The sequence below is a fragment of the Juglans regia genome, chromosome 3, assembly GCF_001411555.2.
Source record: "Juglans regia cultivar Chandler chromosome 3, Walnut 2.0, whole genome shotgun sequence".
NCBI lineage: Eukaryota > Viridiplantae > Streptophyta > Magnoliopsida > Fagales > Juglandaceae > Juglans > Juglans regia.
Genome location: NC_049903.1, coordinates 16916294 through 16987977, shown reverse-complemented (window position 1 = coordinate 16987977; position 71684 = coordinate 16916294). Strand labels below are relative to the sequence as shown.

The 71684-nt window shown below is 35.5% G+C and overlaps 5 protein-coding genes across 6 annotated transcripts in view; 4 read left to right on the top strand and 1 right to left on the bottom strand.

Moving 5' to 3' along the window:
- The window catches only part of LOC108996931 (vacuolar protein sorting-associated protein 2 homolog 2), a 5147-nt gene extending 3333 nt beyond the window's left edge, over nucleotides 1-1814 (top strand). Inside the window, exons 6-11 of the mRNA XM_018972977.2 lie at nucleotides 1-13; nucleotides 387-458; nucleotides 845-925; nucleotides 1027-1062; nucleotides 1170-1228; nucleotides 1530-1814. The exon at nucleotides 1-13 is cut by the window's left edge and continues 59 nt beyond it. Coding sequence (XP_018828522.1) covers nucleotides 1-13; nucleotides 387-458; nucleotides 845-925; nucleotides 1027-1062; nucleotides 1170-1228; nucleotides 1530-1590 — 322 coding nt within the window. The 3' untranslated portion in view covers nucleotides 1591-1814. The remainder of the gene's footprint in view (nucleotides 14-386; nucleotides 459-844; nucleotides 926-1026; nucleotides 1063-1169; nucleotides 1229-1529) is intronic.
- A 2542-nt stretch (nucleotides 1815-4356) lies between these two features.
- On the top strand, nucleotides 4357-15438 carry LOC108996933 (protein LSD1-like). 2 transcript variants are annotated; one of them, XM_018972980.2, is made up of 8 exons: nucleotides 4357-4609; nucleotides 4743-4809; nucleotides 6290-6403; nucleotides 10315-10425; nucleotides 13664-13776; nucleotides 14609-14689; nucleotides 14808-14861; nucleotides 15012-15438. In XM_018972980.2, exons 3-8 carry the CDS (start codon nucleotides 6292-6294, stop codon nucleotides 15051-15053), a joined length of 513 nt encoding a protein of 170 aa, XP_018828525.1. In that variant the 5' UTR covers nucleotides 4357-4609; nucleotides 4743-4809; nucleotides 6290-6291; the 3' UTR covers nucleotides 15054-15438. The 2 variants fall into 2 exon arrangements, with proteins under 2 accessions (XP_018828525.1, XP_035544346.1); XM_035688453.1 differs by having other exon boundaries at nucleotides 4711-4809; nucleotides 15012-15420.
- Nucleotides 15439-16320: 882 nt separating this feature from the next.
- Nucleotides 16321-17590, top strand: LOC108996932 (CASP-like protein 1B2). The gene is made up of 3 exons (XM_018972979.2): nucleotides 16321-16617; nucleotides 16704-16827; nucleotides 17044-17590. The coding sequence occupies exons 1-3, from the start codon at nucleotides 16385-16387 to the stop codon at nucleotides 17284-17286; spliced, it is 600 nt and encodes a 199-aa protein (XP_018828524.1). The 5' UTR covers nucleotides 16321-16384; the 3' UTR covers nucleotides 17287-17590.
- Nucleotides 17591-35499: 17909 nt separating this feature from the next.
- On the top strand, nucleotides 35500-44052 carry LOC109018120 (lysine-specific demethylase JMJ18-like). Its single transcript, XM_019000311.2, has 11 exons — nucleotides 35500-35868; nucleotides 36239-36300; nucleotides 37931-38008; nucleotides 38129-38626; nucleotides 38726-38950; nucleotides 39266-39427; nucleotides 40066-40434; nucleotides 40545-41634; nucleotides 41753-41856; nucleotides 42513-42710; nucleotides 43374-44052. Exons 2-11 carry the CDS (start codon nucleotides 36259-36261, stop codon nucleotides 43611-43613), a joined length of 3006 nt encoding a protein of 1001 aa, XP_018855856.2. The 5' UTR covers nucleotides 35500-35868; nucleotides 36239-36258; the 3' UTR covers nucleotides 43614-44052.
- Nucleotides 44053-49931: 5879 nt separating this feature from the next.
- LOC109014721 (gamma-soluble NSF attachment protein-like) lies at nucleotides 49932-66788 on the bottom strand. Its single transcript, XM_035687964.1, has 9 exons — nucleotides 66648-66788; nucleotides 57310-57377; nucleotides 57088-57172; nucleotides 56820-56978; nucleotides 55861-55998; nucleotides 54844-54922; nucleotides 53897-53976; nucleotides 51578-51707; nucleotides 49932-50321 (listed from the first exon to the last, which is right to left on the bottom strand). The coding sequence occupies exons 1-9, from the start codon at nucleotides 66692-66694 to the stop codon at nucleotides 50220-50222; spliced, it is 888 nt and encodes a 295-aa protein (XP_035543857.1). The 5' UTR covers nucleotides 66695-66788; the 3' UTR covers nucleotides 49932-50219.
- Nucleotides 66789-71684: the final 4896 nt, after the last annotated feature.

Here is a 71684-nt window from a genome sequence, read left to right as displayed (position 1 = left end):
GGCAATGAACAAGGTATGTGTTTCAAGGGTTATTCTAGAAGATAAGACCACTTCTTATTCTAGAATTTCTCAATCCTGCTTAGGAGACATTCCATTACCCAAAACAATATTCCCATGGCTCACTGTTCAGTGAGGATTCTAGTATGGATTAAGAAGTATGCCAAATAATGCAGAGAGAGATTTTCTTGATGAGTTTGGAGTACTGTTTTCATTACTACTTTAGCGTACACATCAATGAACTGAACCTATGGTAATGAAGTCCTCTACATATTAATTTGTTTGCCACGATTTTGCTTTATTTGGCTTCTGTGCTCATGCTGGAAGAGTAAACCTGAAGTACCACTGTTTATAGTTTAGTGATATTATCAGTCTGCTTCTCTTTTCAGCAAATGGCACCAGCAAAACAAGCTAAGGTGATTAAAGAGTTTCAGAAGCAGTCAGCACAGATGGACATGACTGTAATATTCTCTCTCTCTCTCTCTCTCTCTCTCTCTCTCTCTCACACACACACACACACACAAAATGATGGTATCCTTGCAATTTCTCCTATATCTTGCCACAATTTTTCTCTGGCCATACGAGTGTCTGCAGATAATTTAAGCTCAAAGAAATTTTTCATTGCTACAGCTTGAAAACAACCGGTTTGGTTGAATTGTTATACAGTTCATCTGTAGCAAATGATTCCTACGCACTTTCTGTACAGAGATATGGTTACCTAGGGTCCTTGGTTTGAGATGTTCAAACATTATCTATCACACACTTTTTTTCCCGTGCTGCCATTTGCTTCATTAGAATGTTTTCTCTTGTAATATATGTGTTCTGTATTCTATTGTCACTTGTGCAGATAGAGATGATGTCAGAGTCTATTGATGAAACTTTAGACAAAGATGAGGCTGAAGAGGAAACAGAGGAGCTCACTAACCAGGTCGAATATTGACAGCCAGAATTTTTAGTTTTAATTATTTTCTTGAAGGGTCCATGGCATTTCCCTTCCCCTTGTAGCTGATTTCTATAGTCTATTTGTAGGTGCTTGATGAGATTGGTGTGGATATTGCATCCCAGGTTAATTTCTTTCTGATTTTTCTGTATTGCTTGAATTTCCTTGCCTGTTCTTGTTCCTCATTCTAAACAGTGTAAACTGAACAATTGTTTGATGTTTTTGTTAACAGTTATCCTCAGCCCCAAAAGGCCGAATTGCATCAAGGAACACTGAAAATGTTGTTACTCGGTATGCCTACTTACCTTTTTTCTTTCTCTGCTGTTAAATTATAAGTTGTGCATTCAATATACTCCTAAAAGTATGCAACTGTGATCTATCAAAAAAAAAAAGTATGCAACTGTGATTGCTTACATTTTCAGCTACCAATGAATTTCAAGGTTCATTTTATATGCTTCTTGTGTACTAGGTTTGCGTCCCTTTGCACTTTTAATAAAATTGTATATGTATATATATACCCAATTATTTTCACGTATCAAACTCGCATTAACAAGTGCTTTATATCCTAACAATATATGTTCTCCATATGCAGTTCTGAACCTCCTGATGTTGAGGATCTCGAGAAAAGATTGGCCTCACTTCGACGCATCTGATCTGGAAAGTGAAGTGGTGGGTCTTACTTATAGTAACCTTAGTGTAAATTTAATATATGCTCAAATTGAATCAAGCATGTGACAAGTAATATTCTAGCTCTAGTAGTACTGAACAACCATCAATATGATGAATCTTGAAGAGAAAGGACAGAAAAGATTTAAGTTAAATTTGTTGTTCGTCTAAAGTTGTTGGCCTGATTAATTTCATGGCCGTTGGTCAATTCATACAAGCCTACAGGCTTCTCACATGATATCTAACCAAAGGTTGGTTTGTTCGTTCATCATATCAACAACATGCTCGGAAATATGAAGAATAGGGGAGGATGGAAAACGATTTACAGTTCTGAACCTGGTAGCTAGCTAGCTAGCTGTTCAAAACCTCCTTGAAAAATATAACCTTTTTTTTTTCTCCTAATTCAACTCTACATATCCATGGTGTTAGGTTTGTGTACGAGGTTGTCTTATGTATAGTAGAATAAAGCAGGGAAAAGAGACAGGCGAACCTCACAACAAGGACTTGGCCTAGAAATAACTCCGACTTGGAGATAATCTTCACAATCGTTGTCAAGGCATCATAATTTAGGACGGCAATTGGGGCAGTTTTGCATGGACCAGACTTGGGTCCACTTGTTGAAATTGGATTCGTTGGATGTAGGATATGTATCCCACAACATACTCATGTATCCCATATGGGATACATGTCCCACATCTAATGGGTCTAGTTCTCGTTAAACTTGAGTTCAGTTTTTGTGAATATAGACTCTAACAAAATATGTCTTCCGACGATAGCAAAGAAATATATTTGTCACGAGGAATGAGAAATAGCATTTAAATAGGCTTAAAAGTTCTTTAATAAAAAAAATTAGGTTATTTAGATGTTACATATTAAAGTACTTTATTTTAAATAGATCTAACGTATGACATGAAACGATATCGGTTTATAAGTTTATTTTTGTGAAACCTCTATAACTCTTCTCAACTTCCAATAATTATCATAAACAATAATTCATGGATAAATGGCACAACTGTGGAGTTCAGCTCATTCTTATCAAGTTAATATTTTGATTCTTACATGGCAAGTGAAATCGATGGGTTTAAACCCTAAATAGGAATAATTAATTAAGCCATAAAGAGTTTTGTTGAAATGTAAGAAATTAAGAATGTTCATTTAAATTAATTTGTTCCATCTCTTTTGGTATTTGCTGATTGGATAGCTACTTCTAGCAGTCCACAATGATGGGATTGGGGAATCTTTTGTTTATCCAAAAGTTTTTTTTTTTTTTTTATAAGCATTTTGCTTATCCAAAGTTAAAAATATTGCTTTCGTCGTTCATATTTTTTTTTTGAATAAGAGATCATATTTTGTTGGAGTATTAGTTTTCTCTTTTTATTTCACGAGGTAAATTATTTATAATGGATTATGAACCTTTGCTCTTGTGCTCGGGAGCAACTTTCTATGCAAAAGAGGACCATTTTAAGGAAGGTTTTGTGCATAAACCTCTTGCATTTGAGGTGAAAAGGATAACCATATTGCCCGGTCCTAGCCAATTGTTAGAGGTCTATGCAAAAAGAGGAATATTACTCCATCTTACATTTGATCAATTTCACTCACATATGTTGACGTGATACATTTCAAGTGGCTACTTTTATGAATTATTTAAATGAAAATACTAAAAATGTGCTTCATAGTAGGCATGCATGATAGAGGATGACAAAATCTAGAATGAAGAAAAGTATTACTCATGCAAAAACAAATTGACTTTTTTTGTCTGGAATTATTCAAAGTGCATGGAGCGGGTGTTGTCTTCCAAGTGTTGTTTTGCTATCAAGTAGTGGACCTTGAGGTATCAATACCACCTTATCTGAGGGAGGATAAAGACCAAACTGGAGAATTTTGATTACCTTTGTTACCTGGTGCTTCCCAAAGCAAAAATAAAAGCTTATTTTGGTCCTACCAATCAGCATTGGAATGGATCATTTCAAATTTTTTGTATAGAATGGTAAAATTTTTCTAGTATATATATAGATTATTTTCAATAAAAAAAAGAAGAAGGTCGGGTCAGAATACTTGTTTCTTCCAAAACTATTTTTGGGTCGGGTGATCGGCCAAATGAAATACTCTACTTCCGGGTCGAGTTGGAGAACAGTCCTATATCCATCTTGACCTAGAATTTGATAGTCTTAAAAAGGAAAAACATTTGTTCGGGTATTTTGACTTGAAGAAGCTTTAGGAGATTAGATTCTTATATTGAAGGGTAAAAATTATATATTAGCTCCAAAAACTATGAATATATACCAAATTTAATTTTGAAGACAAAATCTTAAAAGTCAGGGAAGATGTAATAGTCTAAGCATAATTAACAAACTATGAAAATCTCAATTAAAATAAAAATAATACCACATTTTCTTTCGTATTTTCCTATTGTATCCAACATGATTAAAGTCTCCAAATATAAATACATAATATTTTCATATTATTTTTAAATTAATATTTATTTATATAATTTTAAACTCATAAAATGACATCTCAACCATATTTCCAGGTGATTGGCACCAAAAAAGTAAAAAATTAAATATCCAGATTGGTGTGATTCATCAAAAATAAATCTTACGATACAATTGAAAACATATTATGAATTGACGTACCACAATAAATAATATTAATTTTTAGGAAATATTTTTTATTTGATAATTTCACTAACGGTATGGTCAAGAGGATAAAATTAAACTTTCGGTAGATAAGGGGTAAGAATCTTCCAGGTAATAAAAAAACGCAAAAGTCAGGCCGAAAACCAGCAGCGCAGGAGGATCTTTCTTCTCCGTTTCTATCATTTCCCCCTCTTTCTTTCTCTCTCTCTCTCTCTCTCTCTCCCTCTCATCCTGCCTTCAAAACATTTACTAAAAAGAAAAAGAAAAGGAGACTTCGATCCAACCCTCTTTTTGTTTGGATCTCTTTCCGTTGTCTCAGCTTGTGAACCCTCACACCATTCAAATCTGTCCATTCTCGCCGCGGTTTCAGGTACTATCAATCTCGACTATGTTCCCAGAGCTTTCTACGTTTTATTTCAGATCGAATTCCTTGGTTTTGTGATTGATATCTTTTTCTTTTGGTTTCTTGAGGAAACTCTGGAATTTTGATTCTTCTTGCGCAGAACAATTATTCTGGTCTGTTCAAAGTACTTGTAAGGATTTGGGCGTTGGTACTCTGAAGCAAACCAGGTAAATTGTAATTAATCTGAGTTTGGATTATGCGATTTTGTGGTTCTGTGTTCAATTCTCCGATTTCAAACTTTCCCGGGCTATGACGTAATTGTTATTAGGGAATTAATATTTATTAGCGACTAGTGTGTATGCCATTGATTATTCCGTTCAGTTTTCTTATTTTAGTTTTTTTTTCTCCTTTGAATGGTATACCTGCCCCCAAACAAAACTACATAATTATCTGTCCAGAACTTTTAGACATTCGGAAAACAGCTTAAATATGAAATGTTGAGATGTACCTAGTTGTCTTTATCACAAGGATTATCACCTTTGGTTCCCTCTCCAGCTCCAGATCAGATCAGTGGGGAAAAAATTCTTTCCAAGGATGTACTGGGCTTGCCTTTTGAGCTTTGATGGCTTTACTCTTACAGCAAGGTGGGGAAACACAAAATGATGCCAGCATTAGAACATTACGGCTTATGGACATTTTAGTGGATCAATCGATGTTGAGATCCTTCTAATGGCATACATCTAATTAGTGTGAGGTGGAACGAATTACACATTTTAGGCCCCATCTATCTTGGTGATATTTCTTGTTTTTCACTTGCATCAACTATTAGGATAGACTTTCCATGATTTCCTTCTTGTGTTTGTACCAAATCTTGTTTCCAAAAAGTAAGCTCATGACCTACGGTCTCTTTGGTCTTAGCTTTGTTTGGTATGGCTTGTGCCATGCTTAAATATCATTGAGCTTATGTGGAGTAGGAGAGTCAGGGATAGATGGGAAGGTAAAGGAACTATGTTTTTTAGGGTGGTTCCATAATGTTTTATATAGTTCATTTGGAGGATAGATTGAGGGTTTTCAGATTTCACAACATGTACCGAAGATTGTGCTTTTGAGATTGCTTATCTCTTGGTTATCAATGGATTTATGGTTTCATTTTACTCTTGTTTTTCTTTTTTTTCTTTTAGGCATATATTGAAGCTTAATTAGAGATATTGTAATATTTGTTCCCCCTCCTTTATGGGGTGTGGCTTGCCTTGTACACCATCCTCTTAATCAAGTTTGATCCTTCTTCATTTTTTCTATATTTATGGGATCTTGTGGAAAAGATGGGCCTTGTCTCTTACCTCTGTAGAATGTCGATGTGCATATTTAAAACTCAAGCTGTAAGGTGCCTTAATAAAATGTTAATGGTTTGGGCACTCATCTGTTCTTTAAGAATACTTTTTATTACTTAATTCTAGTAATTGTTTTTTGACAATTCTATCTGAATTTCCTTTTTTTTTTTTTGTTGTTTAAATTTCTTTGCTCTTGATAATGGATACTCTTCAAAAAATCCTTTTAAGTTGCAGAAATTTGATTGAATTAGATTGATGGTATCGGTTTCAAAATCATTTTCAACAGCATTGCTTAGGAAGAACTCTGAACTTCACTCATGATAGTCATTCAGCCTCTCCATATGATGTCTTTATGTGACTTTATTTAACATTGCAGCTATGCAGAGCCAGCTTGTCTGTAGTGGATGCAGGAGCATTCTTCTTTATAATGGAGGAGCTTCTAACGTCTGTTGTGCATTATGCAATGCAATAACCTCAGTCTCTCCTTCCGGTATTTTCTTTGTCATTCTTTTGTATCATTGCAAATTTGCAGCCATTTATATGACTTTTTGGACTAAGTTATTAACTTTGAATGTGGGTATGCTTGATTTGAAAGTTCCATCATCAATGACCTTGGGAAGCACTAGCCATATATTTTGCTTGTACTCCAAAAATACTAGTAAAGATTACACTGGACTGCTTTTGCGTTATTATAAAGTCCAAAAACTTTTCCCTTCCAGGCAATATAGAATCTCTCTTTTTTTTAAAGGTTAATATAGAATCTCTTTAACCAAGCTCTTATTCTCTACCATCCTATACATTTGTTACCATTTTCTCCACTTAAATCCTTGATGTCCTCATTAGGTCATTCTATTGTGGCAAGGGTCAAGTTTCACTTCTGGTGGGAATTTCTTTGATGGCATTTCTAATGACCCAATTAAACGCTAGTCACATATGAGCTGATACTCCAAAAGGACTAGTCAAGGTTACAATGTAAGCCCAATAGAATTATTATAAATCCAAAGCCCAAGAAGTTTTCTTTCCCATGCAATGTCGGATATCATTTACTTCAGCTGTCATTCATCATCCATAGATCTAGGGTGTTACATTCATTTTTTAATTGAGAGAAATATATATTTTTTTTTATAAGTTAATTGAGAGAAATGTGTCAGTGGCTTATATCCATAGTAAGATAAGACACAATTGGTTTGGCTGAGTATTAATGGATGTGTATGTGAAATGTAGCATTTCCAAGTTAAAACTTGGAGGTTTAAGGCACTTATAGATTGCTTAAACAGATGTGGACTTGGACCCAAAGATGGCTATGAGGACTTAAATGCTATAGGGTAGGTGTGCATGATGGAAATCCAGCAAGGTATATGGAGAGAGAGAAATGACCAGAGCATTGGGGATAAGGAAAACAGTGGTGGATCTTAAGGAATTCCTCTTCAAAAGATGGTGCAGGAGCATTCTCATTTTGTTGTTTCTAATTCTAGTTTTCAGGATTTCTATACTCTTTGATTGTTTCCCTGTTAGGTGTTTTTCATGTATATTTTCTATGTACTCCAGCAACAATTTATTTGATGATCAATAACACTTAAATTCATAGAAAAAAAAGAATGGAAAAAGAGAAAATGCAGCAAGGTATTAACAAAGATTACTTGGTCGTAATTTCTATATGGTTTATTCCAGGGTTTGAACATTGAACCTTCTCTTGTTTACGTCTTATGTGCTTCGGCTATGCCTATTTTTTATATTAATAAGAATCTGTTTTACTCAAAATGATTTCAGGGTTTACACCATAGGAAAGATAACTCAATAAGGGCATTAGTCTATTATTAGCATTTGGCTTCAAAATTACTCCAAGTCTCTAAGCAAAACCTTAACAACTGCCTTTCTTGGTAATTGAAATACTGTATAAAATTCATCAACACATTATAATTTAGCCTCCAATTACTTATCAAAAACAAAAAGGAGAAAACTTAGCCTTCAAAGATGCATGAAACAAAATAAGATGGTTTTACATGGTTTATTGCCTTAACGTTCAATCATCATGAAATCATACAACCCAGTTTCTGAAACATGTTGATAATGCAAGACTTTATTCCAGTAATATCAATAATACGTGTACACTTTGCTAGACATTTGTTTTTCTACAAATTCCAGCTTTGTTGAAAAAACACTAACATGCATGCAACACTTCAAAATATTGTTCAAATATTCATACATCATAAAATCAAGTAATTTTGTGAAATTTATATTGTTGAGAGGTGAAATCAATCTTCTCATATTGCTGACGGATTGCTTAGAAAGCTAAACAGCACTCTTAAAGCGTTCCTATTCATCCTTTTGCTACTCTAAAACCTTAGCTCAGCATCAATACTATTAAACAACAGAATAGGAGGGAAACAAGGCCCTTACGTAGAGAGGTTTTTGTCAAAAACCTAGGAAAGAACCATGAGGGGTTGAATATGAATAGATGGAATCACACTGATTTGTGTGAGAGTTGATTTTTGCACTGGTGTTGATGTTGAAACCATGCAAGAAAGGTATAATAATTTATTAGAAAGGTTGTTTAAAAGCTATACTTAAGTCTTAGGAATCTTAGGAAACTTACTTAAATCATTGGAAAGGACTCGACAGCTAGGGCTTGTGTTAAGAAGAAGGTCTACGATTCTTTTTCCGGAAATTTTACAGCTCAAACAAAAATCTTTGAATTTTAGGAGTTGGAGGGGGGCGACAGTAAGGGAAAATAGTGGCCCAAGTTGAAATAATAAAAGATGGTGTCGAGCAATTGGAGTTTTCTTTGGCTAAAATGGTGCTGTGGGCAATATAGGGGTTAGACTCCCGTATCAGATTAGGTTTTCATGAGACAAGCTTGAAAAATCAACTCCTAGAATTTTAGGATGTGCTGGCAGATAATTAGGAGAGAGAAAAGTTCAAAATTTTAGGGTGTCCTAGCTATAAAATAAGGCCCTATACTATGGTCATGGGTGTGACAAAGAGAGACAGAATATGTACGAGTCTTCCTAGCATTCTTAGGGCTCAAATAATGCCCCAATATGATGTCATATTCTATTAACATCACTTGCAACTAGTATGGACTTCAAGTATTTATAAGCTCTAAAGCATTACTTAGCTCATCAAGAAATGCCTTCTGTCCAGCCATAGTAGCTGTTAGTGTAGACCAAAAACTAACTTACCCAATTGTGTTCTCTGAACCCCATCATCACATCCTCTGCCTCTATTCCTATAATTGCCTAATCAAGTGTTGCCAGAATTCAGTTTGAATAATTCGTGGGTCACCATCATGCCACTCTGTTGATGTGACAATGTTTAAAACCCTAGATCAATGCTTGTTTAAAATGATAAAATATCCAAGAGTTATTGAACACTGCCACATCAGCAGAATGAGATAATGATGGGATGATTGTATAGTTTCTAGCATTACTCCTAGATTATGCTTCATTTTCAATTTGGCTTGATAAACTCCTCACTCCTTGCTAACCTTTTGAGAGTCATTGATCATGTGCAATTGTCATGAATTAAACTTGTGTACTTTTTGTAGTAGGGCTATGCCTATTTCTATATCAATAAAATATCTTCTTGTCAAAAATAAAATAAAATAAATAAACTTGTGTACTTAAAGCTACGATTATCCCAAAATACTTTGCTCCTGTCCTCACTGCTGTGTATTTAGCATATGTACGTTCAATTGCTCACTTTTAAGGTGGTAATCTCCGAGAAGTTTTTGGTCCCTTTTTTCTCTCAATCAATTTGCGACACAAAAGTGTAATTCCATTAGAGACAAGGGATGAGAACTCATCATCCAATATTAATGTCTCTTCTTGCTTAGTTCTTGATATCAGTATCTAACATTCATAAGTCTTCAAAAGTGAAGGTCAAATTCCACCATAGTTTTCTAATTATACCTTTTAGGCATGCTGTCAAAACACCTTGCTAAGCACTGCATGGACTCAGTGACCACCTACCTAATGGCATAAAGGTGCCGTATCCAAATTATAATTTACTCATCATTTTTGCTTGTGGCATTATCTTTAGTAATCTTGACCTCAAAAAAGCATTGCTCTTTTTGTATATCTTTAGGCAGTTTGCATTCACTGATCCTTGACCATGAGCTCACATTCACGAATAACAAGAGGATCATGAAGTTTCTAAACCCTTTATATAAACATGTGTATGTCCTCAAGATTCTATGTAAAATGAGGGAGACTGATATGGTGGTTGGCAGAATGGATAGTATGGAGGGAATTAGTGACTTCATGCTAAAATGTGCAGAGCATTAAATGTTGACATTTATGTGGGGGGCAGAAACTAATTGGTTGTATTTAACATATACACATGCCTATGGTAGGAGAGTTTTGGGGTTCGATTACCTATGCTTGTATATTAATCTTGCAGGGACGGAAATGGCTCAACTTATATGTGGAGGTTGCAGGACATTGCTAATGTATACACGCGGGGCAACAAGCGTGAGATGCTCCTGCTGCCACACAGTGAACCTTGCACCAGGTACAATCTATATGCTCCTTGTGCATTAGGTGTGAATTGTACAAGATTTTATTATAATCTGCCAGCCCATTTCATACTCAAATAGTGTGTAGCTGCAAGTTGAGATTCATGACTGGAAAAGTTTGTGATCTGCCATACTATATTGTAATCCTCGAATATTGTGCTTTGCAATATAGCAAGATTCCTTGTCTTGTTTCCCTTTTCTCACAAATAAACAAGTTATCCCCCTTGCAATTACTATGTGGAACTCTAATAATTGTTGAGAAATGCTTGGTTTATAAAGAGATCTTACAAAAGTAAGCTTACAAACTAACATGCTTTGATATGATACATTAAATTTTAAATCTCCTTTTTTTTGGTAAAGTAGATATGACGTATCACATTAAAACAAGTCAGTATGTAAACTTCATTTTGAAAGATCTCTTTGTAGATCTAATAGCACTTCTCATAATTGTTAGCAACAAGTTGGGGTACACATTTTTACAATCATAGTTGATGCAATTGTTTGCTTCAGTGTGAAACAATATAACAAGTTACAGCAATGAAGTCATTTAAATATACATCATGTTTTATAAATTTATGTAAATTTTAGAATAGAAAGACCTTTTCTTTATTATTAATTGGAGATTTAATTAAAAAAGGGAAAAGGCATAGCCTGAGTAGAATGGTGGTATACAAGAGGATACCTACTTAGAAATAGGAAAAGGGATGAGAAAACCATGAAAAATCAGCCTATACTATCTATAGAAGCTACTTAAAAAAAAAAAAAAAAAAAAACTATCTATTGAAGCTACCCAAAGGATCAAAGTATTAAGAAAGAAAGTTTAAGCTCCTCCAGCGTCTGCTCGCGATAAGCTTTTATCATGACTTAAATATCCAGTTTGAAACTAGAAGCTGAACCCTCCCATCCTCAAGTAGTGACTTGCTTCAATGGATGTAAAGGAACAAAGTGTTGAGCTACTGGGATAGAGGTGTTATTAATCTAAGCTAGTTTCAATTGTTGAGGGTGCGACTTGAGGGAGTGCCTGCTGCTTCCTGCCGTCTGGGCCCCTCCTGTTCGGTTCCTAGGGAGTAGGGTGCTCCTATAGTCACGCCTAGGTAGGGAAGCCACCTCCGATTGTCCCCTCCTACCCTTTTTATCCAGCAAGAAAAAAAAAAAAAAAATTGCTGAGGGTGTGATTGAGTGAAATTCTTAAGGCGATCAAATGTGGATAGTTATCATTGACTTAAACCTTTTAACTTGATTTCCACAAAAAACCAGGCATTTGAAAAATAGAATTGCACCACCAATCTTCTTGCTGCACTTAGAGGTATAGCTAGATTGCATCTAGCAATGGATAGCAAAAAAGTATCCTCTCCATCTGATTCTAAATCATCAGTAGTATATACTCATTTTTATGAATAGTAAAGGTACTGCATCTTATTAAAAGGTCCTTTTTTTTTATAAGTTTACAATTATATTAATAGAATAGGCATAGCCCAAGTACACAAGATGATATACAAGAGGAAGCATTTTATTAAAAAGTCCTAGGGGCACAACCTAGTATATGCTCCATAATTGAATGAAGTTCCTTCATTAGCGGATCTTATAGTTGTTCTTCTTTCTCCCCTTCAACCTTTTTTTCTTTGATAAATAATCGAAATTCATTAAAAACCAAATGGTGTACCCAAGTACACAAGAAGTATACAGGAAAACCACCTAATTAAAAGGAAAATAAAAACAACCAAACTAAGCCCTAACCCACAATGTCCTATCCCATAGAAACAAACTACCGTTTTAGATGGAGAGAAAGGAATGATTGATATCTCAAGGATTGCGAGCGGACTTAAAACCTTCTTCATGAATACTTTACTTTGTTGGGCCTTCAATAGATTGTAATGGACTGTGCTTCCATGATTTTTCCCATCTCTTTTTCTATTTTTGTTAGGGTCTCCTCTTGTATATTACCTGTGTAACTGGGTACGTCTTTTGCATTTCAATAGAATATATGAATACCTGTAAAAGTAAAAATAAAAAATATGACCACTAGCAATGTAACTTGATGGAGACAAGTGGCAATATTCATATAAAGTTTTAAAAGGCATGGAAAAGATATTTCTTATACCCAAACTTTAACTCCACATGTTAGATGATGCAGGGCCTACTTCGAAGCCTGCTTAAATTTAGTCGCACTCTAATTGAGCCATAATTTTTATGTACTTTTAAGTTAGTTAACTGGTAGTTTCATTTTATATATGTTATTTCCTATTGTTTTTAGAGTCAAGTCTTTTAAAGGCAGCACCCTTATAAAGTTATAAAATGCATGGAAAAGATCGAGTCTAACTTGCATAATTTAGTTGGAGTCTAGTGGAGTTTGAATCGCTTTGGTAGTTTTATTTTATATTTTTGGGTCAAATTTTGGTATTGAGTCCTAAGGGCCTAAATTTACAGTCCAAGTTTGAGTGTATGTAGGTTTATTAATTGAAGTCATATGTTCCCATTTTTGAAATCCAAACACTCTGAGAGTTAGGAATTACTGATAACTGTACTTAGTCTGGTGATCAAGCATTGTCTTTAGTTGTCTGTTATGGGCACCCTTGGTGCCATTTCTTTCTTTGGAATAATAGTCTCTTTAGACTTAGTTCACTGTGAGGTGGCCATGACACAGTGAACAAATTCTTTGCTAGAGTGATGCCGAGAAGGGTGGTTAACTTCTTAGCAAGTTGGAATGGCCTACGCGGTAATGCTCAGATCCTTGCAATATGAAATATGGTCCCAATTTATCTATGGTGTCTTTGGAGGGAGAGGAATGAGATAAGCTTCGAGGATCGTGAACGGTTAATGGACAAGCTTAGAACTCTTTCTTTTAGTAATTTATTCCATTGGTCGATTATAATAGATTTCAATGGCTTGAATAGCCATGATTTTCTTGTATCACTGGACACTCACGCGTAGGTCTCGCTCTTGTACATGTCCTGTGTACTTGGGTTATGTCTATTTATATCACCAATAAAATTCTTGTTTATTGATAAAAAAAATAGTTTTTAGAACCAAACACTGAAATCTACCACCAAACAGTAAACTACCTTTGGCAATGTTCCATAAAATTTCTCTGGTTTCATTAGTTTCCTATATATACATCTTGTCTTATTACATATATAGCATGGATGAATTGTAATAATTTCTTTTTATTATTTTAACTTTTGTTTCAAGCTTGTTTACTGACTTTTTTCTGTTTCGGTGGCTATGTGAAAAAAGTATCCAGCCAGGTTGCCCATGTTAGTTGCGGGAACTGCCGGACAACGCTCATGTATCCATATGGAGCTCCATCTGTTAAATGTGCAGTCTGTCATTATGTTACTAACGTTGGTGTAAGTATAATTTAATGTATCTTATCTCTATCAAAGAAATAATTATATAAAATTGGAATTTACTTCTTATTTTAGCTTCCAGGATTTACTTCTTAATACGTTCTCAAAATTTAGAAATACGCTTCAGTTTGGTTCCTATTGAGCTTTCAAACTTGCTACTTCATACTGAGCTTCTTATCCTCAGATTACTCAGTTTTTAAAAAGTAAAATAATTTGAGAAAACCTGTACAGTATGCTGTGCATAACGAGCTTAGCAATTTCAACTTTTGACTTGTGCAATTGTTGCCACAAGTGTACACACATGCATGGATGTACATCATATTCTGCTTTGTTTAAAGGAACTAATACATATACCTCTTTAGTTTTTATCGTTATGGAAAATGCTATATATCACACCCATATCCTATTTGTATCCTACTGTGTGACATGGCATTATACATCAACCCTTGACTTTTTTATTTTGAAAAGCAAAAATTTATTACTTATAAAATATAAATATATATATATATATATATATTTGATGGTTGCTGGTTGCTGGGCAATGCCATATCAACTTAAAGAAATGATTTGTATAAGCCCCACATAGACAAGTCCCGTGCAGTGCCTTTTATTCTTTTTTTGTGGGACCCACTTTTTTACAAAGGGTGTGTGCGGGGTTTGTCTATTTGGGGGTTGTTCTTAGTATTACTCATCAACATAATTTGATAGGAGTATGATGAGAGTATTATGGTATATAACATAACTCTATCATTATTGCTCTGTAGTTTATCATGGTGAATGCTGGCTCTCTCTCTCTCTCTCTCTCTCTCAAGCTTTCTTATACATCCTGCAGATTGCCAGTGCCAGGGTTCCAATTCCCATGCACAGACCTAATGGGACAGCCAACTCTGGAACAATGCCCTCCACTTCAACTGTAAGCTCTTCCTTCTTATTCTTTCTCTGTCTCTGTCTCTCTCTCTTAAACAAGGCTGACCACCATTAAGCTTTTGATTGCTCGATAATCTGATCGGTACATTCTCTCTCATTCTCAGAGCCAAACGGTGGTGGTTGAGAATCCGATGACTGTTGACAAAAGTGGCAAATTGGTATGTAATATACCCTGTTTTTATTCTCTCTCTCTTTCCATCTCTCTCTCCCGCTCCCCCCTCCCTCCCTTCCCCCTCCTTCAAACTCATTATACAATTTTCCTTTTGTGGGCAAAACAAGATGCGTTGATAAGATTCTGAATGTCACAGGTGAGCAATGTTGTTGTGGGGGTCACAACAGACAAAAAGTAATTCAATGGCATTCAGAGAACTATTGCTGCTGGTTTTATTTACAAGAAACAATCCAAGTCCATATTACGCATCAATTGGAAGATGGACGTGTGAGATTATTTGTGTATATGTTGGGGATTGCCACGATTGACATTAATTCGAGAAAATATTTCCAATATATAGTTCCTGAGAACTTATACGTGTGATGTACTATATTTTAAGAGTATAAGAAGAGAGAAAAGGTACCTGTGCTAGTACTCCCACACTGAACATTCTTTGCCACATTTAGCCGAGTGAACGTGCTTTTGAGGTTTATGTATCTTATTCAGATTCAAAATAATGTAGAAAACTGCTATTTTTTGTGACTGATAATTTCTTTCTTGGGCAAGTGATTAATTTGATTTCACATGATATTTGTTTGTGTTGGTATGAAGTAGGTTTAATGGATATATGTCGTCATAGTAATTTTTTTTCCTGGTTTGTATGCACCGATGGTACTTGAAGTTGGTTAGTTACAAACAAGGGGAGCTTGAAGGTTTTTTAAGTCCACGTCGTCATTTGGTGTAAACCTGTTTGCAGTCTTCTGCCAAAGACACTCCGGGGGAGAAAATATATTTGCAAACGTAAATTATGTAATCGTCGTGTAATCATTTTTAAAAAAGTGAATAAAATATGAGATTCACATAAAAAAAATTAATTTTTTAATAGTAAATTTTATTTTTTTTCAATGTGATTACGTGGTGTTTATATACTTTACGGTTGTTTGTAGAATTACTTGTGGTTCAAAACTTGAATGTTGACCCATGTCACATGTTTCATATTGTTGGATTTGCTCTTTGAAGAATGGCTAGGATTGGCTATTTGATGCTACGAAATTGAGTTGAAGCATGTTTTGGAAGTCTTGTTACGAAACTATGGGGAACAGCAACTTCTTCACCTTCCATTCCTGTAATCATGCAGTGCATTACAAGTAAACAAGATAAAAGGAAAAAAAAAAAATACATTCAGGAGATGGGGATCATGGAATAATTTTCTATGCAAGCGTTTTTTCTTTTGAGAGGAGAGAAAACAAAAAAGATTTTTCCAAACAACCAAGTCTCTTACAACACGCGTGGAGTTTACATTTTCCAAACCACTCAGCACCAACAACTGAATATCACAGGATGGTTAGACCACCCAAGAAATTTCACAAATGCTTACTTTTGCTTATTATGACTAAAAACAAATTAATAGTGTTTTTTTTAATCCCTTTATATATCTCTCCAGCAATCTATATTTAACCATCTCTCCTTGCTATCAGACTCAGTTCTCTCCATATATCCCCCTCACACACACACACACACACACATACAATGGCTGCACAGGATGGAGGAAAATCAGAAGTTGGTGTCAACTCTTCGCCTGCTCTAAAACCCAAGGATTGGGTCCTTTTGTCTCTGAGGTTGGTTGCATTCTTTGCCACGACGGCGGCAACTATTGTGATGGCACTCAATAAGCAGACCAACACTGTGGTGGTTGCCACCGTTGGTAACACCCCTGTAAAAGCTGCTGTCACTGCAAAGTTTCAGCAAACCCCAGCATTTGTGTTAGTCTTTGTTCCCCACGTTTCTTTATCTTTTCTATAGTTTGTGCACATAAACGAACAATTTTCCTTTTGTGCGGATACTGCAGGTTCTTTGTGGTAGCCAACGGAATGGCTAGTTTCCATAATTGCCTGATGATAGTGGTGGAACTTTTTGGGCACAAAATTGATTGCAACGGACTCCGCCTCGCAATCATTGCAATTTTAGACATGGTATATATATATATATATATATATATGTATATATATATTAGGCTGCTCTTTCATTATGAGATAATTTCATGAATGATTAATGAAGCATTTATAAGTAGAGATTATTAATTGGATTTACCTTATTAATTGTACCTTAAAAAGTAACTATACATGTGTTATTAATGATAATCATGATGAATGCAACATACATGTTGTAAATATTGTTGATTTGGACAGATGACAGTAGCGATGACATCGGCTGGGGATGGGGCGGCGACATTCATGGCAGAGGTAGGGAAGAATGGCAACTCTCATGCAAGGTGGAACAAGATCTGTGACAAGTTCCATGCCTACTGCGACCGTGGAAATGGGGCACTCATTGCTTCCTTCATTGGCCTCCTTATCCTTTTAATCATAAATGTCATGTCTATTAGCAAACTACTCAAGCCCAAACACACCACTTATATCGGAGTCCCTTAAGCTAGCATACATTCTGATCCTCTCTCTCTCTCTCTACCTTTTTTTTTGTGTGTGTGTCAATTTGCTGGCCCGTTGATTCTTTCTGTTTGTTGTTTTGAGCATACGCTTACTGTGATCTGTTTGTAGTGCAATGTAATGTAACCTTGTTTGGTTGTAATCCAAAACCTAAATATGACAATGGCTTTTAGTCCATGGGGGCAAGTATGAGAGGTACTTCTAAAATTATATTGTTTCTGAAGGACTCTGGCTGATTTCGTTATCTTGGTAGAAATCAAAAGTCTTTTGGTTCACCAATTGAAGAAAATCTTGTTTCTAACTACGAGGGAGTGAGGTGCATTCATGATTCAACTCTTGAGCAAACAAATGTCACACTTAAACAAAGTGAGAAGATAATATATATATATATATATATATATAGACACACACACACTAGCCGTGGAGTAACATGCGAGGCACGTTTGCTAAGTCGGGAGAAATTTTTTTTTGGAGATTTCTATTGTACCGAAAGGGCAAAAATAATATGTTTTTTAACATAAACTTGATTAATCAACAGTTTAATGCATAGAAGCAAAAAAGCTAATTATAGCAAGCATCTATGGGTAATGATAGGTAAGAGAAGTTTGATACAAGTTTTCAAAATAAAGTAACATACGCGTAATATGTCGACCATAGTTTGATATATAATTGATCATGTTGTGTCTTCTTCTATGGGATTAATTGACAGCATATTGAATCTTTTGTGGCGTTGTTGCTTGAGTTGATCTATGTGTGCACCAAGTTGAATCACCCATTCTTTTTGTGAAGTTTGTATTGCAATGTTCTCTAAATATGACAAATGCTCCTTGATGATATGAATTTGATGCTTATGTATGATTAGGAAAGAAAGAAATAATGTAAATGCAGAAAATTCAAAGTATGGTAAATGAATACAAATGCTATAATAGAATGTTAGTAGTTAGAGTGTTCTGGATGTTAAAGATAAAAATAATATTTAAATAGAATGTTTCTATATTTGGCTTGGAAATTAGATTGATTGAAATGTAGAAAATGAAAGAGTGATCAAGAAGAGAAATACTTAAAATTCAAGAAGAGAAGAGCTTGTAATTCTCTAATATTTTTATTCCAATTTTTTGAGTTCTTTCTTGTAAAAAAAAAAAGATTCTATGATTTGAAATAGTTATTGTATACTCCACGAAAATATGAGGATATAATTTAGGATTAAAACATAGACAGCGTAAAAGATAACTCTTGTTTCAAAAGAGAAGAAGATGAATAAGAAAAATTTTGATAAAATAATGGAAGAACATTATAATGATAGTTTTGTTTTATTTAAATTCCTTGGGGACGATTATAAGAACAAAAAATCAATTAAAGGGATTTCTTTCATAGTATCTACTAATAAAACATAAAAAATTAAATGCTCTAAACGAGATGAAAGGTCTAGCAATTTAGAAAAAAGAGATTGCAAGTGTCTCGTTAGATCATTTAATTTTTTACATTGTTGGATTGTTAGTTGAAGATATGAGAAATTTTTTTAATAGATTTTTTGTTCTTATCATCATTCACAGGGAATTTAAATAAATTAGAATGGACCATTTTTATAATGTTGTTATATTATTTTATCAAAATATCCATCATTCAACTTCCATTTTTTGGGGACGAGAAATATCAATAGTTTTTTTGTTTTACAATGGTGCTACATTTTACACAAAAAGAAAATTAAATGTATATTATAATTACACAATTACATTGCATATAGAACATTGTAATCTTGATAGGTTTGCTCTTTCAATCGAGCAACCACAACCTTGTCAAAATTATGCTGTATAAATTATTCATTTCTATCCTTTTAATTATTCAATAATGCAAGATCATTTACCATATCTGCATAACATTGCAATGTAAGTTTTATAGAATGATTGGATTATCTAACTTGGTGCAAAAATAAATGAGTTTCAACAATAACATCATAAAATATTCAATGTCCTACATATCCATGTTGTGAGTGACGAAACAACATCATGATCTACAAATACACATCTCCCTCAAACTGCTTACTATTGTTTTCATTACTTGATAAGACGTTGGTTAGATATATGTTCTTACTGAAAAAACACTATAATTTCAATTCCCATGTGTGGCCTTCTTGGCTCAACTTGTGTGAAGTTATGGTCTGTTTTAACTAATGTATGCTTGACTTGGTAATATACTAATATGATCTAATTATTGTGTATCTTTCAACTGTATTTTTTATCCCTTCATGTATTGGTCTTTGAGTTAAGAACTTTGGATAGTTGCCTACTTGTGTTGGGTTTTGTGTTGATGTATGTTAGGCAATATACTGCTCAATTTTGCCTAATCTTTGAATTTTTATATTGCATGTAGGGAGTTGTACTGTATGGGTTAATTGTGGTTAACCTAGTGTTTATGAGATTTGAAAGGATGTTGATAAGTGCATAATGTCAAATCTCGTTCAACAACACCTAAATTAGGGTAAAATCTTATTCATACATAGAGAACCTACAAAATTTTGCAACAAGGGGGAATATAATTCATATTTGTTTATAGTGGTGTGTTAGAGGAAAATGAATAATAGACATTTTAAGAATTGCGAGTGGATCTTGGAGGAGCTTAAAACTTCTTTATTACTTTGGTTAATCAATGGACTCTAATGAGTTGAGGTTCTAGTCTTTTAATTTTTTTTTCTTATTATTAGTTAATTTTTCCTTTTATATACTACTTGGGAGCTTTGGCCTATTTGTGGCCTGAGTTGGTAGTAATTTTACTTGAACAAAGTAGTAGATATCATTTCGGTAAATATGCGTATTTGGCCTATTTCTTTATGAAGCTAAAGTTATATAGTAAGAAGTTATCTGCTAGTAGTGATAATGAAATCTCTCAACTTCAAAATAGAATTGTTTACTAATTGTTTCAAGCCAAAATGATGTGGAATTTTTAGTTAGGAAAAAGAGTTCTTTCTAATGGATATTTATGCTAAAAAACCAAAGTGTTCTTGAATTTGGTTAATGCAAAACAAGGAACATCAATTCTACATTCCTAACTTGACTTTCATGAATCTACCCCAAGTTTTCATGCATGTTGTTAAAAGATGATAATGTATTCTTCCATTTGAAAGGTTTTACTTAATTTTGGTAATTTTTTAATTGCTACTATTATTTTTCTAATCAGCTCGATGAATTGCTCCACCTAAAGCCATGTGGAGTATATATGACTTTATTGATCTTAATGAAATACAGTCTATATCTTACACTTGTACTTTTAATATCAACATCTGGTAGGTTTTTGTGTACATGAAAACTTAAACAATGTTGTGAACTCTAATTTTTATGCAAAATTAATGTTAATAGAATTATTCTTAACAAATCGAGTAAAAATAAATTTCTCGAATTTTTTGTTTGGAGCCAAAAAAAAAAAAAAATGTGGAGCCCTTGAAAAACAATATTATAAACCGACTCGTTAAAGCATGCCGATTCGAAGGTGAAATATATTATTTATGGATATTATTAAATCATATGAGAGGTCGTTTATCATTTAATCACCTTAAAACAGTTTGTCTTGTGATAACCCAAACATTTCGTGATACAACTACTAGACATGGTTTGTTGGAAAGAGATAATAGCTTAACATTGTTTATATAAAGACCTTTTTGTACCAAATGCCATACAATTTGAGGCGATTATTTGCAACAATCTTGGTTTATTGTACTCCTATAAATCCATGCGAAGTATGAGAACGTTTTGAATAAGATATGTCAGTTGATTTTAAAACAATTGAAAATTCCTCAATGAATATTAGAAGACAAGTTTTGCAAAGTATTTCTTCTACACTTGAATTAATGGAAAAATATATCAACATATTTCATCTTCTAAATGGTGATATTTATTTTAATGAGGATCAACTTAAATCTAGGGAGATCAATGATGAATTAACTATCATAATTCCAGAAGAATATATTCTAGCATCAATGACTCTTAATGATAAAAAACAACATGCTTATGATTCAATTTTACAGAAGATTTTCTCAAATAAAGTAGCTACATTCTTTATTGATAGTTTTGGCGAAACAAGGAAGATATTTCTATATAAAGCACTTCTTGCTATAGTGAGATCAAAACAATTAATAACACTTGCAGCTGTATCATCTAGTATTGATGCATCTATTTTTTCTAAAGGTCGGACAACACATTCACAATTTAAAATTCTGTTGGATCTTGATAAAAATAGCGCATGCAGTATTAGCAAACAAAGTGCATTTGCAAAATTGTTACATGTTGTAAGGTTAATCATATAGTATGAAATTCTTATGTTATGAAAAAAATATATAAATCATTGGATAAAATACTTTGGGATATTAATGATTCAGAATTATCATTTGGTGGCAAATTTGTGCTTGGTGGGGATTTTCGTCAAATTTTGCCTATAATTAGTAAATGTCAGGACATGTAACGCAAGACTACATATTCATGTACATGACAGTTAACATGCAATGCATCAATGATCTAGTAGTATGCAATAAATCGCATTGAAAAAATTTTCTTAACTACATAAGACTGGTGGTAATATAATAACATGATACCGAAGTGTAAGCATCCAAAAAGTTTTAAACTTTATCATAGAATTTTAAACTTTATCATAGTACTTCCAAAATAGACATTATTTTCAAAAGTCTCCAAAAACAAGGAATCATCAAAAGTAGATTTCATAAAAACTGAACTGTTTCTTTTGCTACCAATATTTCTATGGTCCCCTTTTCCAAAGTACAATTTTATAATGCTATCCCTATTCGGCCTTGTCTTTGTTCAAAATTCTCCTTAGCTCCTCAAAGAGCTGCAACACTTCAGTGATAAATTGATCGGTGGCTTTCAGCCTATCTACTAAGGATGGGTTCGATGAGCTCTCATGGCTCTTCGGGGTTTTCTTGACTACCCAAAGAGCTGGTCTCTTGCATTTCCCCATGGTCATGCTCTTGCAGTCCTATAAAGACTTCTACCATTCTATATGAGGAATGGTAGTAGAAACTACTACAATGACATTTTGAAAAATATCAACAAATAAACAAACAACATACAACAGATAACATAAGCATATAAGAGCAAACCATGGGGACCATCGATGTGAAAACGTGTTGGGAGAAGTATAAGTTTCCCCGTCCACAGTCATAGTCGACCTAAATTGCAGTGCATCTTGAGACCCCTCATTAGCAGAGTAATACAATTATCGCAAAATTGCAGACTTTTGAGTGTATTCCTGCAAACGGTTCTTGTGCATCAACTGTTTTGGAATGCCTAAACAAACATGACTCACATAACTTTTAGAGATTACTTCTTTACCTTTGTCGGTGTCACAAATTCAACAATATATGATGGCTCATCATATAAAAATAATCTAAAATATAATCTCACACAAATGCAGCAATAACAAAAGTGGATTAAACAATAATTAACACAAACCATTTTGACATTTTTGAGAATCATATGATAATAAGGGCAGTTCCAAAGTCACACAAATTGCTTAATATACAGAAAATAGAGGTGAATTAGCACACTATTTAGGCAGCATCTTGTACAAGAAAAACAAAGGCACCATCAACAAATTACATAATCTTGCTCATTTCATTGAGTGTACGTCAATATATACATCAATTGTAACGTGCTAGCACAAATGCAACAACATTACTTTCCACAGTCCCCCCCACTTAAAGATCTTATCGCAAATTCGAAAAATTAATTCTTTCTTAACCCAGAGTCTACCAGATGGAAAACTGCTTAATAAACATGCATATTTTTATCTAACAATTCTTTTTTAAAAGAAGCAACTACTTCAACAATATGAGAAAATTAAGCACACAGAAAATGAAGGAGATTTTAAAAAATTAAAGTTAAAAAAAGAAAACAAATTTAGATTACCCCTCTCTCTCTCCTAATATTGACGGAGAGATCTAAAGAATTAGGAAACACAAGTGCATTAATCTTTTAAACAATAAATTTTTCTCAATCCCCACTGAAAGATAGAGAAAGCGGGCGATTTGGTTGTTGAGAAAAACTGTAGGACATCAATCTAAATTTGTCTATATTTTTTACATAATGATTCATTCGAGGTCCGTTGACTGTACTTCATCAATCTAGGAGCAACCACTCTATTTTAAACACTCTAGAGTGAACATAGGAGTTCTTCTAGAGCATTTGCCCATCCTAGCATTTGGGGTCCTGACAAAATGTTTACTTACTCATTTTCTTGAAAACAGTGCACAAATCCAATGCATGTGACATGGACTTATGATGCTTTGTTCCTTACATGAATCATGTAATCATGTATGCCGAGATTCATGCAGTCATACAAACAACATACATCTCAAGTTACGAGTTGAAAATATTAGAACATGCGAATACTTGATTTACACATACGAACAATGATATTCAACGATTAACAAAAGGTAAACCGATTCACAACATCATTCACTATGCTTGACCGAAACATATAGTACTTGAAAGCATGATTTTACAAAAGTAACATGGACTTATAACATCTAACATGTTCGTTATAACATCATTAAACAATGTGGGAAGATAGTCATATAGATCCGAATACAAGTATGGTATTACAAGAGATTTCATTCAACCAACGATCAATATGGCAACACATAGATAGGTAAAATCGAATGTAAAACATAATAAGAGATTTCATCCAATCAAATGCAAGTTCATACGCCATATACACATATTATCGAAGAGTAGGTTGATGGTCTACTTATAAAAATCCAACGATTACAAATAGCAAGCTGAAAATGCATATCGAGATTCATTAGACATGGTTATTCGAAATCCTAATTGAGTGAGTGAGTGTGTGTCATGTACATAGCTCATGAAACTAATTCCCACGGCAAGAAGGACTCCTTAACATTCAAACTTCACTCTCAAATCTAGAACTTCATGAAGAAATAAACCCTAGCTTATCTAAGTGTAGTGGTCGTGGCTCTCATTCATTTCCAAAACTCATGCTCATGTGCATAGTGCTAAGGCTGGATTGGTTCTTCCCTTGAGAAGAAAACCCTAGCCCTATTCCGAGTGTCCAAGTACAAAACAAGGCATGGATCATCTTCTTACTCAAAATAGTCATGTGTGTGTGGATGTTCATGGGCGTGTAAACCCTTAGAGTCTTAAACTCTCTTTTTCTTTGGCTGTGTGTGTGTATAAGAAACAAGTGAATGGTTCTTACCCTGTGTGTTTTTCCTCCATAGGTGGCATTGGTACTCCTTGGTATGCTTGAAATGGTGGTTGAAGGAAAAATGTTGGTGCGAGTGTGGTGTTTGGGTGGAGAGAAAATAGTGAGAAGAAAGAGAATGGTGTAGCCATGTGATACAAGGGAAAATTTAGAAAATGACCAAATGACTACCCATGTTTTACTTCCCCTTCTTATATGCGTCTCCTCCCAAAAGTCTTGGTGCATGAATGCAACTTGGCATATTGGCTGAGTATCTCTTCACCTTCCTCATGATGGTATTGTATTGGAAAATCAAAGGTCTTTTGGACAAGTGGAGTGTGGCTTCCCCAATCCGAAATTCTAATTCCATCTATGCCCTCCTCTATGTGTCTAGATTCAATGTTTCCGATGGTAAAAAAGTCAAAATGCAAGCTCTCAATCATTCTTGGGAGGATAAACGTGTGCATGCTTGCCACTTGGCAAGTGGTGCGTGTGTGTGCATGTGGCTTGCCGAAAACCCTTTCACCTCCCCAAGAAAACTCTTCTCTTCCCTAGGTGGGTAGGTGGCGTGTGCCTCTCGACTTACCCTTGCCGTCCACCCCTTGCACTTCCCCTCACAAAGATTCTTTCAGAATTTATGTGAGTGTGTGCATGTGCCTTCCCCATGCATATCTTTTTGGAACTCTCATCTCTCCCTTCATGCATGATAGTGTCAACAAAAGTGGTTGGCTTTTCATGTGGGGTGTGCAATCCTATGGTCGAAACCCTAGAAATCCCTTAGAGTCTCGTGCCTCTAACTTGTAGTGTCCCTATGCGCCTCTCTATTTCTCAAATCGTTGTACAAAATTCTTGGAACTTGCCAAAATCCTATAGGTGGCGTGAGAGTCCTTCGGGGTTGGTGAGAATGTGACCAAATTCAAAGTAACTTAGAAATGAGTAGTGCATGTGAGACACGTGGCATGTGGTTGGTGAGAATGAGGTGTTCCCTATGTGTGGCCAAATCCTCTCTCTTGCCCCATCCTCTTACCTCCTTCTAAAACCTTTGCTCATGTTGGCCAAGTGTCATGTGTGTGCTACTTCCCTAGGTTTCCAAATGATGAGCTTCTAGGGAAACTGAAAGGTCTTCTCTTGCCATGTGGCGCCTCCATCTAAACCTTAGAGTTCAACTTAGGGTTTTCAAGCCCTAATATCTTGCTAGTGGTCGAAATCTCCCATGGGCCTTGTGGGGCCTTTCTTGTGGGCTTTCATGCCTAATGCACCAATGTCCAAAAAGAAAATTAGAGATATTTCTAAGCATCCTCTATCATCTTGCATGTCCTAAAAACTATACATAACTTGTTAATAAAATATGAAGACTTGGTTAAGTCTAGGATATCACAGTAAAGGCACAATGCAAGAACAAATTGATGCCAATTTAGTTTCATATTTCTTATGGTATACTTCGACCAAAATTGGTTTAATCGAAAATATGCGAATAAGATTGGATCCAAATTTATCAAATTATCTACTTTAATTAGGCAATGGAGCAGCACTAATCACAATTGAACAAATGATCAGAATTCTTGATGACATGTTTATTCCTTATGAAAATGATGTTGTATCTTTGAATAGTTTGATAGATACTATTTTCCAAAATATTCATGATTATTCATAAATATTTTTAAAATGTTGAGTCGAGCTATATTAACACCAAATAACAGTTCTCTTGATGAAATAAATGTCATACTCATTTAAAGATTTACATGTGAACTTAGATAATATTATAGTTTTGATGAAATAATAGATAGATCTTTATGGATGATTTTTTAAATATTTTAACACCAAATGGGTTTCTGCCTCATGAATTATTACTTAAAAAAATTCGTCACATTATGTTGCTTAGAAACATTAATCTTTTAGAAAGCTTATGCAACGGAACACATTTGATTTGTCGCAACTTTGATCGTAATGTCATTGATGAAAAATATTGATAATTAGCTTGAAAGATCAATCTTCCAATTTAAGGATTGAAAATTATACACACAATTGAACAGTGAACTTTACCTATAGTCAACAACGTATACTTTTTTGGCAAAGGCTAGGAGATTATTCTTCTCTCCCTTGCTCGATGTCATAAGTTTGAAATGACTTGCTTTAGTAAAACTTGTGAACCAAAATCTGGGAGGCCTTTACATGCTGGCACTTTGTTGGAGTTGCGGTGACAAGCTGCCCCTCACGGGATTAGTAGTTATGGCTCAATCCAAATGCCACAGAGAGTGGGGGCTCTTATGGTCACCCATAAAAGGGGAAACTACATTGGCTGCCTCACCCCACATCGCCATTTTTAGATTACTCTTTTCGACATTTTAGAACTCAAATAAACCTAAATTCAATCCAGCAAAAAATGGAGGCAAGAGAGTACTGGAAGATGACTACCAAAACAACCCCAACAAGAAGAGTTCAATGTCATATTGAAACACAATGGCTAGGAAGAACTCTACTCATAGCGTATTGGCAACAGAAGACACCCAAAATAGACATGTTCATGAGAATGAAATCCTTAATTTCAAAACTCGGTACCTTGAAAAAAACAATATCATCTCCACCAAGCATGATAAGCGACAAGGATGAACCTAAAATCATGAACATGTTTTCTTACCGGATTTATCTCCTTGCTTTGCCCTCCAAAATCTGATCTCTACACCTCACATCAATTGACGCGTCATCTCAATCATGACTCAAATCCAGATTGATACTGTCACATCACCGCATTATAGAATCAAACAAAAAAGACATAACAAGGAGGCAAATCGGGTCTCCAAAGGACTAAATAAGACTACACTCACAAACAAAGAAGAAGAGAAAAGACTCCACCTAAAAACCCAAGCTGAGATTCACATGCTAATTGAAAAAGAAAATACAAAAGACCCCACCTAAAACTTAACCTGAAATACACAACACGAATAAACATGTAATTTACTGCAACAAACAAAAGCAAATCACTTAAAAGTCCACTCCAGGACACACTATAGGAACATACATGTAATAAAAATATTAAATAAAACTGACTGCTCACATTTGGATAGCTAGGGAGAAAAACTATGCTTACTCTAATATGCGTTTTTATTGTAAAAGAGATATATGAATAATGATTTGTATAAGTTCCCAATATAAAAGCCTGGTGCAAGTCTTTTGTAAAAAAGTTGATCCCATTAATAAAAAGTACAAAAATATCACTTTTTGACGGGGTCTTTTTCTTTTAAAGTATATTTGCGAGACTTAAATATCTTATGTATTTTATATATATGAAGACATAGATAACTGAAGAGACAATGTCAAGAAATTAGAAAAGAGATATGACCCCATTATTAAAAATTGTAAAAATATCACTTTTTGGCGGAGTCTTTTTTTTTTAAAGGGCATTTGCGAGACTTAAATACCTCATGTTTATATGTATGAAAACATAGATAGCTGAAGAGACAAGATCAAGAAATTAGGAAAGAGATATTACAAAAATATTTGGGTTTTGAAAGCCTTGAAAGAAAAGAAAAAATTAATGCTGATTGGAGAAAAACAATAAAGTAATTAGAAAAATTGTTTAAAAAAATGAAAAATTGAATAATTAGAAGGAACCAAGAATTGCTCTTAAACTTGAAAAGTCTAATGAGAGGTAAAGGAGTTGACAACACAAATTTAGAATTGTTAGAAAATATAATATAAAAAAAGATGGAGAAGAGATAAAGAGGGAAATAGATTTTGAGGGTTAATACATCTTTGCTTTCTCAATTGTTACTGAATACAAAACATACATTTCTATTTATAGAGAAATTACATGGAGTTAAGATAAAGTAAATATCTTAAATATTATGAAAATCAAATTAAAATAATATCAAATCAAAATAATTTGATAATTATAAAAATCAAATCAAGATAATCAAAATAGTTTGATAATTATGAAAATTAAATCAAGATAATATGAAATCAAATTATTGATTTGATATTATCTTCAACATCCCCTCTCAACCTCAAGTTTGAGAACTTTGGAATCTTGAGTTTGAAATTTGAAAGTAGCCTTCATATTCATTAATTGATCGTCGATGGGATGATGGTGTTGGTGATGAAGTTGATGGTAGCTATAATATCAAATCTAGAGATATGGGTAACAATGGGCTATATATGGTTTTGGTCAACTATTAGACCAAAATCAAAAGCTAAAATTGGATCTGGAGTTTCAAACAATGTTCATAACAGATCAAAACCCAATAAAAAAAGGTCTCACAACTGATAGAGATATTCCAAATTTATTGATTTGAGATGATACATAAATGATCAGCAATGAAAATTTTGTAAGGTAAAGCTTGTGGAAGAGTAAATATTCCACAAGATCGAGCCTAGCGTTAGCCAATAGCTCTGATACCATGTTAGAAAATAAAACATAATATAAAAAAAGATGGAGAAAAGAGAAAGAGAGAAAGAGACTTTGAGTGTTATATTTTTACTTTCTCAATTGTTACTGAATACAAAGCCTACATTTCTATTTATAGAATACAATGGAGATAAGATAAAGTAAATATCTTAAACATTATGAAAATTAAATCAAGATAATATCAAATCAAAATGATTTGACAAGTATGAAAATAAAATTAAGATTATATCAAATCAAATTATTGATTTGATATTATTTTCAACAAGAATGACATTTACTTTGTCACGATTGAGTTTGAGGGTAATATGGTGGGTGGGCTTGGTATGCATGTTTGTTTTCTGAAAAAGTTCTTGGATGTAGCGCTGCTGGGATAGATAAAACCCATCTACAGTGAAGTGAGCCTCTACTCCAATGAAATAATGCAATGGCCCAAGGTCTTTTGGTGCAAAGATGGATTGAAGAGTAGTGATAAGTTAGGTAATAAGCATCCGATATGGCCTAGTTATAATAATGTCATCAACGTATATGGGGATATAAACCGGACTTGACCCACGACTATAAATAAATAGTTAAGTATCGGATTTGGAGCCCATGAAGCCCAATTCAAGAAGCTTATAGCTAAGTTGAGAGTATCATGCTCATGGGGCTTGCTTCTTTAGGCCATAGAGAGATTTCTTCAAGTGATAGACATGGTCAGGGAAAGATGGATGTTTGAACCCCTGAGGTTGAGTCATGAAGACGTCTTGTTCAATAATACCATGTAGAAAGACATTCTTAACATCCAATTAGCGAATAATTCAATTTGTTGAAATAGCAATGGATAGAATAAGACGAATTGTAATGGGCTTGACAACAGGGCTATAAGTTTCACTATAGTCGAGACCCTCTTGTTGGTGTATCCTTTGGCCACAAGACGGATCTTATATCTCTCAAGTGATCCATCGGTGTGGCGTTTGATTTTAAATACCTATTTGCAGCTGACTACGTTCATCTTGGCAGTTGGAGGGACTAGAGTCCATATGTGTTGTGAATTCTTTATTCATGGCTTGACGCCATTCCGGGAATTTGACTGCACTGCTGAAAGATATGGGCTCCATGAGAGCTGAATCGGTGAGAGCTGAATCAGTGAGGGCTGGACCAGTAATTGATGAACTTGAAGCTAGTCTAGTGTTGAGAAGTGCAGTAGGTTGGTGAGCCAAAGTGCCATCTGCAAATATTTTGTGCTTGAAAATATTATTGCAAGCTCGAGTTTGCAAGAAAGTATGAGACACTTGAGAATGCACTTGATCAGGAGCAGAAACCATAGTTGGTGCTGGAGAAGGTGAGGCACTGACCATTGGAGGGTTTTCAAAAATTATAGATGAAGGGTTGACTGTGGGAGATTAATTATTGGAGGTAATAAAGTACCTTCAATATTGTTAGGAGAAGACACATATAGAGAATGTGAAGCAAATGAGAAAACATGTTCATAAAAAATGACATTAGTAGAAATGAAAATTCGGCCAGTAGAAGGGTCTAAGCACTTGTAACCTTTGTGGTTAGTGCTATAACCGAGAAAGACAAACGAAAGGATTGAGAGTCCATCTTGTGCTTATTGTAAGGTTGAAGATGTGGCCAACAAGTACAATCAAATACTTATAAAAAATGATAGTCCAGAGTTTGCTTGTAGAGTAGTTCAAGAAGGGACTTATTTTTGGTGATGAGAGATGGCAATTAGTTTATAAGATAGGCAGTAGTAGAAAATGTCTGATAACAATATCGTTTTGTAGCAGATGCAGTAGTAAGGAGAGTGAGGTCCGTTTCCACAAAATGTTAATGTTTGTGTTCAACCGAGCCATTTTGATGGTGTATGTGGGGACAAGAGAGATGATGAGAGATGCCATAGGAAGTGAAGATAGGATGTAATTTCCTGAACTCACCTCCCCAATCTGATTGAACAACTTTTATAAGATGACCAAAGAGCCTTTCAACATGATTTTTAAAGTTGATAAAAATAGTAGAAATATCAAATTTTGAAGAAATAGGAAATAACTAAGTGTATTTAGAATAATCATAGACAAAACAAAGATAATAAAGATTGTCATTAAGGGGATGAACAACATACATCTATAAATAGCATATCTAATGGACTTTCTGAAATAGAGCTAGATAAATAAGATGAGAGTCTATAACTCTTGCCAATTTGACAAGAGTCACAAACATTATTAGAAGAATTATTGGAAATGGTTGACTTATGTGTGGAGAAAAATTGATGAACAATACGTAATGTAGGGTGGCCAAGATGATGATGCCACCAGAAGCTCGAGTACTAAGAAAGGTTGTAGGGGAACGAGATACCTTGAAAATGTGTTGTAATGGATATAGTCCATGGTTACTCTTTGAGAATGTGGCTCTTGATGATTGATCATTCACACAAAAAATAGTGAAATTCAAAATAAACATGAGGAACATGAAGAACATTATTGAGAAAGAAAGATTTGAGAGAGGATAAAAGAATTGAGGAACCAATATTATAAATGCACAAACATTTTCCATTACCAACCACGGCTTGATCCTGTCCAGTGTATTCTTCAGTGTGAAAGTTGTGATTTTCCAAGTCAGAGGTGACATGATGAGTAGCACCAGTGTCTGGAGACTAGGACTGATCTGATGATGCTTGAGTTGATGTATTATATGTTTGTGGAGTGGAAGGAGCTTAGTAATCTTGATTGAACCTATACTAGCATTTGAGTGCAGTATGACCTATCTTGAGGCAAATCTGACAAAATGGGTGTGAGGTGCTAGATGAATTTGTTGGAGTTGCAGATGAGTTGGGTCAACCATGGCTTCGGCCATGACCATGTCCTCCAAAACCTCGAAATGGTTGATTATTTGTAGTGTCCTTGGCCATTAGATTGAAAATTTCGGACAGCAACCTGTTCCAAACGTAATTCATGTGTGATCAAATGACCGTAAAGCTCAGCAATAATGTATGTTGTGATTTTAGAGTCACCAAGAGGATGTCTAATAGCCAATAAGACATTAGCAAAACTTTTAGCTTTTTGGAAATAATCCAGAATCAAGAGACCTTTGTTTTTCAATGTACTTAGTTGATATAGTTTGTTCATTTAGTGGGTGCTAGATGTGGTAGAAAACATTTTCTCCAAAGTGATCCAAACATCACGGGGTATCAAGATGAACAATTTGTTGAATAGCAGGTTCAGATAAAGAAGAGATAAGGGTGCTTAAAATCAACTGATCTTGTTCAAACCAAAATTCATAGGCAGGATTTGGTGAAGGGACATCAGTAGGGGAAGCAGGGTTTAAAAACATGGGTGGAGCAGGAAGGCTACCATCGATGAAGCTATAGAGTTTTTAGCCATGGAGATAAGGAAGAAGTTGAGCTTTTCATGACAAATAATTGTCACGGTTGAGTTTGAGAGTAATCTAGTGGTTGGGATGAATCGAAGTAGGAGAAGACCGAGAGATTAAGTAAAAAAATATTGAATATTTTAATAGTGTTAAGATAGTTTTAAGTAAATATTATTTGATAGATGGATTTATAGATTTTTATTCGTTTTAGAAATTCAAAGAAGTTTTTATAATATTGTATATATTTTATATTTTGAAATAAAAACTCTTTATACGGCCAGACTTTAAAGAGCTTTTTGTTTAAATATGAACATGTTCATAAATAAAATATAGGAACTAATCTTCTTGAAAATAAACGAAATGAATTATTTTAACATTTAGACTTATAATAAAATTCTTAAGATTTGGCAATGTAAAAAATTTGCTTGAAAAATGCTACTATGCCCCCTAATTTTTACGACTCACTTTGTCCCTTGATGTGACATCATAATGTAGTGCCACATGGCTTATTAAAAAATTTAAAAAATATATATTCAAAGAAAAATGGTGTCCAAAAATACAAAAAGAGGAAGATTAAAATCATAAATTTCCTCTACCTTTTATGTTTGTGCTTTTAATTTTTTAAATAAACCACGTGGCACACGTCAAGGGATAAAGTGAACAGTATAAATTAGAGTGTATTAATAAATAAAATCACACAATAGGTCAGAACAAGAGAAAGATATATCCTCTACCAATGGGGTTGGTTCGTGCCTCAATGACTTGGTTTGAAGCCCATGGTGGCGGTTTGGGGTGTTCATACGGTGCTCATACGTACATTCATAATAATAAATAGTAAGAGAATATAGGAAATGTAAATAGAGAATGAGAGACATGGATTTACGTAGTTCGGCATAGAGCCTTCGTCTACGGATTATTTGTAGGACAAATTCACTATGATGAGAGTATTTTACAAACTCTCATGGTCTCTCTTACCTCACTGTACCCCTTTTGTATAAAAAAAATAATATCCTTTGAGTCTTTCGTCGTGAGGTTGAAGATCTCTCCTCTCTTTTTGTCTAATCAGATTCTTTTTTATTGAGGTCATTGGGAGTGGTGAGAAATGACAGATTTACGTCACCTCACACTTTGCGTGTCTGACCTCCCTTCCTCCTTCAGCTCTTGTCTTATTTTTTTCCTCTTACTTCTTGATGAAGCTTTTGTGGTGGACTGGGTCAGATACATTTTGGGCCTGGACATTTAACCCCAACAGAGGGCATAGTAAGGCATAGTAGAGAAGGGGGAAAAAAATAAGAAGAAGAAGAGAAACTATCTTGAAATAACTTATAAGTAGATAATTTAGAAGTAAATAATAATAAATAGTACAATCATTACTCTTCAGACTTGTTTGAAACTGGATCATATTCCAAAATTCTCATTTCATCTTATCGCATCTCATTCTCAAATATAATTCAAATATAAAATTTTCAAACTAATCATTGCAACTTTCCAAAACTTAAAAAAAAAAAAAATCAACTTTTTCAAATCTCTAAACAAAAATAATATTATAAAACTATATTCTAATAATATTTTAATTTTATAATATTTTTTCTATTTTTTCTTTCTCATTTTCTAAATGATACTCAACTCAAACAATTTTATTACTATTCACAAATTATTTTATTTACTATTTACAAAATTTTTATCTCATTTCACTCACAAACCAACCCTTAAGATTAGGTTTGTAAAAATAAACCGGAGAATCAGCCCAAACTGGAATAGTTGGTTCAGTCCAGTTCTAGACCGATTCGATTCGGGACCAGTTCCTCCATTTAAAAAACCAGTCAAAATGGGTCTGGTTCCGATTTTAAGTTTTTCAGAATCGGATCGGTTCGTATATATATTTTTTAATTAATTTTTAAAATTATATATAATATTTTTTATATTATATATGACTTTATATAATATATATAATTATATACAAAATAATATTATATTATAATTTATAACATAAAATTTGACCTCGTTTGTTTTCGCAGATGAGTTGAGATTAAAGTTAAAAAGTTAAATAAAATATTGTTAGAATATATTTTTTTAATATTATTTTTATTTTAAAATTTAAAAAAGTTGAAATGTTTATTTTATTTTAAGAGGTTTCCTAAAAAGAAATGAGTAAATCTTAAACATGAATATTTATTTGGTCATATATTTTAAATATAAACTATATATATTAATTTCATTTTATAACCTAATAAATTTTCAATATATTTATTTTTATAAATACATTAATAATATTAATATTAAAATTAAAAAATCGGATCGAATGAGATAGAAATTAATAAAAATAGAAGTACTGGTTTTGAAAGGTCACTAGTACGGTATTAATATTTGAAAATATAAAATCAACACATATCAATTCGATCGATTATATCCCTACGTAAAAGATAACTTTTTTTAACATTTTGCTGAAGTAGAGACGAATCTTCAGACCCGAGAAGGACAATAAGGACAAAGAAACAGATTCGAAAAGAATAGTGGGATTGGAAGCGTTGAAGTTTTCTTGGTTGAAACCGTCTTCTTTAATATCTCATTCCTATCACAGCAACAAAAGCGACAATCTTTTTTATTTTTAATTATTACCAAAATGAAAAATGCGTTGGCATGACAATAATTATCACCAAAAAATAAATAAAAAAAAAAAAGGCGGCCGATCCTTTCCTTTTACATACGTTAACGGTGATTCAAGCAACGTGATCGTAACGACATAATATAAATGAACCGTATTAATAAATAAAGATTAAGGTGGATAATCAAACTAATTTTGGATTATAATTCTCTAAATATTATTTATAATTTAAAATTTAAAATAATGCTAGATATAATTTTAAAGTATTCTTCCCACACTCTCTTTTTAAAAAGATAAAAAGTTGATTTTTTTTTTCACTCAAATAATTTATATTTTTTTAAAATCAATGATAAATATAATTTTAGAACGTGCAGATTTTGTTATTTTTTTTTAAAAGAAGCAAGGTTTATTATTAAAAAATTATTATTTTTTAAATTTTATAAATCATTTAAAATATATATATATATATGAATTCGTTATGATTTACTTGCTATCATGTTTATCTATAAATTCTAACGAGACGAATAAAATGACCGAGCGGACGTGTAAAAAGTAAAAGAGTTGCGTCGTTCATGTGTGTCAGAGTTTGTGTTGAGCCCCAGCAGCGAGGAAGAGAGTACAATGTTTGGTGTAATTTTTAATGGACATATGTTAAACCGCCTATGTTTGGTTGGTTGGATTCTCAGTCACCGCTTTCCGTTAATACTGCGCGTTTTTTTTCCTGTTTTGGGTTTCTTCTTGTTGACCCTCTCTCCCTCTCTCTCTCTCTCTCTCTCTGTCTCTGGCTGCTCTTTGAATTAGATCCAACTTCCTCGTTTCAGGAGTTCTTATCCTTCTGTGTTTAGTTTTTTTTTCCCTTCATTTATTCTCAATTCTAAATCCCAAATGAGAATGAGCCTTTTTTCTTTTTCTTTAAACTAATAAAAGGGAGGAGACTCAGAGAGGAGATCAAACTACACTATACACGTCTTTCAACCTCTAATCTTTAGCCATTCTCAAGGTACCCTTTTGCCTTCTTTTCTTAATTCTTTCCTTTCAGATTCTGTCTTTCATTCCCATTAATGTCCACTTATTAACTTTTTTTTAAAATTTATTCTCTATTTTTTTTTTCCGAAATAAATTTTCTCATTCTTTAATTAGAAAATCAGTTTTGACTCAATTTTCCCCCTTTTTTGGGGTACCAGAATTCGCTCTTTTCAGTTTTGCATGGGATGAAATTTGCAAGTTATTACAGCATTTTATGAATCCTTTTATTTCAACGTGGTTTTTCGTGCATAAGCTTCCGTTGGTTCAGAAAGTGAAAACATACTGTTTGTTGGGGACTGCTGCCTACTCTCTATCTAAAGTATCGAATTTTATTGGTGTATTAGGGTTTTCAATTTTGTAGCTAATGGAACAGTTCAATTTGGTAGCAGAATCTCATATAACTGAGGTTAGGTTTCTTATTCCGTCTATTAAATTTTATCCACTTGTCCTATATATTTGTTTTGCATCTTTCATGATCATCAGGTTTTAATTTTTTTCTTCTGTTCACACCTTTTATCAATTGTCTTATAATTAACCGTTCACACATAGGAAATCTGATCAATGTTTCTATCCATCGCAAATTTGCTGAGGGGCATTTTCATAAAGATATTGTTGTTGGATGAAATATATTTTTCCGCATAATTGCATGCACTGATCAAATTGTGGGTTATGAGAACATGATATTTTATCATCCATTCCTTCTCTAAAACTTCGGTTAGATTTTTGGCGATAAACCGACCTGCTAGTATATTTGGTGAGTCTGAAATTTTCATATAGGAGGTAAGAAGTGAAGGTGAAGTGTTTTTTCCACGGTTATCTAGGAGTCTTGAATTGTAAAAGGCATGTGTCCAATAAATTAATCTAAAAATATGATAGAAATCTTAATTTAGGTTCAATACTGAAGATTATCTGTTGAATATAGTTTTTGTGCACCGCACTTCTATAAAATATTGTTAATGAAGCCTGCGCAGTTGATCAACCTAATTCATTCACAGACTGAATCCACGAGTAGTTTCGTAGTTCCAAACAAAGTGGGAAGATGTAAAGGGAAAAACTTTATATTTAATTTAGTCGATGGAAATTAGGAAAACTGACATTGTTAGTTTTAGGATGTAGCGATATATATGAATAGGAGATACTGGATTTCAGTTCTTGAGAATCTAAGACAAGTATCAACTTACTGTTGTAAAGTTACCTAATTGGATTATAGCTCTTGATTAATTTGGACAAGGAAACTGATTAAATAAGGATATAAAATCACGTGGTGATAATTTGACAATTGGTTCATTTTTGCTCTTAGTTTTATGACTTTGGATCAATGAATTATTTTCTACCACTTCCGCCACTTTAAAATCATTTTTAACTTTACTCTCACACATTTTATTATTACTACTGTCCTCTTTTATACGTGTTGTATATGTTGTGCCATTTCTGACTTTTTCATTTCTTATTCTACCACCTGTTTTTATTTATGTGCTTTAAAGCCTGATTTGAAGCTAGAACACATTTTTCATTGCTGAATATATCATTATTTTTTCTTGAACTTAATTGCCCATGCATTTAGGTATTCTTATAGAAGAGGTTTTGCAGGATTATAAACACACCCAAAAGAGTGAAAATTCTCTTTTTTGTTGGCTATGTAGCTCAGCCATTGTAACTTTTGCTCTATTAAACTAAAACAATATTGTAAAGGAGTGTGTGGTTGTGCCATTAAATGGTATCAGTCTTTTGTTCTCCAGGGGATTCAAATAATACTATCGCTTCATGGAAGAAGCCATTTTTGGAAGCTCTTAAGTTTTTCTTTTTTTTTTTCCCCTTTTAATATGGTTGATGAAATTGGATCTTTGTTCTTGAAATATTAGATTAGCCTTATCAAGTGTAAAATTGTAGGGCCAATCATGTAGTTCCGAAAACATATTCAATCTGAAATGCTTTCTGAAGCATCTAAATGCGCTTACAATGGGTTATTTAAATGCTTTCTTCTCTTGCTGTTTCATGATGCTTACATAAGTGAGATAATATTTGGTATGTTTCAGATATCAGCTAGATGGGATCCAGTTGAGGCACAAAGGCCTATCATTGATGAAGCACCTGTATTTTATCCAACTATTGAGGTATTCTCCTTTCTAGAATAAAGATCTGATGTGGTACTTTTTTATGCTGGAACTTCATAATTAGTTTGGCTTGGGTTGTAACATTATCTCTTTCTTTACATGCAACTCTATGTTTGTTAGGAGTTTGAGGATACACTTGGTTACATAGCAAAAATTCGCACAAAGGCAGAATCTTATGGCATATGTAGGATTGTCCCTCCATCTTCGTGGATTCCACCCTGCCCTCTTAAAGAGAAAGATATATGGGAACATGTTAAATTTTCTACACGTATTCAGCAAGTTGACTTGCTTCAGAATAGGGAACCGATGAGAAAGAAAAGCAGAGACCGCAAGCGAAAACGAAGGAAGCGCTCAAAAATGGGAAGAAGCCAGAGACATACCAATTCTGGTTCAGAAGCTAATGATGAGAAGTTCGGATTTCATTCAGGATCGGACTTCACACTCGCAGACTTCAAGAGATATGCTGATTGTTTCAAGGAGTGCTACTTTAGGGTAAAGGACGCTAAAGAGGATTTACACTCTGGTGAAACTCAACAGAAAAAGAGATGGGACCTCTCTGTGGAGGATATTGAAGGTGAATACTGGCGGATAGTAGAGCAACCAACAGATGAGGTTGAGGTATGGTTGAAGTGTTCTTATAGCTTTGTGTCTTTTGTATTTCATATTTGTATGTATATTGTTGCAAATGGTGTATATTTTGATTTTGTCATGTTGCAGGTATGCTATGGGGCTGACTTGGAAACTGGTGCATTTGGAAGTGGGTTTCCGAAAGCATCGTCCGTAGTAACCAAAAGTGACTCGTATCAGTATGCGATGTCAGGTTGGAATCTGAATAACTTACCACGCCTTCCAGGTTCAGTACTATCTTTTGAAGGAAGTGATATCTCGGGAGTTCTAGTGCCATGGCTTTATGTTGGGATGTGCTTTTCTTCTTTCTGTTGGGTAGGTCAATGGATCTACTTATAAAATCTCTACATGAATAAATGAATTGAATATATAAAAGCTAATGATGATGCCGAAATTTTTTTAACGTGTACTTGCTTACTGATGTCCTATTATGTTAAAATACTTTGGGTTGTTTAGTATATGCAAAAACACTAAAGTGGAAGTATGCTTTCTGTATTTAGCCAAGTATCAGATGAATATGATGATATCATTGAATTATCCACACTACCTATGAACTCGGATCATATTTTGTGTAATTTTTCTTCTCATCAGAATTTAACCTTGTTTCTTTCTTCATTTGATTTGGGACAGCATGTTGAGGACCATCACCTCTATTCATTAAACTATCTACACTGGGGTGATCCAAAGATATGGTATGGAGTACCTGGAAGCCATGCTTCCACCTTGGAAGATGCAATGAGAAAGCATTTACCTGATTTATTTGAAGAACAGCCAAATTTACTCAATGAACTGGTAAGATAGTATCTTTGTGCTTTCTTAGTTGTTATTGGACCAAAAGTAGTTATTGGATTTATTTCTGTACAAATACATGTTTAGTTAAGAAATAATTATATGTGGTGTACTTTCTAGTTGATTTTCGCTATATCTTGTTATCCATTTATATTTATAATAGATGAATGACGATAGCAATTTTGTAACCCAGAGTGATTGCACATAAAGTATATGCTACACATTTTAAGTAGTGAAGAAAGGTCAAGACTTTTGTAAGCGAGCAAAGCGGTCTTACAAAACAAATGCTACACTTCTTTGCTCAACCAATATCCGGTATGCTAGTAAAAAATAGGAATAAGAGCCCCTAGATTCTATCCATGGAAAATGATGTGTAGTGTACTGAAATTCTTCTACCAGTGACTTCTTTGTGAGTTAATCTTATTGGACCTATACCTCTTTGTTTCTCTTTCCTGGCGTATTTGTTGTCATTTGACTGTCCTCTCCAATAAATGCAAGTCAGTCTCAGGCATTCCCCTATCACACATCTAACTTGATCCCACAAGGGCATGAGCGCTTCCACATGCTATCTGTCTCTCCTTTGCTTATAAGTTTTATGATTGTGTTTCGGGCACTAAGATTATAACTTTGTCTTGGGACAGGTCACTCAGTTATCTCCTTCAGTTCTAAAATCTGACAGTATACCAGTATATCGAGCTGTCCAACGATCTGGTGAATTCGTTCTCACCTTTCCAAGGGCATACCACTCTGGATTTAATTGTGGGTTCAATTGTGCGGAGGCGGTGAATGTGGCCCCTGTTGATTGGTTAGTACATGGCCAGAATGCAGTGGAGCTATATAGCGAGCAGTGTCGCAAGACATCAGTTTCCCATGACAAATTGTTGTTAGGGTCTGCTTTGGAAGCCATACAGGCTCTTCGGGAGCTATACATTTTTGGGAAGGAAACTCCAAGAAATTTGAGATGGCAAGGTCTTTGTGGGAAAGATGGGGTACTGACCAATGCAGTTAAGGTGAATTACTGCTCTCTCTCTCTCTCTCTCTCTCTCATTTATATCCAGTACTTCATGCACAATTTTAGAGAATTTACCACCTTTTTTTCAAACATTGCTACCATTGACAGACAAGGGTACAGATGGAGAAGGAAAGACTAGATAATCTTCCCAGTCATTTGAAGTTGCAAAAAATGGAAAGAGACTTTGATGTGAAGAAAGAGAGAGAATGTTCATCTTGCTTCTATGACTTACACCTATCTGCTGCCGGCTGCAAGTGCTCCCCCGACCAATTCTCATGTCTGAAACATGCAAACAATTTTTGTTCATGTGAAATAGACAGTAGATTTGTTCTTCTGCGTTATACGATGAATGAGTTAAACACACTGGTTGACGCATTGGAAGGGGTGGTGGATTCAGTAAAAGCATGGGCATCAGATACTTCGACATTTGCCTCTGTTAATGATGTTGTTTGTGTAGCTAAGTTAGGTAATGAAGGTGACACATATGGAACCAACTCTCATGATCAAAGGGAAAGCTCATCCTTTTTCCTGGAAACTGGGGAGAAGTTGAACATAAATGTTCCTTGCACTTCATCAAGTCTTGTTTCTTTTGTTTCTTCAGAAGTTATCCAGCCAGAGTCCCAGCATGGATCATTTAGTTTAAGCACGCCTCACTTCAGTATAGATAGTCATAATGCTATCATAAATGACGAAGCTGTGGTCATGAACAGTGAAAGTAAAGTAGGGCATGGTTTCTCGATTGATTTGAATCTCAATGTCATGCTTGATGAATATCAAAGTGGGTTGCTACATACATCTGATAGCTTTAATAGCAAGGCTATCACAAATGTGGAGGAGGTATCTGTGTCAAACTGTAAACAAGAAAATGCTTGTAGCTCAGATACAGCAAGAGGACCAGATCTAATGCAACATGATAGTGACCGTAACTTATTGGTTTCACATGTCCTTTTAAATGGAGACTATCCTTCATGTTCGAGACATGTTGAGCATTCTTCTTCAATTGTTGGAAACAAGTTGTTTGGGGTTGATCTCTCGTCTCTGCATCCACATTCTAAACTGCCATCCGACAGCTTGTTGAAAATTGAAATTATGGGCGGCCATCCAATACAAAAGTTATACCCTCGTATTGAGCCTATTAATCTTGGGACACTTCTGTTTGGAAGGCTTTGGTGCAGTAAGCAGGCCATATTTCCAAAAGGTATGCTGGAGATATTTGCTGGATCTTCTAAGATACTTTTTATTGATCCTTTCTATTTGTTAATTTAATTGAAGGATGATTCCATTGACTTGTTCTCAATTTTGGTTAACTTGTGCAGGATATAGAAGCCGTGTTAAGTTTTTTAACGTGCTCAATCCTACAAAAATTTGTAGTTACATATCAGAAGTCCTCGATGCTGGTCTACTTGGGCCTCTGTTTAAGGTGGATATTTTATCCTTGTTATGCTGTTTATAATTTTGTTATTTCTGTTTTGGGGTTTTAGTATGATGGAGAGTCAACAACTGTTTGGGTTGATTTATTTTAAAGCTTTTTACAAAGATGTCATAGTCCCTCCTCCTCCCTCTTAATCTCTTCTCTCTGTACATGGCACCAGATGTGGGGGGGTTCATGTGTCTTTGAAGTCGGAGCTCCCATCATAAGCTCAGAACAGTTGTTTTGACCATAGTTATAGCTTACCTTGGACCTAGGTTGATATTTGAGGCAGTTTTAAGCATGGCACATCTGGATGGATGTGGTACAGTTGTAGTTAGATTGGCTTGTTTCTTTCAGCATAAAGCTTGCTTTACTCCTATTGTCACAATTAGATTGACAATCCAATGACTTGAATCTGAAAGTGGCAACGGACCGGCCTGTACTGCAAATGTGTCCACAACTTTAGATTTGAAAGAGCCATGTTTTTCTGTACACATTTAGATGGTGTAAGAAGAATGACTTGCTTTTCTATCAAATCACGAAATTTACTGGAACACAATATAGTAATGGATTAAAGTCTGACAAACTAAATAAATGTTTGTAACTTATCTTATTTCTCTTTTATTATTATATATTTTACCTCTCACTGTTGAACGAAATTCCAGGTTACTTTAGAAGAATTTCCAAATGAGACTTTCACAGATGTCTCAGCGGAGAAATGCTGGGATATGGTGCTCCAGAGACTAAACCGGGAAATTATTAGACAGAGCAGCCTAGGGGAACGGGGACTACCCTCTCTGCAACCTTTGCAGAATATTAACGGGCTTGAAATGTTTGGATTTCTCTCTCCACACATAATTCTGGTACAGTACTTTTCCGCATCCTTAATTGGATTTGTATCTTATTTTGTATATAATCTCTAATCCCTACACCAATTGGGTTGACAACGGGATGATTATATTTCTTTTTTTTCACAAAGGCTACAGAGAGAGAATTTATTTTGCGAATTAATTGGACTAGGTATTCTTATCCATCCCACAAGCTTGCCTTTTTATTCCATTTATTTCCAAACTCAAATCATATTCAACTCTTCAGTCAAGCAGATGAATCAAGTCCAATACTTCTTCCATTGTCCCAAAGATGCCTGAAGTTAGTAATGATGAGTTGACACAACAATGCCTTTATTGTATTTTTTTTTCCTCCCATAATAGGTTTTGGTAAAAGCTCAACGTTTTCTGTTTCCTCCTTTTCTGGTTGTTACTTTCTGTATTACGCATGATAATTGTTTTTTGGCTTGTTTGAGAGCGACTCTTGCAATCACAAATATCTTTCTTTTAGACACATTTGCAAATGTATGCACCATGTGATTTTATATATATATATATATATATATATTTATTTATTTGCCCACATGTGCATGTGCCTGCAGTCGCAGATACTATTTCTTCTTGATGTGCCATGCATCTGATGTTGTTAAACATTAACTTGTGAATTCTGTGTTCCGGTTCTAACTAAATTTCCCTCAGGCTATCGAGGCTCTTGATCCGAATCATCAATGTGTGGAGTACTGGAATCACAGATGCATGGTGCCTATGCCTTTGGGCAGCAATGGTGATACTTACAAGTACTCATTGGCATTGAGTTGCTCTCTAGGAGACACAAAGGAAAATGATTTTAGTATCAATTTGACTAAACTGGACCAGAATAATCTATCTGAAGGACGAGGCCATCGTCTAATTGATGAAGAGTTACAGTTAGTACTATGAGGACTTTTTAAAGAAGGCGAGCTCGCAAGAGTGGTACAGAATAGAGCGTAGAGTATTCTGCCCGTGAGTCCACGAAGTGCCGAATGGAGAGTGGCATTCACACCATTGATAGAGGAGATCCAGAAATCCTGTAGATAAAATAAGGAAGAGAAATAGGCCCCATCATTCTTTTTGGCTCAAGGTAGCTTCTTACTCCATTTAACCAAATAGGCATATTTTCTTTCAATGATCCATAAAAGGGGAGTGAAAACCCGGGCGTGAGTTGTGCATAAGTATATGCATGTGTTCATTCATGACCTTGATGTAGAGTCCTCGGTAGATGATTCAGAAGCTGTCAAAGGATCACAGTTATTTTAGAAAATCTTACCAAGCTTTATAAATTACATATCCATTTTACAGTCGATGCAGATCTTGATACGGTTTAGGTTTAAGTATCTTATTGATTTCTTACTCTTTTTTTTTTTTTTTTATATATAGGGATTGTTATACAGTAAAATTGCATTTTAGAAGGCTATGTTTGGCAAGTGAGATGAGTATATCAAAACTTCTTATAATTTCCTTTCCAAACATCACTTAAACGCAAAACACTTTTCACTTTCAGTTTTTCAACTTTTTTATCTGATCATTACCTAATTATTACCACTTTCTCAAATTTTCAAACAAAACACAAAAAACAATACTAACTTTTTCAAATTTTAAAACAAAACTAATATTAAAAATTTATATTCAAACAATTTTTTAACTTTATAATATTTTTATTCAATTTTTTCTCTTTATTTTCTCAAAAGCTAATAAAACATTTTAACTCAAACTATTTCACTACCATTCATAAATTTCTAATCTCATTTTATTACCCAAGCATGGTAATGAGATTAAACGAGGCAAGTAGAGGAAACTTGCCAAAAGTGAAAGAGGGAACAGATTCTAACCGAGAATTTTAGAACTCTAGCAGCCCTAAAACCAGGGCTGTTGAGTTCTGTATAGGTTAAGAAAATCTCCTTAACTGGAATCAAGGAAAATGATTAAAGCTCGTAGGAAGCTTGAAACTGCTGCCCCTCATCAGGACATGGATCTAAAATGGATATATATTCCCAGCTATGAACTTGGCGGCAACAAATTAAGATTGACCATTTTCAAAAGGGCGTACAGATTTTATCATTAAATTCTTCGAAATAAATAGAAAACAGATGGAAAAATGAACTCAAAACGGGAAAGGAAATTACAAAGAAAAATGTTTTTCCATACTGGTCCATTCACGTACTTAAATTCCATTTCTGTTTCTCTACTAATAAGCAACCAGAGTAACAAGGTGGTCATTGGTAAGATAAGTTGCCTTGACCAAATCATTAATTAATTAATTACACATAATCCTGTCCATCAATTCACTCAAATCACGCTATATACTAAAACCAAAAAGATAAATTTTTCTTGGGTTTTTCCTAGACGTGCGGCCCCTTAGGTTTTTCTCCCGAAATTGTGTTCCGATCCCCCCCTCTTGTATCCTTTTTTCTAGATCTCTCTTTGCCATTGTATGGTGTCGCCATGGCTTGTTTGGCTACAGGCGCAATGATTTTGCTCAGTTTTACAAGCAAAAGGGTGGGATAGTCTCCTCTTATGGGAAAGGACCATCCTTTGTTTTTTGTTTTTCACTTGGCTTTTTGTTTTGTTTTAATTTCATGTATTTTCTCAATGAGAAATGCTATTTCAATGACTCTACACCACATACCATTCACGTAGCATAATTTGATTTATAAGATTCAAATTTTAAAATTTATCTTCTAAATCAAATTATATCATGTGAATGGTGTGTGTAGTGTAAAAGACTTAGAATAAAATTATTTATTTTTATGTATATGTTTCTTTGTATTTGTGTGTCTAGGGACGTTAATGAGTCTTTTATGTCCCCGGAGACTTTCTCTGCGGTAGGGGGATTGCAAGATATTTCGATGAAGGGTTAGGTCTCTACAAAGAGATATCATTAAACTGAAAACATAATGTTATTTTCGATTGACAAATCACCAGTGTATGATATATTTATATTCACGATATTCCTTTCAATATGACTAATTCTTTTTTTTTTTTTTCATTAAACTGAAAACAGAATGTTATTTTCGATTGACAAATCACCAGTGTATGATATATTTATATTCACGATATTCCTTTCAATATGACTAATTCTTTTTTTTTTTCTTTTTTTCTAAGTGAATTCTTATAATTCCAGATAGCACAATAACCTCCGAAGGGAAGTCTACTGTTTTGTGCTCTCTTACAGGGGTTTCATACAGGACTCTCATGGTTTTCTCCTCTCTTTGCATGAGATGCTCTAACAATGGCCGAGAGTTGACACTGGTCAAAATTTCTTTGAATTTTGTTAGTGTTATTAGTCTTTAGGACCAGCCATAACCTTAGGCTAGTTTGGTAAGTCTTAGACTACTTCACTACTATTCACAAATAATTCATTACTTTTTCACTACTATTTGCAAATAATCTAAGATCAACTTAGCATCCAAACGTCGTCTTAGTCTAAATTTAGGCAGGCAAGAAGTGTATGAATGACAAAAAGAGAGAGAAGGGCTAGGTTCACAAACAAATCTCAAATAAATAAATAAATAATAATAAATTGAAGTGGCTTCTTGAATTATATTAAATTGTAAAACTCTTTTTACCACGAAGTAGATCTATAGAGTCAAAATAAGATACATCAATTTGTGCAAAATAAGCTACATCAGTGTAAAAAGAGTTTTACAACAAAGTCAGGAAAGGAAACTGGGAAAAGGAAACAACAGTGTTATTTCATTCGAAATGAATATGGCTGTACAATACTACAATTATCCTCGTGAATCCCAAAGAGTGAAAAGTGTAACAGACAAAAGAAACATTTTATTTTCTAGCAGAATGGAAATATTACCCGCATTCATGAGAAAGAATACAGTCATGTACAGGATCAGAGCAAACTAAAACCTCGTGGAAATATATGAAAATTAAAAAGGATTCTGATCGATGATAAAGGTCTTTTGGCTGAGATCAAGGTTCCTAAGATATAAACCCATCGAAGAACGAGACCTGCAGAGATGATTGGCAATTGCCACCCCATGAATGACCCCAAGAAAGAAATACTCATCTTGGACCTGATCCTTTGTGCTGCGCAACAGCACTCTGTACTCCAATTCTTGGAAAAACTCGGGAACCCGTCAACGAGCAAGAGGGTTCCCGTGAATCTTGAAAGCCAGAACCGCAGAAACAATAAAGAAAACAATCGGAGACTCGCTGCAAAGGCACGCAGCATCTGACATTGAGTCAGTGACTGGTCCGCCTGGTGCAAAGCGCGGTGCGGGAGTAATAGCCTCCGGCTGCGGTGCTGGAGGTTTGGACGATTTGTGCAACCCATCACCGTAAGTAGCGTAGTCAAGAACGGCGGAAATTCCGTGCACTGTGACGGCGTTGTTGCTGTAGACGTCTGGTTGGGTGATACAAGAGTCGTCGAGGGTGAAGTTGGAGGCAGAGCTGTTGGTGATGAGGATAGACTTGTGCGGTAGGAGGGTTGGGAGGCGAGTGTTGGTTCTGAGGAGTTGGAGGTCAGAGAAAGAGAGACGCTGAGGAACAATGTGGTAGGGAAAAATGAAGGGGTCCATGTAAAGGGGCGTGACGTTGAGGGGATCTTCTTGTGGGATGAAGATGGTGGCGCTCAGTGGGAGACTCAATGGATTGATCGCTGAGATAATGTCCTCCAAATTCGTGAAGTCACCGGCGCCCATCAGTGCGTCGATTATGTTGTTCAGTTGTTGAGGTCGCGGTGATCGTCGTGCTGGTGCTCGACGGGAAGGAGGAGGAGGAGGTGGGGATGGAAAATGATGGGGAGGTGGTGCGAGTGGCGTGACTGATGGAGGGGGAGGTGTTGATAGAGATGGAGGTGGTGGTAACGGCGTTAGCAATGGAGGGGGAGATGGCGACAGAGATGGAGGAGGAGGAGGAGGTGTTGGCAATGGCGAGGGAGGTGGCAGCGATGGAACAAAAGGTGGTGGAGGTGGAGAAGGGGTGGTGGTGGTGGTTGGGAGTTGTGCAGAGGCTGAGTTGATGATGGTGAATATGGCAAGGAGAAGGGGGAGATATGGGCAATTGGCGGCCATGAAGAGTGGTGTTATCTTGCTTTCTTGATAATGCTCTGTTTTCTTGAAGCCTTTCTTTCTGGTAAGTGGGGAATACAGAGCAGCGAGAAAATTAAAAAAGAAAAAAAAGGATCTTTCTGAGAATGGGATTTGTAGTGTGCGTGTAATGATCTATCTAACGGTGGAAGCTTAACAAGATGGAGAGGAGGGAGAGTGAGCTCTTGCTTTCTTTGTTTTTTTTTTTTTCTCCTTGAGGAGGGGGTGTTTTACTGTTTACATCCGGCGGTCCCTTGCCCTTCCAAAAGACTCATCCTGCCCAATTACACAGAGGGAGGAGGCTACTAATTTCCTGATCATGGATCCCAAATGAGAATAGTCTTGTGGGCCGACCGACTCTGGTACATTTATTAACTTGTTTAGCTCATTGCTTGAGCCTAAACCCAGCAACCTTTAACAAGACAATATTCGGCTTATCGTTTGTTTTCAAAAACTTCTCAACTCATTTAATTTTATTTAATTATTATAATTTTTTAAATTTTTATATAAAATAAAATAAACAATTCAAATTTTTAAAATTTTAAAATAAAAATAATATTAAAAAAATATATTATAATAATATTTTATTCAATTTTTAAATTTTATCTCAACTTGAAAACAAACGAGGCCATAGTCTATTATTATTCAAGATTTAAGACTTTACAAGACTTTCAATTCAATTATGTTATCTAAACGCTGGCGGGTGCCATACACACGAAGTTTGCCCAAGAGAAGAAAAAAACAATCTCTTCGGGTCTTTTATTTATTTAATTTTTTTTTTATTTTTATGACAAATAAAGGACCATGGCTTTAGCTTCAATTGAAAAGAGGGCGCGGAGTTTAAATTGACCATAATTCGGCTTCAAACATGAGAATTTCTGGTAAGAAATTATTAAATTTTTAATTGTATTATATTTCCCTATCTCTCTTATAGTCAGGAGAAATTCTCCTTTTTTTTTTTGTATTACCTATAAAAAAAAAAAGGAGAAATTCAACATACTTGACAATTTATAAACAGAGATTCCTTAAAAATAAAATACATAAAAGAGGGGAAATTCAAAAGATAAAATGAACCATCATATTCTGTGGTCATTATACTTGGACAAGTATAGCTCATAAGAACAATTCGAAAGTCAAAACTGCAAGGGATGCTAAGAAAGTGGGCACTAAACGACAGCTTTAAATGTTGGGCTTGGCACTGGAGTTTCAATTGTTGCACAAAAGAAATGGCCACCAACATCATTGACAGTGCAAAGAGTTCCATCTCTAAGAAGGAAACCAATTTTAGAACTTTTCACGACCACCTAATTAGATTTGTTTTGTTTGGAGTAGCATCAACGACAATCAGCTAATAAACTTATATGCTGAGATAGTATCTTAGAAAGCCAACTAGCTCTAAGGTATAACCAAACTTCAGAAAATAAAAGGCGTTAATTGACAGAAAGTGCAAGAGACAACAAATGAAGTTTATGGGAAGTGCAAAACAGGAAAGTGCAAGAGACAATGAAGTGGTAATATATTGGTAGAAGTTGACGAAAGTACAAAAGACGATAAATGCAAAAGGTGAATAATAAAGTGGTCATAAACAATAAAAGTGTCCGAGAAATATTATAGATACAAAAAGATTATATAAAAATAAATCTATAAATTGATGTGACTTTATCCGATCTATAAGATTTACTTTACAACAAAAATAACTTTACAATCTGACGTACTGCATAAAATCACGTTAATTTGTAAATTTACTTTTATGTAATCTCTCTAAATTACCTTGTGAGGTAATAGATTGTAAATTTACAATCTGCCTAAAGTATTTCTAGAAATACAAATGCATTTGTATTATAATTCAAGAATAATAGAATAATTAAAAATAAAATTAAAATAGATAGATGTCAAGTTGACACAATATTTTACATAGACGATAATTCAGCTTTTATATATTGGAATAGGTTTTGAAAAATGCTCCATTTATTGTTGCACTATACATCGTATCATTTCATGGAAATTGACAATTGAGTCTTCGTACTATCACCTTTTTGTAATTCCTTAGTCTAAGGATAAAATTATTTGTACCAATTAGAGGATCATGAGGTGAAATATTCTAACTGTTTATAAATCCCAAAGTTTCACTGTCATTTCCTATATACGTTTGCTGAGCTCCAAAAATAACTGCAACTAAGGTAACTTGCCAACGAGTGTGCTACTTTAAGGTAAGGAAAACTAAAAGATACAGAAGGTTGCGACTGCAACCATCGTTGTTTTTATGCTAGTTTGGCAATGAGCCGACGTTTATATTTCCGTTTCCTTGATGTGCTTTTGACCCTGGTACTGGCCGCGCACATTCCCCCCCCCCCCAAAAAAAAAAAAAAAATGTATATATATATATATATATAAACACTGCACAATGTAAAGAGTGGCATCGAAATGCATACACAAACTAGGTACACCCGCGATCTTTGAGAGGTCAAGTGAGGTCATTTTCGTCCAGTGGCTCTTGCTCTTCCGCATCATCAGTCTTCAGTGCACTCACTTCTCCCGTAGGCAGTTTCCTTGCAAGCCTGATGATCTGAGACATTCCACCTCAGTTAAATGCATGCAAACTAAAGCATATTTGCCAAAATCTCATTATTACCATGATAATACTAGTAATTAATTGGAATTGAAATCTCCTAGAGTTCTCTACCCAAACTCCATGGAAAAGTTTGCAGAGACAAAAGAAAATGTATGAGGCTCACAACTTTTAATACTAAAGACTCACACGGACAAAATTAAATTATGTGAGGCCAGCAAACTGTCTCTATCTTTCTCTAATTCTCCTGTCATGTCTTTAAAGCAGGAATGTTGGCAGATCTTTAAGGGAAAAAAATGCTAAAGAAAAGTTGTCCTGAATTTTAAGTGGGAAATTTAATTTTAGTAAACTTCCTTTGTTAATCTCAGCTAGTAAATAACAGCAAAGCCAATTGTAAATAACAGCATTAATAAACACAAATCCTATCTTATCAGGGTTGTGACTTGTGAGTTGTGACAAGCTTGAAACAGAGAAAAGCTGTCTCCTTTCACTAATCCTAGCCAACCCTTAACCTTTGTTTCTCTTGAATTTTGTAATTTTCATGGCCCCACTAATGTTTTAGATGCTATCTCTAAAAACCCATTTGTTACTCTCTTTCATAACTTTGTCCCCCACCCCCCCTCTTTTTTGCTGGGGAGAGGGGGCAGGGGGATCAGGGGTGGTGTTAGATGAAGGTATACAAACTCTTGTGACTTAATGGATCTACCTAGAGGAAATGGTGTGTTTTCAGGTTGAGGCACATTAAAGCACATGAGGTCTATGTATTAAGTGAAGCTAAGTGAAGTACATATCTAAACTCATTTGCATAACATTTCAGCTTTGCAATATGCAATGATGCAATTAACCAAATTTTAAAGTAAGATAACTAGGAACGAAGTCAAGGTACTGAAAAATTCAATTTGCAAGTTTGTTTATTGGCATACCAAACACACCACTGATGTGGAAGCTTGCGACATCAGCTAACATAAAAAAATATATTTATTGACATGGTTCTACACTGAATGTGTATTTTTTTTTTTTTTTTTGATAAGTAAGAAGTAAATATTATATATATGAATGAAATAGGCATAGCCCATGTACACACTACACAGGAAGTATACAGAATACACTAAATGTGTATTTACACACCAGCTTGTAAATAGTAGAACCCTAAGGTACCTCACATTACCGGTTAAATATCTTTAATTCACGTAGCAGGATGGTCAAGGAAAAGTTGAACAAAAAAAAGGCTACCGCAGAATTGAAATTCTTACCACATGGTCAAGATTAGAAATAGTGCTTGACTGAGCCAGCCGTTTGATTTCTTCAATGTCACCTTCTGAATAAGCAGACAGAAGCTTACTAGCACAACGTCCCTGGTCACTTCTCAAAAACACGTCGATCCTATGGAGGGCCAAAAGCTGCAAGTCAGATCAGAAGAATCCTTTGGGTGGAAACTCATAGTAGAAAAAGTGTGGATTTGTTATATCTCTAGTTGAGGGTTTTGGTTCAGGGTTGATCGAGGAGACCCGGAGCATATATACCACCAGAGAAGGTCATTTTCTTTCTCAATTGTTCATCAATCCCGGAAGTTTGGAGCAAGTTTTTGTTAATTTGATTTTGATTTAAACAAAGGCTATGCACAGCCAGTTGAAGAACAATCCAAAGGCAAAACGTTAAAACAACAATATTTGGGTCCATATATCCCCCGTGGTTTTTCCTTTCCCAATCCTTTAAATAAAATAAATGGAATCTGTAACTGGATTTTTTGACAGTAACTACAGATGATCAGAGCCAGTGATCATTTTAGAATCATCATAGAATGTAGCCAGGAGATACAAATATTTGAACTGGAAATAGAACAATAAGTAAAGTGATGAATCTGAATGTAACAAAAATTACCCCAAGCTAGCACTCATTTTGCAGAGAAATGTGTGAATGTAACAAGAAAAATTCTAGATGCAGTCCCAGATTGAGGCTTGGGTGCGCACGAATTAATGAAACGGCTCGTTTCATCTCAAAAACGAGTCGTTTCATCCCAAATGCATCCTCTCCCTCAGTCCCTCTCCCTCCCCAAATTCCCCTGCGCGAATTAGGTCTCTCTCCCTCTCTCTCTCTCTCCAACGCGTCGTCTTGTGCAATTTTAGTTTCCTTCCATACAAACTTACTTCACTCAACGCTAGTTAGTGCAGAGACAAAAGATGAAGATGAAAATTTCTCGTCTTGGTTTCCAGCTATGGCTTCTTGGACTCTTTTCCAGGGGATTTTTGTCACGGGACCCCGCTGCGATACAGCTGTGTTCTTATTCTTGGGTAGGTTTTCCGTTTTCGGTCTCCCGAGTAAAGAGCCAGGGGGCCTCGGGTTGCTGCTGCCTGGACCTTTGGAAACCAAAGTCTCTGACATGAGTATTAATGATAATCGTTCACTTATTCTTGGGAAAACGTTCGCTTTTTGGCTTCTGGACTTAGTATTTTGTTGTTTGGTGATGAATTTCTTTTTTTCTGGTTGACGGGTTGAACAAGTTTTCACTTAGTTTGAGGGGGTTGGTGGTTTGGATGGTATATTCGAATGATGAGGTTTTGACGCAGTTTTCTTGCAATTGGTTGTTCATTTATTCGAAAGTTTGTTTGCTAAGTAGGCTTTGATCTTGTGAGTTGGCATGAAGAAAGAAAATAAATATTCTATCTTGCAAAGTAAGGACTCCATCTTTTCTGGACTACCGATTTATTGTTTTCCTGAAACAGTTGTATCTTTTAAAGTTTACTTGACTGCTGTTCACTTATGAAGGGTCTCTATTGTATTGGATGAGCTGTGAAACACGAGAAAGCTGAACTCTTCCTTCCCTCAATGTACACTATATTGAAAAACTTGGATCTTCTCCGTGCCCGGACCATCACATTTACTGAAGTTCTAGAAAACTCAGTTGAAGCCTGAAAGTAAAGATGAAATAATAAGTTAAGAACCTCTTCAGGCCGAATGAGGCGAATTGCTGGAGGGAGGGAAGGAAGAAAGCTGGATCTGATCATTTGAGCTTAGGGGCCTTTTTGACATTTCGCTATAATTTAAAGAGTAAATTACTATTTAAGTACATTCGTCCGCAAGCAAGCCTCAATTCAGGACTGTACCTAGCAGTTCTCATGTAACAAAAATGTGTTTTCACTTTACCCCCTAAAATTACCACTCCTTTTGCAACATGGCCATCAAACTACATACGTTTTCACTTCATCCCAAGCTACCATTCATTTAGCAATTTGCCTCCTCTGAGAACCAAACGTTAAGATTGTGTCACATCACCTATTTTTTATTATCATAATGGCCAAATCTTAACAAAGGGATATATATTTTATTTATGTTCAAATTAGAGGGCTATGTGATAACTTTGTTAGTTTGGGTGTGCAAACAGAGTGGCAGTTTGAGAAGTCAAATGTGTTATTGCCTAAAAAAATATTCAACTATGTTTTGAGTACCATTAAGTATTGCGATCCCTAGTCAGTAGGTTTGAAAGCTAATTAGAGTATTTCAAGAAACTACTGATGCCAAAAAAACAATTTTCTACCAATGCCAGAAGTTGCTGCAAGAAAACCTATACTCACTGAGAACAGTCGTTATAGGACTTCTCTGCTTGCTTGAAGTCATGTGCATAAAGGTAAACAATAATTGCGCTAAGGTATGCCTGAAACCAACAAAGAGTGTCAGGGATTATTTCTACCAAAAGACTTTTTGAACATGACAAAATATAACTAGAAACATAGAGGCTAACTCTGGACGAAAGAGAGTATAATTTTCCAACTTTTAATTTGTAATTGAAAAACAACTACAGATTTCTTCGAAAATACTGTCTGGACATGACAAAGTAAACACAGTGTCAGGGATTATTTCTGCCAAAAGACATTTAGAACATGACAAAATATAACTAGAAACATAGAGGCTAACTCTGGACAAAAGAGAATATAATTTTCCAACTTTTAATTTGTAATTGAAAAAAAACTACATATTTATTCGAAAATACTGTTTGAACACGACAAAGTAGACACATAGACGCTAACTCTGGAAGAAATAGATTATAATTCTCCTAGTTTTAATTTGTAATTGAGAATTAACTACGAAGTTCAACATTCAAGACTGGTTGAAGTAAAGGATAATTGCACAAGAACAAAGATGCAGCCTAAAGTCATTCTTTGGGAGATCAAAACATATGGCGTAAACAGAATTTGCTAGGAGAGAAAGGATAATCTTTGGATGCACAGAAGGGGTGCAGAGCAGACGCTGCTCAAATGGAGCACTAAGGCATATGCATGCCCAACATTTCTTAGGGCATGCATGTTCTATAGAAGCAAAAGAGTCCACTTGCAACACAATCCTTAGTATCCAAGGAGCTAGATTAAAAGAAAATTTAAAAGGCAGGAATAAATGAAATGAAATTATTGAGGAAAGAAAGAGTTGTTCTTTCTCATAGTCAAGGGAAACAGCAGAAAGAAATCCTTGGGCACATAGTATCTGGATATAAAGAATAGAATATGACTCAAGTGTTCTTTCTCACCTTGCATTGGCTATTGGTAGCATTGCATTTATCAGCTGCAACGCCCCATCTCAATAGGAAAGCTGCAGCATCTGTGTATCTGAACGCAATGAAAGTAGTAATTAATACTAACCTCTAAAGTAGCACGTGAATTGACAGGCAAAATAACTCTTAGAGAAATTGATTTGAATCCTATAAGGCTATAAGATCTCAGTAACAATGCCCATTCTGGCAGACAACAGTAATACTAACACAGCCAGGTAATGTCTAAGTCACGAGTAGTACTTTTTCATTATTCATGCAAGAAGCCCTAGCGGTTGGCTAAGGGCCTTGTTCTTGGTGGTATGCTCCTTCTAGGTTTAAGGTTCAAATCCTTGGGTGCAAACAAATTCTAGGGGCCATGTCCTATTAGTGAAAAGTCAATCACTTACCTAATCTATGTGATGGGGATGTGCTGCTATATAGGTCCAGGGTTTAACCGGGTAAAAGACATGTTGCGTTTGCACAGTCTCCAGGATTCCAGCAATGTAAACTCAAGTTATATATAAATGTCAGAATATGACAAGAATGCAAAGTATCAGACACCTCAACTTCAAAGATACGCTTTGAGAACTCGTATTGATATCTGAAAAATGAACCTATTTCATTTCATCTTCACATACAACATAAGTTGCCAATTCCTACCCCTATAATAAAGAATAAATACAAATGTAACATCTAAAATAGGTGCACATTGAATTTTTGTTCTCTTTTCCGGTCTTCTAGTTTCCAAGAACTCAAATCTCAAGAGTGAAATGTCTGCCCTAAATAATAAATTTTTAGCACCTGTATGTACACATGAGACTTATCAAGATTCACAATCAGCGACAGTTTTGACAGTGTATCATAAGGAACACGTGTTAAACAGCAATTGGTGAGCCATCAACATTACAGTTTCTCACATGTGGACATGGCACAAGTTTCTACAAAACCCAAAAAGAAATTTTATCATGGTTTGAGTGTGTACATTAAAATTGTGTAAAGAGTACCAAAACTTACTTCTCAAGTTTTACATAAACACTTATTGCAGCACGATACAGATCAAAGGTCATTTGTTCCTTCCCATCCTCTTCAAGAATAGAACAAGCATCAGTGTAAAGCTGAATAGCTTCATCAGGCACAGCATCTTCAAGAGCACTGAAATAGAAAGTAATATCTCACTGTTTCCCAAGCCATAGTGAATGTAAAGATATAAAAAGAAACGGTGGAAAATGGAGACAAAAGACTTTAATAACTAGTCTATGTTTTTACATCATCTTGAGAAAGGAAGTACAAAAAAACAGAGATGAAAAAACAAGAAGACAAGCAAAAAAGAAATTCATACAAGACAAACAGATGGAAAAGAAATTCATATCCAGAAATTACGATTCAAGTCAGTGTCCATCAGCATAAGAGCCCTCAATATATTTATAGCACTCTTTGTACTCGGGCCCCTGCTGTTGATGTCAATGGCATGGCCCTTCATGATTTTCTTGTCTCTCCTGCGCCCTCTTAGCCAGGGCTCCCTATTATATATACTGGGCTAGACCTATTCTTTGAGCAATAAAGTTTTTTTATTTATCAAAAAAAAAAAAAGCCCTCAATATATTGGCAACGATGTTACAAGGTTTTCGTCAACCTTCATCCTCTATACACATCATGTAAGTGAATATCAACAGAATTTTGGAAAACAAAATGACCAATTTAATATTTGAAAGAAAGGATCATGGATTTTAAAAAAAGTTGACTTTGATATGTGAGGATAACTGCTAATTAAAATAACAGCCCCATTCACAATCTTGGATTTAAACAGAAAGATATAAAAGAAAATTGCACAAATCTTTTTCACAGGACTTCTAGAAACTGGGACAAGTTTTCAGTATCTAAGTAAAGAGATGTGGAGTGGTGCCTCCTTGAAATATGCTAAAATTAATAAGAAAATGCAATTCAAAAACCAAGAGAATGAAAATTAAGTTTACCGGGCACCCTTTGCAAGAGCATCAGATGCAGGTTGTGATCTCCCACAGACAATGTATAGCTCTGATGCCCTTCTATAGAAATCAGCAACTTCATTCCAATTTCCTAGTTCTTTTGCAAGATAAGCAGCAGACTCCATATGCCTAGCAGCATCCCAGGGTCTTATTCACTTGTAAAGGACATAAACAAGATAGAAATAAAGTGCATCCATAATATAAGATCAAATGACACCAAAGGATGGGCTATGATAGTCAACAAAAATGAGGATACGAAGAAAGCATTTCTTGTCCTTTTGAAGCTTTCTCATACGCTGTTTTTGCTTTCTCAGGGTCCTTGGCGATCCTAAAAGCATTAGCTACAGCAGAAAAAGTGTTTTTGTATCACTCCCAAACAAGAATGGTAACACAAATTATGTTTTATACTTCAAATAATCCATTGCACGTTATAACTTGTATATAATTTTAAAAATAAAATACATAAAGAATGACCTACCAGCCTGCTCATACAATTGAGTAGCAGTTCTCCAATCAGCACTCCACCTTGTAAGGCTGAGTTTTGTTCTGAGAAATGGAAAGTAAAGGCAATCGATAATAAAGCAGACAATTAAAATGGTTTTGCTTCATTACATGTAGCTCGCAATTCAAAATGAGAACTTATGAGCAGCAACAATTTTTATTATCCAAAGAGGACTATAATCTATGCATGATCAAAAGGGTATGCCATTAGGAGACAACTAATTCATGGACAACTTGGCCAAGTAGAATACAATAGTATTAGTTGTTTCCTCATTCTGATAGCTCATATGAACTTTATGTTGTTCAGCCAACTAGCTGTTCAAATGAGCAAGACCAGATAGCATTTTAGTGTCAAGTGCAGACCATAACTCGTGCATCACATGATAAGTAAAGAATCTCAGTAAGTACCAGTCAAGTATCCAAACTACAAACAAACAAGTTCGTTCTGGTACTTTGAGGGTCCAGGCCTCCGTAATGCACTCAAGGCAATTTTGAAAGGGAAAAACTGATAACTTTCACTAACATATGCGGAATAGTTAAAATACATGGACTCCAACTAATCTGATAAATAACTGACAACTTCTAACCCACTTCAAATAATAACAGACTTATCTCTTTGGGCCACTAAGCCCATTACTCCTAAAGACCAGGACCAACCCATAACAAACCCACATTAATTCTCAGTGGGGGAAGGCACTACTGGCACTCTTCCCATCTATTATTCGCCGATGACACTCTAATTTTTTGTGGCGCTTGACATGATGAAATCCGAGCCTTGAGGGCTCTTCTTTTATGCTTTGAAGCTGTATCAAGGTTGAAAGTGAACTTGGCCAAATCAGAACTACTGTCGGTGGGGGATGTTCCTAATATGGAGTGTATGGCTTACATTTTGGGATGCAAGATATCTCAACTGCCAATGAAATACATTGGCTTTCCGTTGGGTGCTATGTTCAAATCAATATCTATCTAGGATAATGTTCTAGAAAAAATGGAGAGGAAATTGGCTAGTCGGAAAATGATATATTTATCCAAAGGAGGGAGGGTCACCCTAATCAAAAGCACTCTTTCCAACTTACCAACTTATTTCCTATCACTATTCCCACTCCCCATCAAAGTGGCTCATCGCATGGAGAAACTTCAACGTGACTTCTTTTGGGGGAGGATCAATGATGAGTTCAAATCTCACTTGGTGAAATGGGCCAAAATCTGCTCTCCTATTCAAGAAGGAGGTTTAGGTATTCGGAACTTGCTGTTTTTCAGCAAAGCTTTGCTTGGCAAGTGGCTATGGAGATATCACAATGAGAGGGGGGCTTTGTGGAGAAGTGTCATTGAATTGAAGCATGGGGGGAACCATGGGGAGGATGGTGTGGTGTACCAAGGAGGTGAGTGGGCCTCATGGGGTGAGGGGGGCTTTGAGTGCTTGTTGATCAGTGCCTATCTTGAATTTCTGACTCACTAGATAAGCACGCCATTTTTTTACAGCCATCACTAGAGCAAGTAGCTCATTCTCGTAGGTTGAGAGGTGAAGATATTTTTCCCTTAGTCCTTGACTTAGATAGGCCAAAGGCTGTCCCTCCTGCCTAACCACAGCCCCAATCCCTTCCCCTGAGGCATCACATTCAATGACAAAAAAGGTCTTTGAAAAATCTGGAAGTCCTAGAATGAGTGGTGTAGCCAAAGCTTGCTTGAGTTTATTGAATGCTTCAGTAGCTGTATGATCCCAATGAAAACCATCCTTGCGTAGCAATGCTGTGAGAGGTGCAGTGATGCTTCGGTAATTTTTTATACATTTATGGTAGTATCCCATGAGTCCCTAGAAACCCCTTAGAGCTTTGATAAAGGTAGGAATTGGCCACTGTAGCATGCTGGAAATCTTGGTAGGATTGACTTGAACTCCATGTGAAGAAATAGCGTCCCAAATACTCTATCTCATAGCACCCTGTAACACCCCAATGGAAGGCCCAAACCACATAGCTCATACTCCAAAAGGACTAGTCAATGATACAATTGGAACCCTATTGGAACCTTATAAAGAGCAAGAACTTCTCATTCCCAATCAATGTGAGATCTCATACACCACTTACCATTATCCATATCATATGGAATATCACAATTTACCCCCCTTAAATTCCCGACGTCCTCGCCAGGCCTATCCATTATACGTGGCACGGCTCAAGTCCCACATTTCTAGTTGGGATAAGCTCTGATACCATTTGTAACACCCCAATGGAAGGCCCAAACCACATAGCTCATACTCCAAAATGACTAATCAATGATACAATTGGAGCCTCATTGGAACCTTATGAAGAGCAAGAACTTCTCATTCCCAAGCACTGTGGGATCCCATACACCACCTACCATTATCCATATCATATGGAGTATAACACACCCGAATTTACACCTAGTCATTTTGGCATATAATTGGTGCTGATGGAGTGGTTTAAGCACAATCTCTAAATGTAAGAGATGATCACTCATGCATTTGCTATAAATTAGGATATCATAAAAAAGACTAGGACAAATTTTTGCAAGTAGGGGCGAAAAACATTGATCATAAGGTTTTGGAAAGTTGAGGGGGCGTTAGTGAGGCCAAAAGGCATCACTAAAAATTCATAGTGGCCTTGGTGAGTTTGGAAGGCTGTTTTGGGCACATCTTTGGGATATACCTGAATTTGGTGATATCTCGATCAAAGACCTAGTTTAGAAAATATAGAAGCCCCACCCAATTCATGTAGGAGTTCATCAATGATAAGAATAGGATACTTATCTTCAATGGTCACTTGGTTGAGTGCTCGATAGTCGACACACATGCTTCAACTGCCGTTGGCCTTGCGTACTAAGAGCACCGGGGATGAGTACGGACTTTGACTGGGGCGAATGACCCCATTTTCCATCAGCTCTTTCACTATCCGTTCAATTTCTTCCTTTTGATAGTAGGTATAACGATAATGTCGGATACTACCCGGCTTGGCGCCATCCATTAGGGGAATGCACTGATCTTGGCTATGGTGTGGGGGAAAGTCCGCTAGGCTCCTTAAAAACCGAACTGGACTTCTCTACTAGTGGCTGTAATTCCATAGGAATGGTAGTGAAGAACTACCATGAGAAGCCTCCATTAGTTGTAAAACCAGCCCCTTCTGAGCCCCTTTAGACTGTAAATAAAAATTCTCAGCATCTTCTATGGCGATGTCCTTGTAACTGAATTGCTTTTTCGTGCCACATAAACTTCATAGTGAGTTTAGTAAAATCCCAAGGAATCGATTCCAACAAATAGAGCCAATCCACACCTAAGACAAGATCACATCCTGCCATGGGCAATGAATATAGGTGGGCATAAAAAGATTGACCTTGCAATTGAAAAGAGACTGCCTCACAACAGCCCAAACATAGTACCTGCTCTCCATTTGCCATCATTACTGTTAGATAGTGACTCCCGTTAGTGTAAAGATTTGCCCTTTTTGCCACATTCGGGTTGACAAAGCTATGTGTGTTTCCTATATCAATTAGGACAATCACTGATTGGTTTCGTAATACGCCCCACAATCGCATAGTCTGAGGAGAGGGTGTGCCCGAAATAGCATGGAAAGAGATGCCTAGCAATTCTCCTTCTTCAGTGGCTTCTTATAGTTCTCCCATCTCGGGTTCATTGGAAACCTCCTTAAAAACTTCTTCTTCCATCTTGCTCCAGCCCTTCCAATAAAAATAATTTGGTTGCTTGGCACCTGTCTCGAGGCCCATTTGTCGTCACAATAATAGCAAAGGCCACGATCCCGCCTTTCCTCCATCTGGGCAGAAGTGATACGTTGGATAGGGAGGTTTGATTTGGTATTCATGTTTAGGTTTGGTCATGGTGGGTGGTTCTGCGTTGGTGGCCCCAATAGGTGAGGGGGAGTAGTTAGGTTAGGTGCTGGAAGTCTAGGGAAACTATTTCTTGTAGGAACTTGAGTAATGGGTGTTGGTTGGGTGGTTTTTGGTTCTTGAATCTACACCACACCTCTTCCCCATATAGTTGGACTAGACCAAAAGCCGTAGGTAGTGTTGTGGGACGGAACATCGTAACCAAGATTCGAATGTCATCCCTCAATCCATTAAGGAAGATGCTAATTCGGAAATCCTCCGAAAGGTCTGAGATGCGGTTTGATAGGATTTCAAAATTGGTTTGATATTCTTCCACCATTGATATTTGCCTCAACTTAGTAAAATCAGCCACTAGATCATCAAAGGGTGTGGGTGCAAAACGTATTTGCAAAGCTTGCACAAACTCGGGCCAAGTGGAAATAGGATGAGAATCCAATAACCATTGGTACCAAGTTAAAGCCTTGCCGTCCATGTGGAATGAGCTAATTGAATCTTTTGATGGCCTGGGGTGCTGTATAGCTCTAATGTCATTCTAAAGGGACTCACAAGGGGCTGGTTTTACAACAAATGGAGGCCTCTCATGGTAGTTCTTCAACTACCATTCCTACGGAATTACAGCCACTAGTGGAGAAGTTTGGTTCGGCATTTAAGGAGCCTAGAGGATTTCCCCCACACTGTAGCCAAGATCACTGCATTTCCCTAATGGATGGCGCCAAGCTGGTTAGCATCCGGCCTTATCGTTATCCCTACTATCAAAAGGAAGAAACCACCCCAACACTAACCCCAAAATCATTGTCAAAAGATAATATTGGACGGTGACAACAACCCATAACTCCATTCAGCCAACATGGCCCCACCAACCCAAAACCACCCACCACGACCAAATCCAAACACTAACCCCAAAACCAACCTCACTATCCAGCATATTACTTCTACCCAGATGAAAGAAAGGCATGATCGAGGCATTTGCTATTATTGTGACAATAAAGGCATAGGTGTCGAGCACCTAAATTATTTTTGTTGGAAGGACTAGAACCGAAAGGAGAAGAGGAAATTTTTGAGAATGTTTCCAATGAACATGAGATGGGAAAAGTCCAAGAGCCAAGAGGCCACCAAGGAAGGAAAGTTGCCGGGAATCTCCCTTCATGCTATTTTGGACACACCATCCCCTCAGACTATGCGATTGTGGGGCGTAATATCTTACCAATTAGTGGTTGTCCTAATTAATAAGGGAAGCACACACAACTTTATCGATCTGAATGTGACAAAAAGGGCAAATCTTTACACTAACGGAAGTCACAACCTAACAGTAATGGTGGCAAATGGGGAGCGGGTACCATGTTTGGGCTGTTATGAGGTAGTCTCCTTTCAATTAAAAGGTCAGTCTTTTATGCACACTTATACTCACTGCCCTTGGCAGGATTTGACCTTATCTTAGGTGTGAATTGGCTCTATTTGTTTGGACTAATTCTTTGGGATTTTACTAAACTCACTATGAAATTTACTTGCCACGTGAAGGCAATTCAGCTCCAAGGACTTAGGCTTTGTTTGTTTTCAGAAAACATCTCATCTTATCTCATCTCATCTCATCTAATCATTACAACTTTTCCAACTTCCAATACAAAATAAAATAAACAATTCAACTTTTTCAAATCTCAAAACAAAAATAATATTAAAAAATATATTCTAACAATATTTTATTCAATTTTTTAACTTTAATCTCATCTCATCTCCAAAAACAAACGAGTCATTAGTCTTTCGGATCTCACAATGAAAGATGCTGAAAATTTTTACTTCCAATCTAAAGGGACTCACAAGGGGTTAGTTCTACAAAAAATGGAGACAATAGCAACACCTTCCTCCTCGGAAGTTCCCCAAGAGTTGCAGCCCTTAATTTCTAAGTCCAGCAGCCTTTTCCAAGAGCCTCAAGGGTGACCTCCCCATCGGAACCAAGATCATAAGATACCACTTAAGGAAGGTGCAGGCCTCGTTAGCACCTGACCTTACCGGTATCCTTATTACCAAAAGGAGGAGATCGAGAGACTTGTGAAGGACATGCTGGGCTGGACAAAGGGATCATCCATCCAAACATCAGGGACAAACAACCACAACAAAGCTACTCATCAAATGGTGTGGCACAAAAGAAGAAGAAGCTAGTTGGGAGGAGATTAGGGATTTCAGATCATGACTTGGGTACCTTGCAGACAAGGTCCTTGAAGAGGGGGGGTTTGTCTTGTCCCAAGCCACGCACCACACATCCTCATCGCCCAGTAATTAGAAGAAGCACATGGGGTGCACGTGTTCTTGTTATTTTTTCCTTAGGATATTTTCTTGTGTTCTGTTATGTTCCTCTGAGTCGTGGGCCATGTTGGCTGAATGGAGTCATGGGTTGTAGTTACTGGTTTGTAGTGGGCTCTATTGCCCGAGTCTTTAGGGGAAAATAGCAGTATTCTTAGTTGCTGGTTTGTAGGGTTGTGTTTAACAAAAAGTCAGTTAAGAGTCCTCTATTTATATGTAGCTGAATTATCTTATTGGATATCTGGAAAATTTGAATCCAATTGACCAGTGGAGGCTTGGTCCCTCGCAGCTTTGTTCTCACGTGGATATCACGCCCTCAACTTTCCAAAACCTTATGAATGATGTTTTTCGCCCCTACTTGTGACAATTTGTCCTAGTCTTTTTTGATGATATCCTAATTTATAGCAAATGCATGAGTAATCATCTCGTACATTTAGAGATTGTGCTTAAACTACTCCATCAGCACCAATTACATGCCAAAATGACTAAGCGCAAATTTGGGTGCTATAAGATAGAGTATGGAGATTATGCATTGGAAAGGGTGTTTCCAGCTTTATATCGTATTGCAGTTAATAAGGAGGTTTCTGTGGCGGGTGTGCGATTATTTGCTCATGGTTCGCATAAGTGGAATCTTCTGTTTAATAGAGATATTCATGATTGAGAATTATCTATGGTTTCAGATTTTTTCAGCTTGCTACATTCTTTAGGGTCTACTATGGCGCAACATGATAGCTTGAAATGGAGGTTCCAGGATCACAAGAAATTCACAGTAAATGCGTATTACAAAATTTTGATTTCACAGGATCACACCTCATTCCCTTGGAGGAACATTTGGAGGTCTCGAGTGCCCTCTAGAGTTGCTTTCTTTGTTTGGAATGCCGCCCTTGGGAAGATCTTGACCACGGACAATTTGAGGAAGAGAGGATGTGTTGTGCGGGATTGGTGTTACATGTGTAGAAAAAATGGAGAATTAGTAGATCATCTTTTACTGCATTGTGACGTAGCAAGAGGGTTGTGGGATGAGATTTTTCGACGGGTCGGTGTGGCTTGGGTAATGCCTAGGAGAGTGGTGGAGTTGATGGCTTGTTGGAGAAAATTGCAGGGCAGTCATCAAGTGGCAGCAGTTTGGAGAATGATTCCGTTGTGTATCATGTGGTGTATTTGGACGGAAAGGAATATGCGTTGCTTTGAAGACAAGGAACGAACAATGGTGGAGCTGAAGAATTATTTTCTGCATACTTTATTGCTTTGGTTTTCACCTATTGTATTAAATGGGGATGATATTCATGAATTCTTATCTTTAGTTCACCGCTCTTAGAATGTATTTAGGTGTTCAACTGTATACTTCCTGTGTACTAGGTACATGCCTATTTCATTCACATCAATAAAGTTTATCTCTTACTTATCAAAAAAAAAATATAAGAGTATTTGGGACATGTTATTTCTTCATAGGGAGTTCAAGTCAATCCTACCAAGATTTCCAGCATGTTACAGTTGCCAATTCCTACCTCTATCAAAGCTCTAAGGGGTTTTTTGGGACTCACAGGATATTACCGTAGATTTATAAAAAATTACGAAAGCATCGCCGCACCTCTCACTGCATTGCTATGCAAGGATGGTTTTCATTAGGATCATAAAGCTATTGAAGCATTCAATAAACTCAAGAAAGCTATGGCTACACCACCCGTTCTAAGACTTCCAGATTTTTCAAAGACATTTGTCATTGAATGTGATGCCTCAAGGGAAGGCATTGAGGTTGTGCTTATGCAGGAGGGACGGTGATCTTGGGACTTGTGGGTTATGGGCCCACCACGCTTCCGTTGCACACCCATAACCCACAGGTCCAAGGATCGAAACCTAGCTCTAATACCAACTATCACGTATCCAAACTAACAAACAAACAATTTTTGGTACTTCGAGGGTCTAGGCCACCATAATGCACTCAAGGACTCCAACTAATAACTTTCATTAACATATGCGGAATATTTAAAATACATGGACTCCAACTAATATGATAAATAACTGACAAATTCTAACCCACTTCAAATAATAACAGACTTATCTCTTTGGGCCACTAAGCACGTTACTCCTAAAGACCAAGACCAAGCCATAACAAACCCACATTTATTTAACTACTAGATAAGGATAAAATGGATAACATAACAGCTGGATTTCCTTCAGCAACTATCACCCAAGCGTGCGTCCTTTGAACACATTATGGCTTATGGAGAGGACATTCCGACCAGTTAAGTCCCACATGGGTCTGGGCCCTTACTCGAGCCCGAAGACTACCTCACTACCTAGAGCCCAACTCAGTATCAAGAGGATCCAGCCCACAGCCAATACCGACTGGATAACTATCCAATGGTGGCATGGAATCCAAATGGTTATCATTCAAATTTACTAAGAGATGAACCCTCATCTCCAGGTTTGAATTTGAATAACAGATATGTCCATTATTATTTAATAACAGAACGATTCTAAGGCTCTATATAAGAGAGGAAGCCATGTATGTAACAAGCATCTAATTCATTGGCATTAAAGAGCTATCCTAGTCATTGACTTAGGCATCGGAGAGGTTCCCTCAAACCCCCAAGCCGTCTTACTCTTTAGTTGCAGGTGATCGTGAGGCGGTGGCGGTGAAACACGTCCATAACAGCTTAAGTGATGCTTCTCCCAACCGTTGGATTTATTGGACCAATGTGTTTGGATCCACGTGTGGGTCATGACAGCACCATGGCAGATAAATACATGATATAGGAACAAAACCCTAAGCGATCGTTATTATCAAAATCAGCGAATTACAAAAGCATTTCCATTTAAAGCTGTAAGCATCAAAGCCATCCAAACAAAACGTCGAAACCAATGAAATACAAATAAATTGTGGCGCACTTTTCCAGAAGAACGTCGCAAGTTGCAAATATATGTGATAAATCAATGATTACATGGATTTTCTGCTTCAATCTACTCGGCGAAGGATTATTAAAAACAACGGAGAAATACTTTTCCAGCTGAATCAAAATCATAAAATCATCGAAACGTTTTTCGGTTTCTAATAGGAATTTATAGTTCCGTTAATGCTTCTGAACTAAAATCCGATCAAATGCAGACATATTCACAAGGTGTTGTGTAACTACGCATAGAGGGAGAGAGACTTACAGTTTATCAGCTTTGGTGATTAACTTCTCGGGATCGGAAGCGGACATGGTTGATTGCGGAGATTCTTCTACCCCGGGTCACTCTGAGTCGGTGGGTCTTTCTCCCCTTCTCAAGGATCAATGAAGAGCACGCAACAGCAAAGCAAACAACCTTTTTTCATCTGTAGATTAATTATTAGTAGTTATTTATTCTCCTCCAATTACAAAATTTCATTTAATTTACAATTAGTATTCACATTAAAATTCTAATGACAAGCGAAAATGATTTACATTGGGTACCCACGATATTTATAAAAGATTTATTATATTCTCCGATAGATCATATAATTCACATTATTTAAATGATAAGATTTGATTAATAAAATTTATTTTTAAAATTAAATTATATTATTTAAGTATTTTATTAAATATGTTCTATACATCAATTTAAAAATATAATTTTATTATTTTTATAAATTATTTTATAAAAATATTATTTATTGTAAATATAATTATATAAAGAGTCATAAAAAGGTCACGTCTATTTTTTTTTCTAAAATAAAGTGAAATCCATAGTAAAAAAAAAAAAAAAAAGATATATTTTTATATAAATTCCACTCTTAAAAAAAATTGTATGAAATTTATATATCTTAAATATGTATTTAACATTGCTATATTTATAATGGAAAATTCTATAAATATTGCTATATTTAAAGATATATTTATAATGTAAAAATATCATATTATTAATGAATAATTATATATACAAGTTTAAAATCTATAAATTTTATGCAAGTTTTTTTATAAAAAGATGGATCTTACTATAAAAAAAAATATGAAAAAATTTATTTTTTTATAGTGTAATCTTTTTTTATATATATAAAAACTTGCATAAAGCTTATATATTTGAGACTTGTCTCTAGTATTACTCCTTATTAATATTAATATTAGGAGAGTATCATAAAATCACAAGTCGTCTCCTTAAGTAATTTTTATGACTTTCACTGACATAACTAACCTGCTTCGTTCACCATCTAATTAACACGGGTCTAGCATGGCATGGACAGCTTGTGGAAGACTTGAAACGGGGCATCAAGAAGCATCCACGGAGGTTATCATGGTGCCGTTTGGACCATGGTTAGTAATTTTCACTCGGAAGGGAATAATGTGGCTCTAGCTAAGTTAGCTTTGTCTTGGCGAGAGGAGCATATACGGATGGGAGAATGTCCTTTTATTGTAATGCTTTGATTACTGAAACGTTTCAGTATTTTATTTAAAAGAAGAAGATTAACAGGCGTTTATAGAATTAAAATTATCAAAATAAATGTATATGTTGCGGCACTTATTTTAATTAGTGAGTGGAATATATATATATATCTACTCTATTATAATAAGGGGCTATCTAACTGTGAATAATAATTTTTGTTATTTTTCTATTAACTTTTTTTATTTTTCCGTTAAATCCGTTAAGTCCTGTTTTATCAATAGGCCCTTAAAATCTTTAACCATTTGACGTATAGCTCATTTTTAAAATTTAATGAATGATCAAATTTTACCAAAAGATTATTAAGAGACACTTCATCATTTGACGTGTAATTCCCTTATAAAATTTAATAAATGATCATATTTTACCAAAAGATCTTTAATAGCCCCACGATTAGATGCTTTATTGAAATTTAGATTTTTTTTTTTTAATCTTGATTTTTTGTCTTTCTTTAACCTTGTATTTTCTTTTTCCAGATAAATAAATTACTAATTTTTTTACTTTTTTTTTTTATTTAAATCATTATGTCAGGTGCACATTGAAGCTAACGCACCCAGGATCGTTCCCGTGTGTGTGTGTGTATATATATATATATATATATATATGTATATGTTTCTTGAGTTTAAGTTTTAAAAAATGATTTGTTTTAAAAAAAGTTAATAAAAAATAACTGGTACATGCTTAAGATATGTAAGTCCATTGTTTACCTAAAGAAATTTGCTTCTCACTTATATTTATCCTTCGTATTACTAAAACAAGTAATGGCTTCTAAATTGCAACCAAAATTTTCAAAATCTAATAAAAAAAAATAAAAGAATCATGAGATATTTGATAAAATAAAATAATTAAGGTCCCGTTTAGAACTTAGACTGAAGTGAGTCTAATTTTAATCTGAATCTAACATTTAAACACTCAATTCTCAAATCATTAAATTTATCTCAACTCAAAACTACACATCTTTACACATGGGATCCACAACATTTTTCAACTTCTCATAAATACATCTAAACTCATCTTAATATCCAAATATATATAAACTTATCTTAGGTGGGTCCTACAAAAATTACTCTATCATCTTAACTCACTATTATTTATAAATAATTCAACTCAGCTCAACATCTAAATATGGCCGCACTCAAACTATAAAGTTGTAAAACTCTATTGTAATTACCTCTAAAAAAAGCTCTATGGTAATTAATCTACGGTAAGAATAAATATTGTTCTGCACATACTATATATGTAATCACGATGTTGTACTTGTGTCGGCTAGCTATCCATCTTTGCAATCATGCGTGTTTTTGTTAATCAGGAATTGTTCTAATAAATTAGTTCTTCCTAAAACTATTGATAAAAATTAATGGATAGTATTATGTTCCTATATGAAGACAACGTCGTTCGGTGAAGAGACCAGGGCTACTTAACCCATGACGCACCATTTGAACACAGGCAGAGGAATAAGTGGGCATTACTAAGAATTTGAAGCACAATCGTTTTGGAAGATCTGAAGCATGGTTGTTTTGAAAGTTTATTCTAGAAGCCTCAGTTTGTTATACCGAAATGCACCTACATGGTCTGACAGTTGCAGGATTCTATTTAATTTCTGTTACTTGCTTTCTCATTAGATTTATCTTTATTTTGATTGGAGAGAATTGTTTTGTTCCCAAAAATATAAATGCTGGAAAAGAGAAGGGAATTTTCATGGAAAATCTATTGTAGAACTCTTAACCAAAGGAGGTTGGATTACCTTGAATCAATCCACAATCGTATGACTATACCATTCCTAATTCATCATCTTCATCTGATTTATTTGAATTTCACAAATCCTTGATTACTAGTGGGAGAGTGTTTATAATTGGTATTTAGAGCCAATCAATCCACATGGCTAAAGCTACCTGATCAAAACACCAGCAAGAGAATTTACAACGCCAAGTTGATACAGATGAAAAAAACATACAAGAGATTAGGAAAAGAATGAACCAAATGTTTGATATGCTATGTACACTAGTAGGCAGTCAGAACCATATTGCTAACAGAGATCTAGATTGGGAAGCTCATGATACAAGAAGACCTAATACTCAGGAATCCGCCTGGAGTTTTCTCACTTTGATGGAGAAAATGCAACAGCATGGATTTTCAAAGCACACCAATATTTCAAGTACACCAGACCTCTCCTCCATGACACCTGCTCATGGCATCTTACCAAATGAATGGAGAAGCTATTGTGTGGTACCAGGATGCAGTGGACTCTTCAACAAATGGGAGACTTTCATCAGGGCCCTTCAAGTTCGTTTTGGCCCCACAACTTATGATGATCCTATAGAGACTCTCACTAGGCTGAAACAAACCTCAATGGTGTCTTGCTACAAGGCCCAGTTTGAATCTCTATCAAACAAGCTATGGGGACTCTCCGAGCATCACAAGTTAAGTCGCTTTATCAGCGGATTGAAGGATGAAATTCACCTTCCAACGCATGTTCAACCCCGTTAACCTAAATCCGGCCTTCGACCTTGCAAAGATCAAGGAAGAGTACTTGTTGAGTACTAGGAAGACCTTCAAACCATTTGGAGATAGGGGCATGTCGACCATGAGTACACAACAAAACAATTCAGTAACACCAGCGGAAAGTTCTATCAAAGGGACTAAATCATTTGGACCACATAAGAAAGTCACATCATTACAAATGGATGGAAAAAGAAAGAATGGGTTGTGTTACCACTGTAATGAGAAGTAAAACCCAACCCATGTTTGCAAATTTTCCAAAGCTTACTTGTTGCAAGGAGAAGAATAGTTAGAGGAAAATTATGAATAAGTCTTTTATGATTCTGCTGAACCTGAAGAAAATCATGAACGCCCTGAAAGTTCTATCAATGCAATGTTGGGTACTCCTAAACCAAATACAATGCACTTATTGGGACAGATTAAGGGTTAGCTTGTGGTAATTCTGGTGGACTCAGTCAGCATTCATAATTTTCTTGACCCTTTGATAGCACTAAGTATCGACTTCCAGTTGACCCCTCCAGCAAATTGGATGTCAAGATAGCTAATAGATAGATCATAAAAAGTGGAGGTTGTTGTAGACAAGTACCCTTGCGCATCCAAGGTAACCAATTCTCTACTTCATTTTTTATCCTAACACTTGGTGTTTGTGATGTTGTGCTGGGTGTACAATGACTTTAAACTTTATGCCCAATTGTATGAGATTTTAATAAATTTCTCGTGGAGTTTAAGCAAGGGGGAAACATGTTGCTTTAAAGGGTCTAAGTCTCAAGGACTTGTCCTTTGAAGGGGCCGATAAATATGTGTTAACATCTGTAAGCAAGGGGAGGAGACTCTTCCTCCAAGTGGAGGTGGTACATCAATGGGATTCACTGGACATTCCCCAGCAGCATATTCAGGAATTATTGAATTCATTTAAGGGTGTTTTTTTATGAACCTAAGGGTTTGCCACCCTTTAGGAATCATGACCACAAAATTGTTTTAAAAGAAGGAACCTCTCCAATCTCTACTAGACCATATAGATACCCCTTTTATAAAAAAATTGAGATTGAGAAAATAGTGAGGGAGTTGTTGAATCCAATGGTTATTAGACCCAACTCTAGCCCTTTTTCAGCCTTAGTGTAGCTGGTAAGAAAGGCAGATGGAGGTTGGCACCTTTATGTTGATTATAGGGCCCTTAATAAGGAGACAATTAAAGACAAATTCTCCATCCATATAATCGACAAGTTACTTGATGAATTACAAGGGGCTGAGATGTTCTCAAAGTTAGACTTGGCTCCGGATACCACCAAATCCGAA

What these genes read in the sequence shown, in the direction of transcription:
- LOC108996932 (XM_018972979.2), top strand. Translation starts at nt 16,385, where the DNA reads ATGGCTGCACAGGATGGAGGAAAATCAGAAGTTGGTGTCAACTCTTCG. An exon ending in CAGCAAACCCCAGCATTTGT is followed by an intron (nt 16,618 to 16,703) that starts GTTAGTCTTTGT and finishes CGGATACTGCAG; the next exon opens with GTTCTTTGTGGTAGCCAACG. An exon ending in TCATTGCAATTTTAGACATG is followed by an intron (nt 16,828 to 17,043) that starts GTATATATATAT and finishes TGATTTGGACAG; the next exon opens with ATGACAGTAGCGATGACATC.
- LOC109014721 (XM_035687964.1), bottom strand. Translation starts at nt 66,694, where the DNA reads ATGTCCGCTTCCGATCCCGAGAAGTTAATCACCAAAGCTGATAAACT. An exon ending in TCAATTGTATGAGCAGGCTG is followed by an intron (nt 57,173 to 57,309) that starts GTAGGTCATTCT and finishes TTTCTGCTGTAG; the next exon opens with CTAATGCTTTTAGGATCGCC. An exon ending in GTTTATGTAAAACTTGAGAA is followed by an intron (nt 54,923 to 55,860) that starts GTAAGTTTTGGT and finishes CATTGCGTTCAG; the next exon opens with ATACACAGATGCTGCAGCTT.
- LOC109018120 (XM_019000311.2), top strand. Translation starts at nt 36,259, where the DNA reads ATGGAACAGTTCAATTTGGTAGCAGAATCTCATATAACTGAG. An exon ending in AACCAACAGATGAGGTTGAG is followed by an intron (nt 38,627 to 38,725) that starts GTATGGTTGAAG and finishes GTCATGTTGCAG; the next exon opens with GTATGCTATGGGGCTGACTT. An exon ending in TCTCTCCACACATAATTCTG is followed by an intron (nt 42,711 to 43,373) that starts GTACAGTACTTT and finishes AATTTCCCTCAG; the next exon opens with GCTATCGAGGCTCTTGATCC.
- LOC108996933 (XM_018972980.2), top strand. Translation starts at nt 6,292, where the DNA reads ATGCAGAGCCAGCTTGTCTGTAGTGGATGCAGGAGCATTCTTCTTTAT. An exon ending in AACCTCAGTCTCTCCTTCCG is followed by an intron (nt 6,404 to 10,314) that starts GTATTTTCTTTG and finishes TTAATCTTGCAG; the next exon opens with GGACGGAAATGGCTCAACTT. An exon ending in ATTATGTTACTAACGTTGGT is followed by an intron (nt 13,777 to 14,608) that starts GTAAGTATAATT and finishes TACATCCTGCAG; the next exon opens with ATTGCCAGTGCCAGGGTTCC.